The sequence below is a fragment of the Gambusia affinis genome, linkage group LG03 (genome assembly GCF_019740435.1).
Source record: "Gambusia affinis linkage group LG03, SWU_Gaff_1.0, whole genome shotgun sequence".
Lineage (NCBI taxonomy): Eukaryota > Metazoa > Chordata > Actinopteri > Cyprinodontiformes > Poeciliidae > Gambusia > Gambusia affinis.
This window is the reverse complement of record NC_057870.1, coordinates 1956071-2028159: the sequence shown is the minus strand read 5'-3', so window position 1 is coordinate 2028159 and position 72089 is coordinate 1956071. Positions and strand designations below refer to the sequence as shown.

Here is a 72089-nt window from a genome sequence, read left to right as displayed (position 1 = left end):
GAAAGCAGGAAAAGGCAGGGCATAACGTGATAGATTCTTCTTTTCTTCATTTCACCTTAGTTCAATTTATTAAGCTTTATTAAGGTGATTTCTACACACACTCTTATCTGAGGACAATTTAGAGAAAGTCGGAGTACCTGGAGGGAGTCCGAGCATGCACAGGGAGAACAAGCAAACTTCATGCAGAAATATCTGAACCCAGGTCCTTCTGACATGCAGGCCCGAAATAAACATGAACAAACTTCCCTTTGTGTTGCTCTCCTTCGTATCCCACTGGGAGATGTAGGTTTAAATCTATTACGTTGGCAAACTGTTTGAGTGATCCAGCCAGAATCCCAACTTGAAATTGAGTTTAATAGAGATCAATCAAAAAAAATATCAACACAGATGTTTTTCACTGATTATTGATGACAAATTCAAATAATTTTTGACATACCATTTTAAGTAAATGTACTACACAATAATTTAAAAACGTCCCTCTCCATTCATTCCCTATGGAACCTGTTTGATGAGGCGACAGTCGCTTTGTTGTCATCCAGCTGAGCGACCGGCGTAATTCATACACATGAGGTTAAGGACAGGAAAGGTGAAACTGTTCACCTGATTTTGCTGTAGGCAGTCGCAGAAAACTTTCACCTTTCACTGCTGTTTGTTGCTCACTGTGTGTCGAGCCGATAACTCACTGCTGTGAACTCACCAACCATCCACAGGAGAGAGGGTTTTAGGTCTATATATTTAATTCAATTAATCTGCATTAACATTTTCAGATTAACCACATCCGTTTTTGTGTTAATGTTGACAGCCCTAATACATGTATATACATGTATTTATGCATATAGTGTGTGCATAAACACTGGACATGTTTATGTTGACGTGTCCAATGGATGGATGGATAAAACTGATCATTCTTCCCAAACTCATAGAGTACACATACAGCTCTGTATCTCCGAATATAGAACAGAAAGCAAAGATAAATCAGCAGAAAGTCGTCATCTAGATCTGTCCCAGATTTCAGCATATGTTACACAGTGTGCCTGTACATGGCTTAGAAACACATGAAGTAAGAAGGCTTGGGGAGTGAGGGTCAGCGACAGAGAAATGACAGAAAAAGAAATCCGGTAAATGGACAAACTTACCCCTAAGACAAATTGGACTGGCCAACTTACTTAAGATGCATGTTTAGTGGTTGTAGAGGAAACTGGAGAACCAAAAGATACCAGTGGAACATGCAAATTTTGCTAAAAAAAAAAAAAAGAGAGAGAGAACTGCACCAGTTTTTTTCTGATTCAGTGAGGGAAAATTTTCCACACACTTGCCACAATCTTTTTTCCTTTTAGGTAAGACCATGTAATATCTCAAACTGCAACAAGCTTCCAGTTGGCTAAGCTAATTCCAAGAAACGTGAAACAGTTGTTGACTCCCTTTGAGTCAACAACGGCCTGCGCTGATAACCCTCCGGTAGAACCAGGGAGGTGCATGAATATTTCTCCTCTTTCCTCTCACCCTCACTTCCATGCACTTACAGAGGCCGCTGTGTTTTCCCTTGGCTTTTTTTTGTTGCATGATGGGATGTGTTCAGCTGTTCCATTTGGGTGGATTGGAGGAATGCTGCGGGTGCACCCCCCTATCGGTTGGTCAGTGGAGCGAAGAGCGATATCAAAGCTCCATCGAGCAGGGGGCGGTACCAGCGCTGAGGGTCATGTCTCATTGGGCAGAGAGGGGGTGGGGGGTCACTGAGCTTGTCACATGGCTGATGGCTGATTTACCACTTCAGTGGAGAGGTGAGGCATCATAGGCCACATCTCCCTGCCCAGTGCACGCACACACACACGCACACGCACGCACGCACACGCATATGTAGACACAACTTCAACACATGATTCATTGACAGATAATCCCTGTTCCTTCCAGTGCTGCAGAGTTTTAGCAGCTTTTAAAAACTGTTTGGCTGAATCTTAAGTGAAGCATGTGTATCGATCTGTTCTCCGACCATCTCAGCTGAAGTCTTTCATGAGATGCATTTTACCATGTTTCTCAAACACGTTTATTTTATTTATTTATTTTTTTTACCCAGCCATTTTTGCTGTCTGAACCCATTTTCTGCACTCACTACTCCATCCTTTTCCCACCTATGCTCTCATACTCTAAAATTTTCCCATTTCTGTACTGTGAGGGAAAATCCATGTCACTCGATGGGTTGTTGTTATTTGCAGGAGGAAATGGGATGTCAGACATACCCGCTCGGGAAAAAAAAATGGCTAAAATGTTCTACCTCTCAAGATCCACTCGTCCATCTATGAACACACCACTTCTTGCAAATCCTGTACATCCTTTTGTCTACTTGAAAAGCACATGCACTCCTACAGTGGCAGCAAGAAAAGTTCTCTCTCTTTTAACCTGCTAATGTGTATTGATCTGTGCTTTTGAAATTTTCACCTTGCCACAACAATGTGGGCAACACAGCAGTTATGAAACATGTTTGCATTGAATGAGTGTTGTTTGTGTACAATAATGCAGAAGCTGTTGATGTGTAAAGTAGCAGCGTCATAAAATTCAGGTTCCAGAGATTTCTAGGAAAACACTTTTTTTGAGAAAAGGTAATAATTCAGTTCACTTGCAATTCCCTCTACATCTGCCAGCAGAATACAGAAATTACCAAAGAAATTAAACACTTCATTTAAGCTGGTTTTCAAAATAAAATAAAAAACAGGTTTTAATGACAAAAATTAATCAAATCATTGGTGGTCTTTACAGGCAGTTGACAATCTCTTCTAGAACTTTCTCCATGGGATCAAGCAAAATGTAAACAGTAAATACTGAGAAGAGATCCGGCCTCTGCAGAATGGCAGACACCTCCAACATTTACAAAGGGCTGGCTGCTTGATTGGTCATCACACAACTCAGTTCAATGAAAACCAACTTCAGGGTTTAGCGCCTCGTCAGGATCACATCAGGGTCAGCTGTGTGAATGGTTCCTTCTGCCTGTAGGACTTATCTTTACAGAGCTGAGCACAAAGTGCTGCATGGTGAGTCAGATCTCTGTACCATAACCCCTTCATCTGTCTTCTCTCATGCTTAACATATTGGTAAGGTTTTGTCCTCTACACACATTTGTATAGCTGAAACCAAACACAGTTTTGGGCACATCAACATTCTTCTCGCTAAATACACATAGCAGATATTGGTAATATGTTCGCTTAGTGTGCAGGTAGCACACCATGTAGTGAATGCTAGAGCTAGTTAGCATAGCCACTGGTGATGGCAGACAAATAGTTTTCCTGTAACAGTTAATTGTTTCCCTGCTATTAGCACGTTGAGCAGTGAGTACATGAGGTTGAATGACAGCGTTAAGCCCCTCCTCCTGGCTCTGATTGGTTGTTTTTGTTGGAAGGCGGTGCATTTCTTCAGATGGCAATAGTAGCTCTGGGAGGAGGTGGAGAAGAGCCACCTTTTCAAAGATTTTCTGTTTAATAACACACTGTCATAACATGGTGACAGTGTTAAAAGATGGATGGATCTTTTTTATATATTTGTTATCTAACATGCTTATTCTAGCTGGGTGGTGAGGGGAGCAGCTGTGTATCCCCAGCAGTCAATGGGCGAGAGGTGGGGTCCACCTTGGACAGGTCACCAGTCTACTTCACGTAAAAAACATGTTTTTTTTTAATAAAAGTTACGTACTGCAGCTTTAATTAAAAATGGACCTATAAGAACATTGATGACATTTCAGAACCTCATTTCTTAGATTTGAAAAGTAAGATCTAATATTAAAAAATTCACATCCAGCTCAAAGTGCCATTCAGAACTATACCTACCTCACAGACATTAGGCACTTTAGAAGTAAATGTTGTGTAAAGATTGTAGATATTTTTCACAGCAGCTTAAGGTGTTTCTTATTGCTGAAATTGCAATATGCTGCGCAGCTACTGCTCTATACTTTACAACTCTGCACATGGTTTGAGTTTAGCGTCTGAGTCTAGCCTGTGCAAGAAAAAAAAGACCATTCAAAAATAAGAGAACACTCCTCTTTCCCTCTGTCAACATGTAAGCCTTAAGTGAAGCTGAATGCTAGCTGGGATTCCTGTCTGGGATCCTGTCTGACATGAAAGGCTGCTCACTGAGAGTAGGGAAGCAGCTCAGAGAGAAGTATTCCCGCTGGACCCTCTGGCAGATGGAACACGAACACCTTGAAGGATGGGATTGTCGCTGAGACAGAGCACTGCTTTCTCCCCCACAGATAAAACGGAACACAAGGGCTGTCTCAAATCTTAAGCAATCTGCGGCTGAGTGGATGAGCGACACACAGAAGCACCTGGCTCTTTAAAGGAAGCAGCCGTTTGAGATGTGACAGAATGGCTTGTCATATAGAATCACTGTAATGGAGAGATAATCCCTCAGTCATCACTCAAAAAAGGTATGTCTGCAGGGCATCTTGGAGGAGTAGCCCGATACACGCTGCAACACTTAACACGCCCCACTCTGTGAATCATCACAGGCTAAAATCAAAACATGAACAGCAGGAATTTGGATGAGGAAAAACTCCCAGACTGAATTCTGACTGAAGTAACAGCAGATTTAGTAGTTCTAAAGATGGATCAAAAGAATATGTTCTCTCAATCAGTTTGCTGGTCCCTAGTCCCTGAGTGAAACAGGATTGGTCCTTGTAGGCCTGTCAGACGACTACGACAAGTCAGACAGAGGAGTTAGCAGCCACTGCTGGGTCTGCGGAGATGTGCCATTCGTCTCTTGTCACTTGGAGGAGTTTTGCCGCTCAGCTACCTTCCTTGACCTGTCACTCAGTTTTCCAACAGCTGGTAGGCTGCCCTCCTCCTCCCCATTCTTCCCGCCCAGTCCCTCCCAGTTTTCTTCCTCTATCCAAGCATGTGGATCAGGGGGTCTCATTTTCATGTGTCAGGCACCCCCGTCAGAGTGACAGCTCCCTGTTCGCCTGTCTCATTAGAAACAGCCAGCTTAGTCTGAGAAGCAGCAGGAGAGGCGATTGGCGTTCAGCTCTTCCCAACCCGAGAACTGTGAGATCGGCCCCACTAACACCAGTCAACCAGACCATCATCTGGCTTGATCTAACATCCACACTCACACTGATCTGAACACCATGAGCTGAGCTCAAACAAGTACGCACAAATGGACATGGACTTTTTTTCTATCGTTTTCCAAACGTCTGTCTTGCCTTTTTGTTATTTATTTTTGATAAAATCCAGAAATTATAAAAATTATTATTATTATTATTTTTTAAGTTATTAAGAAGAAACTACCCTGTATTTTGATTGTGTGCTTTGAAACGTCTGCACACTTACAGATTTTTTTCTGTTTTTTGCTATTTATCCGACACGTTTCAGACCATCGAGACACATTTCAATGTTAGATTGTTTTCATGTGATATCAATAACCTCATTTACTAAAAGAAATCTCCATTTCAAACCAACCTGTTCCAAAAATAAAACTGGTCATGTCACCCAGATGTTTAGAAATCATTCTTCAGGCCCACCTTTCTGTGGGATTGTTTAAATCCAGCCACATTGAGGGTTTAAAGGAATGGCCTGTCTGATGTCATCTGGACTGAATATAATTCAAGACTTTGACTTTGATTTTGCTGAAATCTTTACTTTGTTATTTGGGGGTGGAGTTTGCTGTTTGAGCCATTCAGAAGCAGATTTATTTTTGTTATTCTGATTGTTCAAGAGCCTCTGGACTGGTGACAGTGGGACAACTCAGAATAACTGATGAACGCAGAATAAACCAAAGAGCTGCTGGTGGTCAGTCTGGTGCCGACTCACCAGACTGACACCGCTGAACATTCAGGAAGTAGACATTGAGACTCTGGGCTCTTATAAGTACCTGGGTGTTCTCTTATTCTTCTGTTTATGCCTTAGTGTGAATTTGCATACTCCCACTGACTTTTGACTTGCTTCTGTTACACCTGAATTTTCCCACTGTGGGACAATCAAATATATTTCTATCCTCTTTTGTTGAAATGCAATGTTAGCTTTTTGACATACTTGAGGGGAAAAACACATCCCAATAAGTTCCACTTTTCCCAAGTCTTGGGCATCATGAATATGATTTTTTCAAGGAAATATGAGATGGGCCTTTGCTGAAAATCACTCTTCACTGGTCAATATTTTCTCCATTTGTAGGAAAAAGCATCAGAAAAGATGTCTTTTTAACACATTCCAACACTTTCCCATTTTTGAATTTCCTTGAATTGCAAGATGATGTTTTGTTTTTGGCATCTTTTAGCCTTCTTCACCTTTTCAGACACAGCCTGTTTAAGTGAGACAGAGAGTGACCCAAGCACAGAGTTTGAGTGTGAAACTGAAATTGGCTTTCTAGAAAGCATTACGAATTTCTGATTTAACAAGGTGGTAGGATTACTTTTTACACAGAACAATTTTGATGAGGATGACTTTTTCCTTTTAATTCCCCTTTCAGGATCGTCATTTGAAACCTAAAATGATCTTCATTTAGCATGTTGTAAAAGAGCAAAAACTGAGGGAAGCTGTAGGCTGTATGTTTTTTACCTAAGCAATAAGCCACTTGTTTTTTTCTTCATCACTTTGACTCTGTGTGTGAATTTGTGATTCCACTTAGTCTCCTGCTCCATGTTCTAGTCGCTGCCTATCTTTAGCAAACACTGCTCTGAATCTGTATGCCTGTATCCCAATTATTTTCTCTCAAGGGATAACTCTTGATTGGGGAAAACAAAGGTGTTTACTTTATAGACCTGCATATCAAATGGCCTTGAAGGACAAAAAAAAAAATCTAAAAAAGAAAAAAAAAAAAAAAACCTAAACATCAGACATTCATGATTCTAACTTCTTTATTGTTTGTCCTTGAGCATTAATTGTACAACGCTGAGAGACATCCATTAGGCAGGCCTGCGTTTGATGTTTTCTGATGCGAGACCTAGATGTGAGATGGTGAATAGTTAAATTCTAATTGCGTGAGGAATTTGTATCGTTATAATTTGGGGAGGCTTTGTATTCTTCCCTTTTAATGAATGTAACATGGCCATCTAGGATAGTAAGGAGCTGAGATTTTGTGAGTTTATAATGAACTGAGAAAGGCCTTTGAATATGTATGAGGATGCACGACCCAAGGCAGGATGTACACAAGCTCCTCTAATGGATGTGAACTTCATCATATCATTTCCTTCCAAAGACCATGCTTCATTTGGCACAGAGTAAAATCCAGGGCATTTCATCACAACAGGGCACAGCTTTGGAAGAAGTAGAGCACAAAGAAAGTCACAGAGAACTCAGTAAGTTCAATGTCTATTCTTTTTTTTTTTTTTTGCTTGATGTCAAGAATCATTCCAAGACTTGCTTTTGGAGAGAAGAAATAAAAAATTCACTCTTCTCACTTTGAGCTTTGTAATATTCACATTGGTGGCAGGTCTCACTTTGTCAGTGTATTAGAGTTTATTGATGGGTGTTAAACAGGCAGTATTTTGTATTTTACAGACACAGAGAGGTAGTTTATAGGACAAAGACATATAGTAATATAAAACATGACTTAAAATAAATTTGACTTTGCTGTGTAATACCTTCAAACTGAGCACTTTGACCTTTAAGAAGCTCCTGTTCTTTCCCACCAGTCTCCTTCAGCACATCGTCACAACTAGCTTTCTCTATTAAGCTGTTCACAACATTTTTCGGAGCGTTGCACTGAAAAGCAGTTCATATGACGAGCTCAGCAGACGCTCAGATGTATCAGGTGTTTGCTAATTGCTGCTGCTGCAGGTAAAGTTAGCAACCTGTGTTTTCTCTGTACAGAGTGCAGTACAGAGTGGACGCAAACACGTCATTAACACAGCAGGTGAAAAAATGGTGACTTATCTGGGTGAAAGATATAACAAAAGATATGAAATGTTGAAGTTATTGTGAGTTTTTGCATATCACAAACGGAATTTTTTAGTTGATATGAAAATCACAGCATATTTGGACCAACATCTGCAACTATGTATAGATTCCTTTAAAGTATTTTGATGCTAAACCATTCAGTGATTTGTAAACTGACTAAATTAATTTAAAGTCTATTCTCAGCAATAAACAGAGCAGTTTAGAATTAGGGCAATATATTCTAGTTTTCTGGTTTTAGTGAAGATGCAATCAGTGGCATTGTGGATCAGCTACATCTGTCTGACTTTTCAGGCAGACTTGTGAGGACACTTTGGCTCATGACCTTGGTAGTAGTCACTTAATCTTAGAAATATTTGGGTGACAGAAGGCTGAATTTGTAATTGTCTTTTCGTGTCTCTGGAGGTTCAGGTTTGGGTCCATCAGTAGTTTCCAGTTGTAATAACTGAAGCTGTGTGCTGACTTAAATAATTACTTGAGTTTTATTTCTATTCAGTTGAAAAAACAATAGCACATCCAGATCTGAGGATCTGCTCAAAACTTGAATCTCTTCATAGTTATCTGTGACATTGTGATGTGGAGCGGATACAACCCCCACACCCACCCCCCCAGCCTCCGGCATCACTTCACACAGACCTGATGCTACAGGCTCCACAGTTAAATTACTACCTCGATTATCCCCATCCTCTCTTTCTATAGTTGACTATCACAGGTCTGCTCACCTAGGATAATGTTTATCAGTACTGGAAACTGTGAACAACAGTTTTTGACAAGTGAGTTGAAGTTTTTAATAAATCTATTACAGACCACTGGACATGCGTTGAACAAACTTAAAGAAAATCAAACCAAATATGTTGCAACAGAAAAACCCTCCATTGTTCACCAACTGATCTCAGTCTTCCTTCATCTGCAGCATCTTGACTGTGACACTGACCTGGCACAGCAGTGGCTGCTGAGCATTCTAAGTGATGACACCTCAACCTGGAACATTTCAATTTCAACCTGTGATTGCTCCTTGGAGAATGATTTGAATGTTAAGTGTGCCCTCCAATCCAGGCACCCTATAAAAATGTAATCAGAGCGCTATCATCTCCCTGGCAGACTGAGGGTTCGTTTGACTCTATGTGGCAGGCGTTGGCGCAGGCCTCATTTCCCCTGCCGGCAGGTGTTCTCTCTGGATGTAATAGGCTTTAGATGTGTAATTAACACATGCCACTAGTGCTTGCCACAGCCCCAGACCTACCTTCTTAACTTTGTTTCGTTTTCTTTCTCTGGAATCATTTCAGTCTTTCTTTTCCCCCTCAATTATGAAACCCAAAGGCTGCAGTCCAACTCATGCTGTTGCAGGAGTAGATGCACTGACAACACACAGACGAAGAGAGAAAGGCGAGCACTCTGCGGAGAGGCTTGCCGGTGCACGGCAAAGTTCTACAACCTGGTGGGATGGATGGCGTTAACAGCTTGCTGTGTGGGCCCGCTAATGCATTAATACCCCCTCACATGAAACCTGTAATTAACATGGCTCTGTTAATCAAGAATGAAACAGAAGAAAAGCAGAGGGCTAATTGGGACCGACGTCCTCTGTAATTAGAGTAATAGTCACACATTGGGATTTTATGAATGAATGACTTTGCCAGCTTTTTCATAGAGCTTCATTACATTGGCTGGAGCTACCAGCACTATTTGCATATATGTATATAAAGGAGACAATATGTTACTTGTCTTTTTTTGTCCAAACAGCAGATTTTCTCTCCAGGCCTCCTGACATGGCTTGTGTTAATTAAGTGTGTGGACAAGAATAGAAGGGGGGGCAAGAGGGGCCTGAAAATCTGGGGGAGGAAAGTCCAATTATTTTTTGCTCCTGCCCTCTCGTTTTTTGCCCCAAACCTTTTTTCACTCATATGCAGTTAGCTGTCGGGGGAAGGAGTTTGATATCCATTGGAATTACTTGATTTTAAAGGGGTGGAAAGAATCTATCATCTAATTTAACTGACCTATTTCTTGCAAATAACAGCTTTGCACTGATTCCAACCGAAAGAAAACAGGAGAGAAAACTGAAGAGAATATCTCATCCTTTTGAAAAATAAATAGATTTACTGTATTGCATGTTTAAATGAGAAATGAACTCAGTCTGATCCAACACTAAATATTGAGAGAAACAAGCAATCCAAACACCATGGTGCCGGGTTGATTCAGGTCAAGATTTGATTGATTTTATTCTGGGAGTGTCAGTTGTAGCCATAAACTTGTAGCTCTCTTACACAGCAAAAGTCTACACATTAATTTCATACATCATATTTAGCAATCAATATATCAATGCTACATTTTTTATTTAGTGGATTACTTAGATTTTAGGAGAAGCTTTAAAGGGGACATATGATGCAAAATACACTTTTTTACTCCTTAAATACAATTTTTTTTGTGTACTTTGAGTGTCAAAGAGAGCAAAAAGTTAAACTTATTCTTACCTGATGCTACATATATTACGGAGCCATCCAGAGGACATGGGGAATTTTTTTTTCTTTTGCGTTACCTCACAAAACCTTTGCATTTCCTTGAAATCTATGTCATCCATCAAGAAGTAAAGTAGAGGTATAACAAAAACTAAATGTTATTTTTATGTTTTATTTAATTTTTTTATTAAGGTCTAGGTAATGTCTAAGGTGCCTGATATAAGGCTCAGGCTTTATTGCACCTCACACTCCCTCTGTACCAGTCATGAATAATACAAGCTTTCTCAACTCATCTTCACAAGAGCAAAGCACTTTCTGCGGGGGCCGGTCAGGTAGCCGTCCACATCTCCAGCTTGTTCAAAATGGTGCGGCTTTATTTAAAATGGAACATGCATACATGAACACTGCTAATCAGTTCTACTGTCAGTTTACTGACTTCTTTTTGAGACAGATATTGAATGGTTTTTAAAAATACCTAAATGGCCATCATCCCCATTACGTCAATGATCAAACAAATCTTACTTTGTTGGCCTTTAGAACTGCTGCTATTAGTTGCTCCAAAAACTGGATTAAAACGCAAAGGAAATCAGGATTTTTCTGTCATAGCTCTGATACTTGGGGACAGTACTTCAAAGTATACGAGACATAATTTAATTTTCTATTTTAAAGTCTTTTCTGAAAACATGTTTTAACAATGGCCTTTTTTTACAGAATGAGAAAGAGTTTTGTTCTATGGCTGTGTTTTGGGTGAATATCTTAATCATAAATATTATTGTCAGCAGCAAGCTTGTATGGAGCTGTCTGTGATTAAACATGGATCATTCCCAGCAGACAGTGTGTTCCTCCATGTCTGCCCTTGTCAGTGGTCAGGAGTATTCCCCTAAGCTGTGTTTTAATGCTCAGCCTCTTCTCTTGGACAGGAATGTCTTCAAAGCCTGTGTAATGACATGGTGCACACACCTCTGCTTCCTTTTCTCCTGTAACCTGCAAAACAACAGGGATCTTTCCTTTTACATCCACATCCGGAGCCCCCATTGCCCATAACACTCAGTAATGGACAGGGAACCTTAATATGCCCCAAACTCTCCCGCTAACCCCCAGCCCAACCCCGTCTCACCCTGTTTCTTCTCCATGCTCTCAGCAGTCAACATCCTTCACCAGCCTTGGATTATTATGACTTTCATCTCTGCCTCATCATTTACTTGAGTGGCCTGTGGTATTTTCACATAGGTAGCTACTGTTTTAGATTTACTTGCAATGGACATGCTGGAGGTTTTGTTAATCTGTTGTTGTTGCGGATGCAGAGTTACACCACAGTCCCTCGACAGTGCATGCCTATTGGTTTGGCTGAACACTCATCAGTGCCACCTGCTTGCAGAGTAGCCTCTTAATTATCGGATCAAAGGCAGTGAAAAGGTGCTAAGTGGTTAGAAGATGCAGCAGCACGCTTTTGGCCTTTGATCGTCTCTGCCCCAGCCTCCTCAACAGCAGCCTGCCTTAAATTAAATATGGACAGACATCTCTCTTTGAGTTTCGTCCTTCTCCATTCATAAGCTCCTGCCTTTCCTGTATCATATATTTAGTCTGCTGAAAGTGACCACTTAACTTGACAATAGATTGCTGTGTGCTTCCACAGAAGTGGACGCCCAATCAAATTCCTAGCCTCCATGTGAAGTTTGCAGGACCATTCCCAGCTCTTGCTCGACCAATGAAGTAGCCCATTAAATGTCACCTGTAATAAGATCCACTGTGTGTGTGTTTTCGCCAATTGGTTTGATGTATGATTCGTCTAATGGTGGAATAAACATTAGACTTCATGCTGCCTGGACTACACAAGCTAAATGGCGTACTTGTGTGTTAGCAGTAGAACCTTTCTGGTCGGTGCTGTCACGCCACCTCTGGCTTGCATTAGACCAGAAGCTGTTTATGAGTGCAGCAGAAATATTTAGCTGAAACAGTCGGGGTCACATCACCCGGAAACATCACCAGATGTTTTGTAGGGCAGGCGGCACGGCTGTTAGAAAGGAAGCAAGGGGGGCTTGGTCTCGACTGGACTAGCACTCAGGTGTTCTGGGTGCCATTTTATAGGCCACTCTTCTAATAAAAATGAGCTTCTGGGACGAACATCACTAACAACTCCCAAGCTCTCAATCCAACCCCTCCACTTCTCTCATTTTCCACTGTTAGCCTTTGCTGTATTTTCTACAGCTAAATACCGCAAAATGCCCAGTAAAACTAACATAAAACATCTTTACAATTAGTTACTGTAATTTGCATTGCATTATGGGTAAAGGACATAGTATTACAGTAACTTACTGTATGTTTTGAAGTTGCAGTAATTTACTGTTTACACATTGCAGTAGTGGTACTGTATTTATAATATCTTGCACTGTTAGCCTTTACTGTATTTTTTACAGCTAAATACATAAAATGCCCAGTAAACTAACATAAAACATCTTTACAATTAGTTACTGTAATTTGCATTGCATTATGGGTATAGTACATAGCATTACAGTAACTTACTGTATGTTTTGAAGTTGTAATTTACTGTTTACACATTGCAGTAGTGGTACTGTACTAATAATGTCTTTGCGCCGGCCATGTAAGAATTCTATTTGATTTCCAACGGTCATCATAGATGTTTCATCGTGGTTCCCTGTTTCTGTATTTTTACTCCTTTAGTGGTTAACATATTTTAAGGCAGAAAGAGAGCATGTACTTTTGTTTTTTTCACATCCTAGCTAACATTAATATGCAGTTTATCTAGCTCGTCATCAAGGGTGGCTTCGCTTCCAACGTTTTTCTGATGACGTTTGTTTTAAACTCCGAAGCTTTTTCCGTCCAAGTGCAAGTGCAGCTCTGTCGCTGTGGGCTCACACTGCTTCAGCTCTTCGCAAGACAGGTAAAAAAAAACACTTAGAAAACTGTTTGAAGCCAATGTATATTTTAGATGGAGCTAACGTAACTTATAGCATCATGCTATAATGCTATCACTTAGCATGAGGTGAAAGATAGAAAAATATGATGGTGTTATTTTTTGAGCTGGTTCGGAATTAACGTTAGCTAAGGTGCTAATTTTACCGAAGGTTTTAGCTTGACTTTTGCCGCTAAATCTTCCTCGAGCGACTAGCTTTGGGTTGAGATAAGCTCAGTGCTGAGTGTCTGTTAGCATTGTTGTTACATCATTTGTCGAACAATATAACGTTAACTGATAATTGATCCCCCCGCCCCCTTTTTTTAAAAAATACATCTAATAACTGTTCATTTGTTTAAACCATGACCTTGCAAATGTTAAGAGTGCAGATTAGCTAGGTCAACAAGGATGAATTCTAACGTTGTTCTTTTTTTTCTTTTTGTCAGATGATTTTTTTAACTCCCAAGCTTTTTCCCTCCAAGTGGCTGTGCAGTTCTGTCCTGCTGAGTGCTAACATAGCTTCAACTCTTGAAAAGACAAGACAACAGGTAAAAAGACAGCTCTTCAAACATATTTGAAGCCACAAAATAATCTGGAAATTTAGAGGAGCAGCTAACCTAATCTATAACTTTGAGCTTGCTACAGCTAGTTAGCCTGCTAAAGTACCATTACATCTCCAACATAGTGTACAAGAGTCTGTAAATGAGGACAAAGGTGGAAAACATTCAAGTGGTTTCTGTTATTTTTTGAGTTGGTTCAGCCACAGTGGCAGGTGGACAAAAAAGTTAATTTCCAACCCTGGTTACATATAAGGACTGTTCACCTGTTTAAACCATGCTCTTGCAAATTTAAAGTTAAGTCAGTACTAACAGGTGCAACTATGTACAGGTGTAAATTCTGCAGCATTTGTACTTCAGAATTTAGAGAATTTTGTAGTCATGTGAAGAAACATCAACACACAGCTAATTATCGGTTTTGTTGTGGAATAGAGCAATGTCCTACTTCCGTCAGAGAAAAATAAAACATTTAGAAGAAAAAGAGGACTCAATCTTCATCTTGGTTGATGTAATTTTATATCGACTCTTAACTTAAAACACACATCTTAAATCAGAATTGTTCAATTAATTTGTTAAAGGGATCAATTCACCCAAATTACAAACATTTTGTTAACCCATATTGTACTTAGCCATTCAGATACTGTATTTGTGGAATGTAATGCTTTAAAAAAATTCATTTAGCCTCACAAACTGTCATTCACATCCGTTGTTTCTGAGTGGTAGCAGGATGTAGGGGTAAAGTCTAGTCTAGTCTCCGGGGTGAGGTTCTCAAAAACCTGTTGTAATCTGGGTGAACTGGCCCTTTAAATATAAATTACTACCAGTAATTCATATTTAAGAGTTTTCCTTTTATGTTTCAAAGGTATCTTCCACCAAGATGTCTGTTGAGATGGAAATGACCTTACCTACTACACCAAGGGTAATCATGCTTGGTAAGAGGAATATTTTCTATCACTATAATTTTTTGTAGCAATGTATGTAATAGTTATGGTAGTCTGTACTTTTACTCACTAGCGTTAGCCTGACAAGGGTTTGTCTATTTTAGGAAATAGCTTGATGTCTGCAACCCGGTGGATGGTCAGTATGGAGGAGAAGGTATTTTTCAAGCCTGAGCAACTACATGATTTTGCCAGCGTCCTTGCTGTCTTTTTTGGGTCATATTATGACTTCAATCTGGAGTATCAGGAGTCAGCATCCACCACGCTGGAGATGATACAACGGTAAGTACTTTACACCAAGCCATTTATGAATTAAATTTAATGACAGTTTGACTGATGATGAAGATCCATAGCTGATTGCTGTATTGTATGTCTTCATTTTAAAAAATACAATTAATATATTTTATTTCTGTTAAAAGATTTTTTGTGAGGATCAATCCAGATGTTGATACCAAATGCACAGCCAAAGTCAGTACAGGCCGCAAGACGGGAAGTCAAGAGGAAAGTAGTCAGTGTCAACTCCCGGATCAACACCTTCCTCAAATGACTCGCTGAATTTGAATGGAGGACTTCCAACTAGGTAAGCATTTTACCAAATGTTTATTATTTTATTGTCTTTTCCTCCTATCTTGCATGTTCTGACTTTACTTTAGGCTTTTTAATATGATTTTAATGATTATTTATAAATGGCATGTGATTCCTACACAATAGCCCTTTAGAGTAGCCTGCATCTTTTCTGTGTCCGTGGTAAAAAGTGGATGTCGCTGCATCTCTTACTAAATCACAGAAATGTATAAGTGTGTAGTCGTTTAATTGAGGTGTTTTTTTTTATATTATGCAGTTTTCAGTTTATTAGGCACACCTTTGCAGTAATCCGTCAGCACCAACAAAATGACTGAAAAGATTGTTATGACATGTTGTATTTCATCGTCTCCTTGGGGACATTTGCAGGGTCTCAATACAGTACGCAATCGTTTGAATTAGTGAAGACTGACTGACTGCTTTTGCCATAAACAATCCAAAAACCTGAAGTGAAGCCAGTCCTGCTCATTCTTTATGCAGCTTCTATTATCACTTCAGTGTAATTGATTTTTTTTTAAAAGAAATTATCAACTTAATGCTGCTTTATGCCAATGATTTTATGCATTTGGACATTGTCAGTCAGCTTAATTTGTCAGCCTTCCTGTCGATTTGAAAATGTAGATAACTTCCTGACCATCTCATGACTTCCCACATTGTCTGTCTTATTCTTTACAGTTCAGCTTCCACAAGATGGATCTCACTGATTTTGTTTGACGAATGGAATAAAAGTTCTTCTGATGTAGGAAATGCATCTGATATAACAATATTTATTGATATGAATGTCTACCATATAGTACATTATCGCACTTGCACTGTTATTGTGATGTATTGTGTAACAGAGCACATTTAAGCTACTGTTTTCTGACAATGCAGCCTCTGCTGGTTTTTTAAATGAAGTATATTCTATATATTTTTTTAAAGTCAGTCTTTAAATAGTTTATGGCTGGTACTTGATGCACACATGTTCATGTTGCTACATACATGTGCCATAAAAAATATTGACATGACCTGTAGTGTTTTCTATGGTTTTGTTGTTTTATAGCACATTATATTGTATTGCGACATTGTTCTTTATGACATTGCGAATATATAAATGGATTTTATTTCAACAAATCTGCTGAAAATAAATACCTGTTTTTATTCACAGTACTTGGACTAAAATTTCTTTTGTGAAATTTTTCGGTTTATGGTAAAATATTCTTGTATTAAAAAATTTAAACTTTAATTTACAGTAAAACTGACATTATGTTGTGAAACAAGTTTACAGTAGACCAGCTTTACTATAAAATACATTTACAGTTTTATGCTATAAACTACATTTACAGTAAAGCAGTTATAACTGCAAATCACACTCACAGTAAAAATTAACTGAAATATCATGACAGTAAAGGTACTGTGGAATGGTAATTACAGTACCTTACTGGCAACACTGTTGCCAGTAAGGTACTGTAGAATGTCAATTACAGTAACTTACTGGCAACACTGTTGCCAGTAAGTTGCCAGTAAGTTACTGTAGAATGGTGATTACAGTAACTTACTGGCAACACTGTTGCCAGTAAGTCGCCAGTAAGTTACTGTAGAATGGTGATTACAGTACCTTACTGGCAACACTGTTGCCAGTAAGGTACTGTAGAATGGTAATTACAGTACCTTGCTGGCAACTTACTGGCAACACTGTTGCCAGTAAGTTACTGTAATTACCATTCTACAGTAACTTACTGGCAACAGTGTTGCCAGTAAGTTATTGTAAAAATACAATAAAAAGTCTAACAGTGCCTTCCCCTGCTCTCTACTGCCTCTGGGAAATCTTTTTTCTAGTCTAAGCCTCCTTTAAACTTCTCCACTGCTTTTTCCCTGACCAGTCTGCTGTGTTCCTTGGACTTCATGATGCTATTTGCTCCTCAATATTCTCTGAACCTCTGAGGCATCACACAGCAGCTGGATTTCTACTGAGAAATCTAGTTTTACACACTGCTGGACTTTATTTAAACAATAGCTGATGACTGGCAAGTCAGAGAAAAGAGAGCTGAATACTTTTGGACATCATACTTTTCAGTTTTTGTGTTTACAAAAAAATGCTTTGAATCATGTATAGTTTTCTTTCTACTTGATGATTGTATATGACTTTGTGTTGGTCTTCACATTATTCCAATGAAATATATATTTATGTTTGTGATTATAATGTGACCAGTTCCAGGGGCATGCATACTTTTGGAAGTCACTGTTTTATGGTCAGATGCCAAAGTAGTATCCCATAATGCATAGTCAGGTCACAAATAGTAACACATTTACTGCTATTTCAGATGTTGTAAAGTGTTTGATGTAGTAAAATGCATGAATTATCTGATAAACATGTAAAGTTCAATAAGCTGGAATCTTCTGTCCTAACAGAAGATTCCTGACAGTTCCTAATGTTCTTTTCATCTTTGCATTTTGACAACATTTTTCATTGACACTTTCTGTGAACAAAGGACTGTCGTAATCAAAAGCTTATATCTGTGCCTGAGCTCTTTTTTTCTTCTTAAGACATAAACATTTTGTTATCATTTAGCAGTTTTTCTCAAGGAAATTTACCAAACATTTAAATTGTATGGAAATATGTAAAATATGTAAAATGTTTACTTGATTTTCTTCTATCCTCCATCCTTCAACCTACCCTACCTTTGACGACCCCTTCTCCTTCCTATGTTTTGCAAATTCACTGGCCTGCATAAATGTGCTCAGCGGTGGGGAGGGGAACGAGGAAGAGGGTCTGCAGCGTCAGTTCGCTCATGCGAAAGCATCCAGAAGTGCTTGTGGTCATTATCAAAGCAAAAGTCTGAACATTGCTGGACCAATTAGTTTTGACCCAGAAGGAATAGACTGTAGACTGGAGATGGGCACAGCTCCTTCTCTAGCTTGCTTAGATGGACACACATATTTGCATACACCATTGTATGACATACACACACACATCACATGTACGTGTACACAAGCAATGTATTTACATATTGGTAAAATACCTATACAATTCTTAATAATCAATGGATAAGGGTTTATTGCAATGCTTGCCCTGGTATTTTTGTGATTTGTTTTTGCAGTCACTCTAATCTTCAGCTCCCTCCATGGATTCTTCAGATTCAAATCTGGGATTCCAAGAAAATTACTTTTGAACATCTTGATAAAATTTTAAAAATATTTTAAATCTGAAACTGTTGAAGGTATGAATAATGTTGAGTTATTTTAGCTGTGTATAGTTAATAACTTGAATGTTTTGTATGCGTATACAAATAGCAGAAATCAGTAAAATTTTACTCAAGACTTTTTTTTAGCTTAATCAGATTTACTGTAGCTGATGCCAGATATGAACTCAGTACTGAATGCTGAAATGAGATTATCTTTAACTATAAAGACAAGTTAGTGAGTTTCCCAGGGACTTTATAAAATGTAAGAAAAGATTGCAGCCTAGATAGGATAAACAGTGAAAATGATTATTATGATGATTATTTTTAGAAACAAAATTAGCAACAAATAGTAAAGGAAATTCTAACATACAACAGCACCCCTTATTGAAAAGACTGTATTACATCTGGATGAGGCTTCAGTGATATTTACCTTTCAACCAACAGATTGAACTGGTAAACCATTCCATGCAGCTCTGTACCCTGACCCATAATCACACAGCATATGTCCCTGGGTGTACATTCCTGCAGTGTTTTCCTCTCTGCATCCCTCCCAGCTGCCAGCTCGGCCTAGACAAGCTTCCCTCTGATTTGTTAAGGTAATGATCTAATCTGCGGCCATCAGGGAGAGCAGCCTTTAGTGTTTAATGTGTGGCCAGGTGTTACAACTTCAGAGATTCACAAATTAAAGGACCAAGGCTCGGCAGTAATGAGTAATGAACTGCATTCAAAAGCTGCTCGCTCAGCCAGGCCTCAATATGGCCAGGTTCAAATGGACAACTTGACTACTTTCTCTATTCCCCAGATGCTGTGATAAGTTGTGATTAGCACAGACTTATACAGACAACATTGAATACATGCTAATTTCAGAAGGTGAGTAGAAAAGGGGGTATGCTTGGGGTTCCAGTTAAAAGGTTTTATGTGTCCTGCTGTTTCACCCTGATGGTACAAAATATGACAAGAGATGAAAAACAAGAAAGTAAAAATAAATAGTGCTGGTTAATTTTCTGGCTGCAGCTGCTGTAACTGGTTAAAAAGACTACCATATTACACCTTATACTTTATGTTTATGTTGGGTTCGTAAAGATGTAGAAGGTTTTCTTTGACCACTTTGAAGGTGTCCCTTTCTGACATTTTTATACAATGCTTTTCACATTTTAACACTCCTTGACCTCTACATTTTCCTCTTCAGTCTTAATTGTATTTTGCCTGGATTCAATAGAATATATGCAGAAAATACTGCATGCAGAAACAAAGTGATATTTGGTTTGATAATTTATTTTTTTATTTTTTTTATTTTTTATTTTTTTTTACCAATATCTAATCTAATAAGTCCACCAAGTTAACTTCAGAAGTAACTTGAATACAGCCCACCTGTTTGTAAAAATGTTGGTATCAACAGAGCTGTTCACCATCATGAAGACCAAAGCAGCAGGTCAGGGATGAAGTTGTGGAGACGTTTAAACCAAGGTTCACATACATTTTACAAGACTTGTTCAACCCATCATCTGAAAATAGAAAGAGTACAGATGAACTGCAGACAGGGCAAAGGAGAGTGTTACCTTACCAGGGCGACAGTGCCTCAGTGATAGCGGTTTGTCCTGTAACCGACGGGTTTCCTGTTCAAACTGTCTCAGTCTTTGTGTAATGGGGTCACACACTTCACCTGCCTTTGCTGCTTGTGGTGGTCAAAAGGCCCTGTGGCACCAATAGACCTCGCTTCTGTCAGTCTGGGCCAGGACGGCTGTGGCTACAATGTAGCATCCACCATCAGTCTGTGAATGATTGAGTGAATTGTAGTGTAAGGCAGAGTTTGGCCACTTACAATTTCCCTTGAAAAACAACCAAAAGACCCATGGTAAATAACTCTACAAGGTCAAACCAAAGTACCAAATTCAGTTTTCATTGTCGCAGTTCAATGACAAAAATTGATTTTGTCTCATCTCACGCCTTTTTGCCACAATCCCTTTTGGCAAATATTTCTCCCACCTCGCCATACAAAACTGTTGCGCAAGTGATCAGAATTAGTGTGTGTGTGTGTTTGTTTAGAAAACGGCCCCAACTACTCAACTTCCAACTTCCAGAAGCTGGTTTTTCATCCAGAGTGCAAGATGGATGAGGCCAGGAGGAAGTACATACTATTGGACCAAAGCACTAAACTCCCCTGTTCAGGTGAATGTCCCACCAATGCCATCTGTTCTTATTTTTCTGGCTTATGATAACATGGAAAATAAAAATAAAAATGGCTTGTACTTGAATAGCACTTTACCAGGTTCAGAGGACCCCGAAACGCTTCACACTACGTTCAGTCATTGACCCATTCACTCACAAATTCACACGCTGATGGTGGCAGGCTACCTTGTAGCCACTGCTTTCCTGGAGCAGTCTGAGAGAGTGATATCTTGTCCAACAGCAAGGGGATCCAAACCAGCAACCTTTACCATTACCACCGTTGTCACCGCCGCACATCTTGAACACGGAAAGAAATCATGTTCAGTTAAATATTCTCCAGAAACATTTGTAGTTTATACTTTCCCAGACAATCTATCCTGTTCTCTTACTCAGTAGTAGAACCCTGCATGTTTACAGTTCAGTGATATGCAATTCAGAATTTTTTAAAGTGCACATCTAATTTATTTGAAAGAAAAGGCAGCTTTGGAAGCTCAAATACCTATCCGCAACGCCACTTGACACGCTAGTAATTTGGGTTTGCAAATCTAGGAGTGCCATTTATTCTCCTTGGTACTTATTGGTTGTTCCTCCAAGAGCAGAAATATGGAATACAGTAGAAGTTACCATTTTTATTTACTTCAGTAATCAAAACTATTTTCTCCAATTCAGTTTTTAGCATTTTGTTAGTTTATTTTAGTTTACCTTGCCTGAGACTAGCGGTTGTGACTTGGCTTGACTTGGGGAGTTTTAGTTTTAGCAAACCATTCTTGGCATCGACTCAATCTGGGCAGAACGGCCTCTGATTGAATTTCATTTTCGTTTGCTGGCTGTCATTAAGCAGAGGGGAATGAATATTCAGATGATGGTTTTAATTGAAGAGAACTAGTGTTCACACATGGTAGGGCTGGCGGTGGAGGTGAGTGCCCGAGGCTGACTCCCTGTGCAGCCCAGACCTATGTGATCACAGCTCAGTGGAGACTGCAAGCCCAGCAACACAATGCTGATACCCTAACCACCTTCAATGCCCCCAGGCTTCCATCATATCAGCAATATTCTGCACACAAACAAAAGCTTCACTGCTCAGGGGAGGAGAGGAGGAAAGTAAGGAGGCGAAGGGAGGGGATGAGTGAAGTGAATGACAGCATAATTTGATATTGCAAACATGTTAATGTGCTCAACAAATGGGATTGAGACAATGTTAGTGAGCCATGTTAACACAAATGTGCTGAGTGGGATTTTGCTCCAGTCAGCAGAAACTCTGGAACAAGAGCAACATCTAGAGTACATTTACTAATTTCACTAATATTAATATGCATGAGTCAGCACAAGTCAGTAAGGAAAAGGGAAAAGGCAAACAGTGATGTGCTCACAGGAAACCCTGCTGGAAAACTGCTCTGGATCTTCAGCTGCTCTGTTCAGAAAATGAAAATCAACATCACATTTATGAAAGAGAAACAAATATTCAGAGTTGGGTGTTCTTGTCTTGTAAACATATTGAACTTAATACAGAATCAGTTGTCCTCAATGGCACATCTTAGGTCAAGTAAATTAAAATATGCACTGTATCCTGCAAGCTCATTAAAATACCATAATACCACCACTGGAATTAAATTCAGAACCTGCTGGTTTATTCAAAGCTTCTTGCTCTGTCGCAGAATGTGGTATCTTCAAACTTAAAATCCAAATCTGCATTGCAGTTATGAAATAAGACAAAAAAGAAGAGAAAAATAATGGTCTCTTTAGTCCCTTTCAGTTTTATGTGTTGATTCATTTAATTGGGAACAGAGTTTTTGGTCATGCTTCTTTTTTCTGGACTTACCAAAGGACATTCAGTTTGCTGAAACAATTTTTTGCTTTGACCAACTCAACCTTTTGTTCTTAAATTAAAGGATAATTTTCATTTTTGTCCCAGCTGGTTTGATATGCTTTGAAAGATTCAGTTTGAACATCATTTTAATTCAATTTTTATAGGTGATATTCAAAACCATGTAGAACACTGGACAAATAGAAAAATGCTTATTTATTTATTTATTTATTTTTTTATTTTTTTATTTATTTATATACATTATTGCTACTTAGCAAATACAAACCCAAGTCTCACCAACACCTTTCTACCTAATGAAAGAGTTCAAACCACATCCCTGCTAGTGCATGAAGAATAGTGAGTCATCGCTATATTTTAGCCTTATTATTATTATTATTATTATTATTATTATTATTATTATTATTAGTAGTAGTAGTAGTAGTAGTAGTTATAGTTATAATAAATCCATAATTTATTTATTTTAAATAATAATAAACAAGTGATATGGCAGTTTCTCAAAATCTGCCATATCCTATAATAATATAATGATATATATTATTATTTTAATAAGAAGAAATATTGTTATTGAAAAAAAATGTGATAATAATACTAAAATGTCAAAGAAAGACAAACAAAAACTGCACATATTTACCAGACTATAGTCAGTCGTTCTTCTCGTACTCGTGGCCTTTTCTCTCTCCTCCTTCCTCTCACTCCAGCCATGGAAGCAAACAGCTGCCAGCCTTCATTCTTCTTCTGTCAGAGGTTTGCTCCAGTTAAAAGTGTTTTTTCTCCAGCACTACTCCCAAGTGCTGTTAAAGAGGCATTGCTAGGCTTCTGTATCTAATCCTGACCTACACAGGTTTTGAAGTGATGGGATTCTGAATGTAAATCTAAAATGACAAACATTATGTATTATACTATATAGAGTTCCACTTTTGTAATAAATATACATGTAATAAGATGTTTCTGTCTGTTAACACTGCAAGCATGTTGTGATCCATTAGAGTGAAACAATATCACAGTCTAAAGAGTAAGAACCAGTCAATTCCTTCTGCTTAGTGTCATGAAGTGGTGGTTTGTTGGTGAGAATTTAAACGCGGAGAGGCCCAGGATGAAGTGGAGAACGTTTTTAATGAAGTCCAAACAAAACTCAACGCCAGGAACCCCAGGTGAGGAGGGGACAGAACTCAGGAAGACGACAATGACAAATGACAAGGATCCAAACCGGACACAGAGACACAGGTGAGTAGAAATACACAGCAGAAATAATCAAGGAACACGAGACAGGTGGGCTTAATCAGGAATTACATTAACTAATAATCACAGAGAAAAACAGATCCTTACACTTAGGACATTTTCTAATAAATGTAACAAACTTATTACAGTTAAATTTCATTTTCCAATCATGTTTCAGAAATATAGAATATTGATGTTTGCTCAAATTTAATTTGATATGCAGTACAGATCTGTTTGTAATGATGAACATTTCTAAAATGTTTCATTTCTTTATTCCATAAATTTCCCTGCATTTTACCTGTAATACAAAGTGGAAGTAAAAGAGTTAAGACAGGCAAGAAGATATTTCATTTATTTTACATTTACCATTTCTGATCAATGTATTTTACTCTTGTTAAAATTACTTTGCTTGTATTTCCATATGTAACCTTATGATTAATATTCAATCTATTTTGTCAATTCTTAGGTATGGATCAAAATATAATGTTTATAATGAATATAATGTTTACATCTGTTTATTTTAAACAGATGCAAACCCAATATGAGGATAAGCCACTCACAATGTTGCAGAATGTTGTGGTGAAATGGATTCAGATGAAATGTTCAGTTAAGTCTTGGTAGAGCTGAATCTTGTTTGCCTGATTGTTTTTTTACCCCCCACGAGAATAAAAATCTAAAATATATTCAGATTGTCTCAAACACAAATTAGGTGAATAAATATGAGTACTACTGTTGTGCAAAGAATTATTACTACATGAGGCTTGTTGGTTGCCAAGACCACTGCAGAGAATAAAATGGTTGAGTGATGCGGGGTCCACTACCCCTTCACCCCCTCATGCCTGGTCCTCCTGCCGTGCTTATAGGCACCTCCTGTCCTGCCCGGATCACCCACTCCTCATCCACATTAATTGGCTGTCAAAAATGTGCTGAATTAACGGATTAATGAGCGTGGATTTGAATCCTAAGTTTGGTAAAGGGGGGATGTTTCCCTGCCATGGCGCAGGCTTTCCCTGCCTCCCCTCTCGTGTTCGCAGGCCTGTTACAGATATGCATCCAGGACATTTGAGTGGATTGCATTTCATTAGTTTGATTTGAGCGGACAGCGCTAAGCTGCTGAGGGCTCTGCGCTGACAGCTAATTACAGGAATCAGCCTTGTCCACTGATAGAGAACAATGGGCTTGGATGAGCCCGCCTCGCCAGGGGGACCGGCCCTGCCTACATCCCCAGCGTTTGGCTCTCACATAGTCCCCACTTTGGAAAGCCGCTACTTGTGTTAAAGCCGATGGAAAGCCTAATTGAGTGCTACCTTCTTCCTCAACTATACTCCACTTTAATTTGAAATACAAAGAGATATACAGGACAAGAGCAGAAAAAACACCCATCCAAGCCACCCCAGATGCAGCCCTGCCTCCTCCATGTTGCCTGCGACCTCCAGCACACTCACCCAGACCGGCTGGTCGGCTGTATGCATGCGCTGATCCGTCCGCTTCTGTAACTCCGTCTATCTTTAAATCATCAACATTAAAACGCGCCGTTCACTCAAGTGAACTCTACGGCCCTTAAAAGAGAATTAAATGGATTAGCACAAACGTCAGTAAATTTAGCGAAGCATTAAGCTTGCAACATTCCAAATGGCAGTTTGCAGTCAGACAACTGGATTAGTTGCGCTCGCGCTCCCCACCCTTCATAATCGTTTGTCAGCAATCATGTTGTTTTCTCTTCTGTCCAGACAAGGAACTTTTTTTATTTTGATCTCTAATGATCAACTTTGTTTGTTGCAAAACCTAAAACTCTCCCCGATCTTCAGAGTCCTTATAAGCTTTAGCATTAATGGTGAAGGCAATTTTAAATTGAGTCTCGTCTCGTTTGTGCTCCTCTGTCTTGTTTGTGAGGCACTGATATGGCCAGTGGCGAGTGGCCAGGTGCGCTGACACAGACTATTATTTTTGGAGTGAGCACCACCATCTCTCTGCTTTTTGTGCCATTTTCAGGTCAGGCCTTTAGGTCATTTTCCCTCACAGATTCTACCAGTCTATTTTCTGGTAGGCTGATGGAAGGTAATGACTGAGCAGCTGATGGTGGTGCAGGCGGTGCATGCATGTGACCATGTCATTTTAGCTCAGTGACAGGGCCTGCTGTGGCCGGCGTCTGCCAGGAGGAGTGCCAAGGATGAGGCAGAACCCTACGCCTGGTCTGAGGGGTCAACGTGAGGTGGGCCCCGCACTGACTGACAGGGCACTGGGGTTTGTTAAGGAGATTTGTCCCCACTGTGGATCTGCTGTCGGCCCGGTTGTGGCACTCGTGTCAATTTGCACCCCACGCATGTCGCTACGCTGGCTGACAGGTGAGCAGTGGTATGGCGTCCTGTCCGCCTAATTGTACCCCGCAGTCCTGCCTGTGTGTGGGCGCAGAGAGGAAGGCTGAGGCCCAGGCCTGTTAGTGCCCTGCTTGCCCTTGGCGGCCAGGCCCAGAGCAGCCTCTTCAGCATGTGAGTAATCCAAGGTGAGGGCCTGTCGCTCTGTCAGCTGGTTGTCTACTGGCTGCAGACGATGATGGACACGCTACTCTGCACGATGTCCCACAAACCTGCCGCTGCACATGTGGGTGGATCCGTGTGCAGGCGCTCACAGTGAAAATCCACGCACACAAGAAATCAAGTTACATTCACAGAGAATGCAAATGAAAGACCGAGAGATACTAAAGTACATGTATGTCTTGTATGCTGGTTTTCCTGTGGAATTAAAATCTTTCTTTGTGAAGAAGGGGTGAGGGGGAAGGTCGGGGAAAATGTTGCAAGTATTTTAATCTTCATCATTGAAGATTATAACAAAGTTTAAACACAAACTCACAAGAATTTGTGTTTAAATGGCATAAACAGTTTTCAGTAAACCCATTTTTTGTCTGTGGTGCATGATAGATAAATGAAAAAGACAAAAAGTATATGTAATTTGTGTTAAATAAAACAGTCTTGAAACAACACAGACTTGCTCTGGAGGAGAGATTATGGCATAATCCATAAATCCATGCAACCACCTGTGCTTCTTTAGATTGATAACTTTTCACCAATTGGCACTGAATTGAGGAAAAGCACATTTCGATTGTATTGTAATTTATTCATAATTGTAATGCCTTCTGTCTTTGATGACTTCATACAGAAAGCAATGCATTTGTGTTGGCAACAGTTTGACACCGGAGGACATCCCATAAGGTTGTATTCTTGGACCATGCCTTTTTTTAATGTTGCCTGTGAGTACATCAGTATTGTTTTTCACACTCATGTTATAGATAAAATAAGTAGATATCAATATGTTGCTATATGTTTTAAAATACATTTAGAGAGCTGAGAAACTGTTTTTGACACTTTGTGCTGAAGGATGCATCCTCATTTTGTTCTTGCTTTGCATTTTGTCTTACTACACTGACAAATACATTAACCTGTAAGACAGTTTACTAAAATGCTAAAATAATCTTATTTTATATATAATAATATGAATGAGTTAGCTCTACCTTATTTTCTGGAGTTTTTCAAGCGAAAGAGAGGAAATGGTTCCGGCACATCGCTAGAGGCTTGAGGTGACTGAGATGTAACACAAATACAAACAGTGTTTGGTTCGGCTGTGGCAGCAGTAAATGTTGGAACAGTGTATATGCAGCTCTAAGTGCTTTATCTTAATGATGCGTTTTTAAGGATCATTACATTCATTGACGTTTGGCTTTTTGTATTTCTGTATTGCTCTGCTCTTTGCTCTGACCAGTTCTTGTTTAACTTCATCTTTATGTAAATTCATTTTTTAAATTTTCTTTTTTATAATATTCCTTCAGCCTGCTTTGGAATATGGAGGAAAAAAAGATAATGGTTCAATTTGGTGCATTTTCTAGTTTAAAAATGTTATTAATGTTGCATTGCCCCATTATACATAATAATAATAATAATAATAATTATTATTATCATTATTTAGTAATAGAGTAGTGGTTGTAGTATTCAGAAAATAATCAATCAGCTTTATGATGTGGGTAGAGGGGCTGGAGGGCTGTGTGTGTTAGGAGTGTGTTGAGTTGGGGAAGTGTGTCATTTCCTGGCTCATGAAGGCCTCAGTGCCAGCTGTGTGGGGCTGGTGCTGCTTCCTGGGGGCAGATGCCTGCAGTTCTGCCTCCATGATCCCAGCTCCGTTCCTGCACCAGCCCCTGCAGTCTGCTTCACGCCTCCGGGGGTGTGGAGAAGGGGAGGTGTGGGAGGAACGGCACACAAACACACACGCACACACGCACACCATTCAGATGGGCGTGCATTCACACAGTCACACAGAGCACTTGCAAGTACAAGTGCAATTACACACAGACACACACACCTCTCAGGCTCCTGAGCATTAATTAGCCAGCCTACAAGTCTGCTGCTCCATGGTCTACCTCCATCACACGCTGGAAAAGCAGGCAGAGGACGGAGAGGCACAGCTCATCGGCTAATTCTGAGGAACTGGGAGCTGTGGCTGGAGACGATAACAGAGGAGTTTCCAGTCACTTTTCTGCTTCTGAAAATTGGCTCCTCCTCACCCTCAGCCAGCTCGTTCACTCCTTTCATCACCCATTCTCTCGCTTTTTCTCCTGCTGCATTTAAAGTGTGCTGTTAGCAACACCACACTGGCATCTAGAGGCCTTGTGCGGTACTGCATTTGCTCGGCATCTGAACGAGACTAAAAATGAGAACTGGTCAAGCAGCAGCGTGTTTGTGGAAGTTGTTTGGGTCAGGGTGTCTGTAGAACTCGTTGGTACTGAAGGAGAGACAACACTGAGAGCTGAAACAGTGCAGATCAAAGTCAGGTCCAGTTACCTGGATGGATGAGATTCACTTAAACCACAAGAAGTTTCATTAAACAGCAACATTCCAGACACTTGAAGCAGATATTTCTGCCTTACAGTGGCTATCCATCTTCAAAATAAAATATATTTTACAAAATAGTCACAGAATATTTTTTAGATGATGACAAAAACATCACAACAGTGAATTCACATACTTTTCTATAGAGAACATACATTTTTTGTCTATTTTTTCTCAAGTTCCTTTTACAGTTTACATCTTTAGATTTGTCACCAAGCAAAGAGTTTGTTTCAAATGACCTCCAAAAATTATTTCAAAGTTTAAGTCCTTTATTTTAGGATAGGACAGAGTAGATGTTGAAGCATAAAAGTAAACCTCCAGCGGTACTTAATTACATATTTCCTTTCTAAATTATGTTGTATTTTGTTTTAATCCTCAAAGAAGAAGAACCATTTTTTTTCATAAGCACTGTGATAAGAGATGTCTGTTATTTTTAAATATACAGCTGTCAAAGGTGCATCAAGATTCTATGGGAAATTATTAAATTTTATGATCAATATGGAAAGTTTGTGATGAAATGACAGAATATTGAAAAATAATGTTCATGAATTTTCACTTGTTTTTATTGCTTTAAGGTAACAATAAAATGCCTTTAATATTATCTAAAATTAGCATTTTTATCACAATATTGTTCAATAACGTTTGTAGCCGTATGAATAAAGAAAGATTTAAGAAAGGAGGATGACAATACAGATGTACTGGATTCACGGTAACATATTTGCATGAGGTTTATTTTTCAAAGATCCCCTCATCAAGGTTTTCACATTTCATGCAGCCAGAGTCGGTCTGCTGACAGCTTCTGAGGTGAGCGATCCCCCTCTTGCTGTGGAAGGGGTCGGATGCAGAGGTCTGTGGAAGCTGTTGGAGTGTGTGTTCTGCCCTGCGCAGGGCACAAACGTTCTTGCTGCACTGATTTCCGATAAGTCTTCACCTCCTCCGCTGTTCATGGCCTGCGGCTCCATCCTCCTTCTCCTCTGCAGTCGATCAATTGACTGACACTGCTGACCAGCTCCCACAGCACACCGCCCAGGGAGTGGAGTTATTGGAGTCGTGTGTGTGTGCGGGTGTGTGTGTGTGTGTGCTGCCTCGGATACTTTCTGGTGGGGCTGTGCTTGCTGTAATGTTTGAATAATATTAAAAACAGAAAAGTAACTCAAACTGCTGACCAGAGCTATAGTTGTGGTATTTTATTTTATTTATTTATATTTTTTTTTAATTTTGGCTACTTTAAAAATGTTGCTAACATTCAGTTAATATTTCAAGGAATACAGATTCCTTGAAATATATATATTTTATGATTAAATGGACAGTACTTTTTAACAAAATCTAAAGTGGCCTATTTCACTATTACCATAATCCCTTCTATCCATTGCAAGTATTTAGCAGTAAAGAATGGATTGTATTTGTTGAAAAGACATTAAAGCATCAAGTTGTTCTCAGTAGAATGACAACAAGCCTCCTTTAAACAACTTGCAGGAAACCCTGCAACAGATGGTCTGCAGACCTCCAGAGACCGTAATCTTCACATCATGGAGTTTGTCTGGGATTACAAGATGGGGAACAACTCAATCATTATCAAACACCAAGAGCATTTATACAAACATTTATGTTTACCACATGCTGCACTGTAGATGTGGTTATTTTAAAACCATACAATATCCACTTTCTCTTCTTTGCCTGAAAACATTTGTACTCTGCTGCGTGTGAGTTTGCATGCATCTCTGGAACAATTCAGAGATCAGTTTTCATCTTTCCAAAATCCCTGCTGCGAATTCAAAGCCTCTGTGGGGCAAACGCCTTATTTTTTTCTGCTGTAAGAGCTCACCTTTGAGACAGCGACCTGTGGATACCAGGTGTGTGATAGAGAGTATTGTCCTCGGGGAGAACAGGGTGCCTGCTGTCATGGCCAACAGCACAGGTGTGTCTGTGTGTATGTGTGTGCAGTCATCACCCCAGGGAGCTGGTCAGCTGTTGTTTCATACAGGAGATTACACAGCTTAATCAGGCTGCCTGATCAGGTGCAGCTGATGCTGTTCAGGCTCACAACACACACTCCCAACCCCACTAGAAGCACACCCAGACGCACGCACACACACACCTCCCTTTACACCCAATTAACTCCGTTAGTAAGTTCTCCACGCCAGGGGACCTCAGACACACCCACTGTGTACAGGTAAGCAGAGTCTCAGATATGTGCAGGCCCATACATGTAGATCAACACGCAAACACACACACACACACATTGTAATTCACAAACAAGTCCCATGTAGATGAAACTCTGTAGTAATCATGTTGAGTCAGACATGATCTAGTCAATGAGGACAAATCTGATGTATAGTTGTGAAGCACACACATCGTGGACAGTGATGTTAAATTTTAGTTACTTCTTTGAAGTGGTCTTTCACTGGAATGATTATAAAATACCATCTTATCTTGAAGTTTAAAAGCAAAAAATGTGTGAATACTTTTGAACTGATAAAAAAGTTTTCACAGATTTATTTATTTTTTTTCGGTCAGGCCTATATCCAACACCCACATGGCGTAAAATGCTGGGCTCTGATCACACACTTTTTTTTAGCCAACAGTGAGTTGCTGGTATAATTATGGTCGCTTGACCATCCACTTGTCATGTTTGTTAAAGCAGGAGCAGGCCAAATGGCCCAGTCAAAGTCTAGATCTAAACCCAATTGAGAATCTGCAGCAACATCTGAAAACTGTTCACAGACACTCTTCATCTAATCTGACTGAGCTTGAACTGTTTTACAAAGAGGAATGGACAAACATTTCAATCACTAGATGAGCAAAGCTGGTAGAGACAAACTTTTAAGACTATCTGCTGGCCTTAAATGTCATTAATTTCACAAAAAGTTCACAAACCAAAAGTTATGTCTTGTTATAAAAAAATAACAAAAAAGATTCTACAATGACATCACGCAAAGGAATTGCCAGCACATAAAAAAGTAAAAAATACAATGTATATACTGTATGTATAGAAAAAATAGAAATGCACTTCTAACTTGGAATGACAATGTTTGAGCGTCAGATAATGTTATTATTGACTGAGCCTGTTTAAATTATACTTACATATTTCCACACTCCAGTGCAAAGTAGATGTTGTCAAGTATTTTCTCTCTACTGCCGCTGTTGATCCCTGGGAACCAGAAGTTATTTTTAATAGTGTTGATAATGACAGGCAGGATGGTTTACAAATTCTTGTGGATCATTATCAACTGTTGCTGCATTGCTTTGGTGTGAAGTTCTCTAGAAGGTATCTTCATCTACTCACTTTCTGAAAAAACAAACAAACAAAAAAAAAAAAAACAACCTGAGAATAATCCTATTTTAAATAAAAGCCTGTGTGTTATGAAGGCTTTTAATTAATATGAGTATTTTTTCCATTTCAAGCACATTATTTGTATATTGAAAATAATCTGTTTAATTTTTAAAACAAGCTACTTCCAACTTGGACAGAAGGTTGCAAAGTGAGAAGATAAAATTGTGCACATTTTATTATTTCAGCAGCTGAGGTTTGACTTGCAGCTGACTGACGTTGCAGCCGGCTCTTTGGAGCAGAGCTTTCACTGTGCGTTTGTGTACAGCCACCCAGACAGTCTTGAAAAATTGCAGCCCATCTAACAGTTTCTCTGTGTTCCATAAACTAAGACTTAAGTCTCCTCTGCTCCACCAAAGACAGGCCTCTGAGATTGTGCGCTTCACCAATTTTTGGAGGCTCCTGCGGCGCGTCTTCGGCAGTGTCCTGAGGGCTGACAAGAAGACAGACACAGCTTCTGCATGGCTGTCGTTGCCTCTGTCTTTATTTTCCTTGTGCTTTTGCTCTCGCTCTTTTTCTGCTTCCTTCTCACACTTTCTCCCTCTCTCTGATGCCACTGTGTGTCTGGAGATTAATTAAACGGCTGCCCAGCCAGCCACTGGCACACCAGCCATCATCAGGCTCTCCCCAGCATCAGCTACCTGCCACGCGGGGCTGCACAGAGTGTTTGTGCTTGTGCACCTCCACACACCATTAAAACGGATCTGTTCTATCAGTGTTTTTGTGTGTGCCATTTTTTCGGGGAGGGTGTGTGTGTGTGTGTGTGTGTGTGTGTGAACACTACATAACTGCACATTTTTCACAATGTGTTCATCGCTGCATGTTTCTGTGTAATTGCTTCCATCTCCACACTGTTGTGTTTTAGTTTGCGTGAACACATGCATGTGTGCGTGCGTGTGTGGGTGTGTGTGTGTGTGTGTGTGCGTCTGTGTGTGTGTGTGTAAAAACTGACAGGAATCTCAGCGTTTATTGTTTGCCATTATTGCTGTCATTATGGCTAGCACTGGCATCTGCTCCAGCAAGTCATATTATTACATATCTCTTCTTTCCACAGTTCTCCAGCTGTCAATTTACTGTGGAGTCCCTTCACAAGAAGTTTTCCCTTGCTGTCACGTCACTGAAGGCTTCCTTCTTCTCATTCCCTTCAGATTTTCCCCTCGCCTTTGTTCTTTTCAGCTCTCGCTATGCTTTAAGTAAGCGTGCCGACGTAGTGTTTGTATGTGAGTCGGGGTTACAGGGGTAGGGTCAGTGATACTGGCAGCTCAGCCCGTCTCTGCTCAGTTTTTTGGGCCCTAATTGAGACATGCTGTCAGAGTGACACATTTGCATGAGTGTGTTTTTCTGGATGTGCTCTTTTTTTTTTACTCTCCTGCAGCTCACCAGTTGGTTAATCAGCCCTCCATCACTCACAAGCAGGAGCACGCACACACACGCACACACGGTCCTATAGTCTCATATATGCACACGTCTTCTAACAACTGCATGTGAAGCTGTTGAGTTCCAGATATTCTTTACATCAAGACAGGAACAAGAAGGAGAAAAAGTTTCAGAAAAAGGCATAGACAGGAACATTGAGTTTTTGAAACATGCTACAAATGACAAAAGTGTCAGAATGTGTTCAAACAAATGCCACATAAACATCCTTCACTTCAATGAAACGCATTAACCTTGTTCCAACCCAGCCAGAGGTACAGGTCCCTTTCCATGATTATATCATTTTGATTGCAAAAGTATAAAAAATCTTTTATTTTGGTGAACGTCTTGCCTTTTTTCTGCTCTTCATTACATCCCAGAGTGAAGTGTGTGTGATTAACATGACAAGTGAGTAACCTTATATGAGAAAGCAGCTTTGGATTTTATCTACAATGACCTGTTGTAGATAAGTGATTCCACAGAAAAAACGATAGATGACTGATCAAAGTTATGTGGACACACATCTCTGGAAGTCTGCTTCCGATTGGTCAGTGGCTCCAAATGATTCTCCTTTTTAAGTCACTGTATTACTGTGAGCAACTAACTGCAGACTAAAGGAGCTATGACACCTGATGGTTTGGCAGACTCAGTTTGATTGAGGACCAAAGTTTCAACATTTGGGACATTTTCAGCGGCTGGGGTTCACTTTCACATTGCACTGTCACACGATCCAAACTAATCAAAAAACTAATCAAAAAACCTGTTCAGGGCTGTGAGGGCGCTGCACCAAGAACTACTGACACAAAAACCTCAGAAGAAAACATGAATATAAACAGAATTGGAGTAGTGTCAGGTTTTAGCGGTTGTTGGATTTCTCTTTTATCTTTGATAAAAGACGGAGCCATTCCTCCCTCTAGTGTGTTTGTTTGGGGTCTATTGATCCATAATGCCCGGCTCTATTGTTCACTTCCTGCTTTTGTCTCAGGTTCACTTGCATCCACACTACATTCGAATTGTACCAGACTGCACTTTAATCAAACTGAACCCTAGGTTTTTAGGCGGACAGTCACACCTCCCTAAAAAAAACGATTTTTTTAAGACAAAAAGACTGAATTTTTATGAAACTTAAAAATTAAACTCTTTTGCCTTGCCTTGAACTTCTTAAATATATAAATCTATATGAATTTTACTCAGCACGTTACTGCTCTGACACTTGATAATTTGTTGACAATCAAGTTTATTTGTAAAGTACATTTCACCAACAAGGCAGTGCAAAGAGCTTGAAAAAATGAAAATGAAAAATCATAAAAACAACTTATGTCCTCAGTTATAGACATTGGAGTCTTTGATAACTGTTGTGTATATCAGATAAGGATTTTACTCAAGTAGAAATCTCAGAATAAATGATCACATAATGCTAATCTTAAACTAAAACTGGTCCCAAGTTCTACTCTGCTTTCAGACAACAGACTTCCACCAAATAAAAAAGAAATGTTTGCCATATTTAATTTTCTTCTTTTTTTTTCCTTTGCTACATCTATATGTTTAATCAAGCAATTTTAATATCAGACAGTAAAAACTTGAGGACAGTTACTACTGACAAAACAGTTTTAAAATTAGTATGTCATCTGTTTAGGAAAATGAGCTATCCAAAGCAAAGTATGATAAAATGACAAAATCCTTACAGACATCCCTGAGCAGTCCCTCCACTAATAAACTACTAGAGAGAGATTTTAATTACATATTTCTTCAAATTCGCTTTAATACAGACTGCTGCCATAATGATCTGTAGGGGTTTAGATTTTTTTCATCCAGGTTTTCAGTTTGATTATCTTTCCTATTCATTTATTTGGATTTTGCCATTTTTTTTAATCAATCGGTTCATTCATTTATTCATCTGTTTTGACGCTTCAACATGTGTTCTCTTAGATTAACCTTCAGCCTGCTCCTCTGCACAGCTGTTGCTAATCACCTCATCCTCTTCTGCCTGTGCTTTTCCATTTCACTCTGACTTCCTCCTGTGGTTTTTCTGTCACTGTCCACTCCTTTTGTATTTAAACCTGAGTGTTCTCATTGTTTTCTGTTGCTTCATCCATCTATCTTCCATGGTTCTGTTTTGTTTCTTGAGTTTACCTTCATTGCCTTCTACATCATATGTTTCCTTTTTTTTTTCATTAAAGACATTTTCATACGTTATCTGCACTTGGCTTCAATCAGTGGTCATGTTTTGACCGTTGGGTACTTTAGTGGACTGGAAGTGGATCAATGACAGACGGTTTTGTGTCTCAGTGAGTTTTTGTGTAGGAGACATAACCGTTTTATGTTTCATGGTAAGATGTAAAGCTTAAAGGTTTTCTGTAGGTCTACAACTGCACCAAATTTCAGACTTCTACATTAATTAATTAATTCTCTGTTCATCAGTTTGTGGGGGGAATTTTACGAAGCTCTTAACACATGTAAATTTTGCACACAATTTCATAACTGATGCATATGCAAAGTTTGGTGACTTTTAGAAAATATTTAGGCCTCCATACAGCCACTTTATTTTTGCTGAAATCAATGAACCTTACAATTTGTAGCACTTAGCTTATCAGGCTTAATTCCACATGACCCAAGGTGAAGTGTGAATGAATGACTCCTCAGCTCACAAGTTTTCAGTCCATCAAACACCATCAAGTTGATCTGCAGCGTTCTGGTTTTTTATTACTAACACTTTATACCAACATGGATAGAAAGATTTTTTATTTATTTTTTTATCCGAAATAAAATTCAAACTTTAGTCGCAGTAAAACAATAACTCTCAAGAAACATAAAAATACAGTAGAAACTGGGTTAGAGCTTTTCTGAATCTGCCAATGCCTGCTCCTTAGTGGTTTGACCCTGTCTGTCTGCCCCAGATAGTCTCCATGGCACCAAATGTATTATGCCTTGCATGTATAATGATATTATAGGTGGGCCACAAAGCTTTATTACATGAACCCTCCTCTACCTTCACAGGTCAGAACAAGGCAGCGGTGGGAGAATGTATTATAATGAATGCCAAAGCTAAGCACTAAGAAGCATTTTGCTCTTGCTGCTCTTAAGGAATATGGATTATGAATGAGGGCGGGATCAAACCTGCTGTGGTTTCAATATGTATGAATCTTTTCATATGCAACAAGCCTGCTGCTTTATCCGTCACAGCAGGTGTGGACTGGCAAGCACTTCTGCTACTGCTAAAAAAATGCAGCCAACTGGTTTACAATGTTCTTGGCTCGGTGCTGAGCTGAATTGCATATATTCAACAAAGCTACCATGTATTAATGGAATTCTATTTTCCGCTGCAATGATTCTAATTAAATTCTAATTAATTCGAATTAGAAATACTAATTTAATATTTTTAATGCTTGTGTTCATTCTTGTGGGCATCGATAGTACATGGACAGTCACTCTGAGCTTCATGGGAATGAAGGAACATATCACTGGTAACCCTGTAATGAAGCAGCATCTCCATAGCAAACAGGAAACATTCCACTTTTTTCTGGCTCCGATTGAAGACTTGTAACTTTAAAGAGATATGTCTCATCCCTGCCACTCACTCTGAACTGTCTACCAAATGTTTGAGCATATCAACAGAAAAACATCACTACCATCCTGTGGTTCCTAAATTGACAAAAACAAATTTTACTCAAAGCTAGGCCTTGAGGTCTTGAAAATTGGACACATGACAAGAGGCAGGGCTTAGAGATTTCAATGTTACCCAAGAATTGTGCAGCTCCTGTTTTGTTAAGCCTATTGCCCCTAAAAATAAATTCAGCACCTGATAGCATCCCTCACAAAATATCTCTGGAGCTGTTAACTGGAGCCAACACCTACACCTGATACACTGAGCCCACATAGAGACGCTCTGTTACCACCATAATCCAGAAAACCTAAACCAGAAAACAGTAACCCTCCTAGTACACTGTACCCAATGGGTATCTTTGATACTGGGTCAAGTGCCCAAATAGGACTTGACCCAGAAGTCCATTCTTGACTTCTAGGGATTTTTTTAGGCCCAGGTGTAGAAAGCTACAGGTAAACACTTTCACATGGTGGCACCTGGACCAGCAGAGGGATGATCTCTTCCCTCTGCTGATATTAGAACACAGTTTGGTTTTCCTCTTTACGTGAATCTGTACTCATCCATCCATTATCTAACATGCTTATGGACCTGAACCCAGGACCTTCTCACTGCAAGGGAACCATGCCAACAACAGTACCATTCAGTACACAGTGTACAGTGTCTGTACCGATACTGCTTTGTTCAGCTTGTTTGTTGTTTATTAACTTTTGGGTTTCACTGATCTTAAGCTTTACCCAGGCTTCCAGCTCTAACGTTTTATTACTAGATAAATTAGCTGGTCAAACGTGTGTTTGTGTGAGTGGTGAGTGGACCCCTCACATAGTTCATGTCTTTCACATAAAATTTCAATGAAATGTATTTATGCTTGTAGTTGGATTGTGACAAAATATGCAAAAATACAACTTTGCAAGTCACTGGATATTGAACAATCTGAGTGCATTAGTGGTTTTATGTGCTTTTATGTGTATGGTTGTCCATTTCTTAAAATGACAGGTTTAGTAAAGTAAGGGCTCAATTACAGGTAGTTATCTTCCAAAGCTTAGAAGTGTGTGCATGTGATGTGTGTGTTGTGTGTTGAAGGGGAATTAAGAGTTATTAAAAATGCACCAGAGGGTGAATTTAAGAAAACATTAACTTAAACTAATTAAGTTAATTTCTTTAATGCTATACAGAAGAATCTAGGATGTCCTTACCTGTACTAGTACAAAAGGTTAAGGTGGTTCTGAATATTTATTGTTGTTTAAATATGGTATGTCATTGTATCTGACAGGTTTCATATATTCACAGCAAATGTCCAAACTTTAGGTAACCAAAGTATTATTATTATTATTATTATTATTATTATTATTATTATTATTATTATTATTATTATTATTATTATTATTATTATTATTATTATTATTATCATAATTATTATTTTATTTCTTGTAAGATCTGGCAGACATTCTACACATGTATACAGTAAAGTCTAATTTTTTTTTTTTTCTTTTTCTGACATTTCTCTTTGCTTTAAACAACTGAATGGATTTGTGAGACAACAGGAAATAAGTAAATCACAGTGCACATCGATGTGGTACTGGGTGTGAAAGTATGCAGCTAGGTGTGTGTGCTGTAGACTGTGTGCAAATCTATTCCTGGGCCTGGGGAACCTCTTCTGCAGGTCTAATTACTTTAATGAGGGATGTCTCCCTATCTATCAACCCTACCCAAGGGTGCACATTAACATTCCCCCCTTATAGACATACACAACATCACTCACAATTAACCACAAATTCATCAGCACAGTAAATTCTCTCTTTTGTCGTGTGAAACTTTTGCCAGAAAGCTTCCACTGGTGACTGGTAACTCAGGTAAAGTGAGTCAACCCAGGCTTGTTTTGATTCTGTATAATTTAAATCTGTATACCTGGACTGCAAGCTGACATGGTTATAGGTAAATATTCCTTTTGTCCTTTTTCTGGCTTAATAGATCAGACACTATATAATGGCCACAACATTTCTTCTGCTACCAATTTAAACTGGCTGACAGGTATATAAAAATATATATTTATTTTGACCAACAACTATCAGCCAAGCAATGTGAATATATTTGTAGATGATTTTGTGTGCGTGAGTGTGTGTGTGTGTGTCTTTTGTGTGTATCTATATATTAAGCTTCAGAGAGCAATACAGTGCTAGCAAGGGAGACCTGTGCAGGGTGTGTTATCAAAACTGATCTGATGAGCTGTGAATGTCCGAGGATTTGGAAAAGAAAACAAAAACACACTCCAACAGCCTCATTTCTGCCTCTGTACAGTCAGTGCTGCAGTGCATGTCTTCCCTCTGCTGGGCAAGGAGGATAAATGCAGCACATTGTCCACCAAAAGGACATAAAGCAGAGGTCGACTTTTTTCCAAAAACACTTTCAGAGATCTGTTAACAAACATGAAGCCACAAACTACACAGTTTATTAGAATGAACTCTGCAGTCACTTTGGCAAATGAGAAGACAAACAAGACCACATCATCCTGGTATTCATAGACTGGATTTGGTTGTGAATCGGTTAACTCTTAAATCCCAAAGGAAGTTGTAAATAAATTTAGTTTGGATCGAAATTACACCTGATAACCTGGAAAATTATGGCCAGATAATTTTCAGCCTTAGTTATTGTTAATGGATACCTATTGAATAAAGTTTAGGTATTAAAGCAATAATAGATTAAGGAATAAATTGATCATTGATGTCTTCAACAGCATGGCACAACACACAATCAACTGGTCTACAACTGTTAATTAGCAAAATGATTTCCACTTTCTAGTTAAAATACTCTATTCAACAAACTCACAAAGCTAGTAACACTTAACTAAACTGCAAAGTCAAAATGATAGATTGATGAAAACCAAGAAATTACCTAAAGTAAAATAGTAAATTATACATATAAGAGTAGAACCAATAATCAATAAAACGATGTCAAAGTTCAGCATGAATTGTGAAGCAAGATTTATTTATTTATTTTTCCCCTCCAGGGGGTCTTTTGTGGGCTCTAGTGTCCCTTATATGACAGTAGGCTGACAGAAAAGGGGGAGGACATGTGGCAAACGTCAGCCGGGTCCAGGAATCGAGCCCACGACCGCCGCGTTGAGGACTGAAGGCCTCCAAATGTGGGTCGCGCTATCCCCTACGCCACCACAGCACGCCCAAAGCAAGATTTATTTAAGAATAATTTAGAAATGTGGCCAAATTGGCTTCTTTTTTTTTGGGATTAGGTTGCATCAATATGGGCTGTAGATCAGACACACAAAGCAACATCACAAAAGATAAGAAATAAGCATGAAATAGCTCATAGAATGATATCCAGTATTATCATAGTCCAGTATTAATACCTATGCTTAAAGACCAAGGATTTAAAGAGTTAAATCAGCTCTTGAATAATTAAAAATTACAAGTGTAGGAATCACAAGAGGTAATGAAGACAAGGAGGAATAAACGGAGGAAGGAAGAGGACAAAGTTGGCAAAGAAGCTGCTGCTGCTTCCTTCAGCTTCATAAATGAAACAATGAAGGATATATACCTCTGTTTGGACTGTGTGATCCAGTAAGAAGTTCTGTAGCTCTGTGTCCGGTCCAGTAACACCTGTTTAGGATCCGGTCTTCATCTGAAAGACCTTCCAGCTCTGCATGTCTGATGTTTCTGCCAGAGTCTTTTGCTCACAGGCCGGCGGCTGTGGGGTTTAGATGCTTTGTGGATAAAAATGTCTGGACTGCATTGGTTTTTGTGTTTGACTCTCTACCACTTCACTCGTCTTTTTTTATTGTTCATGTGGGAAACAATTCAAACTCACACTGTTTTTTTCCTTTTTTCTTTTTTTTATTACAACCAACAATTACTCAGTGTGGCATTATCTCAAATTACTCCAGTCAAAAACAATATGATAAGACTAGAAATCCCCAAACTATGTCTATAAATTTAACTCACCCAGCAAACACACTGAAGTTGATATGGACAGTACTGTGTCAGAGTCCCTATACCATACTGTCAACACATGTAAGTTTGATCTCATATTGATTTAAGAAAAGGTCAATCTTAAAGAATTATAATTTGCAATAGGAAAATATGAGCAAATTGAACAAGTATTATCAGTTGTAATGAAGATTTTATCAGAAACTTTTCAAAGAAAATATACCTGGAAAAAGGAATAGTCAATGTTTTCAGGTGTAAGCCATTTGGCTTAGAGACAGCTGGATAATACATCTGCTGTCAGTTCTGACAAGTCTCAGAAACACACACCTCTAATCTCAACCCCCTCACTCCCCTCTTTCTCCACTTCAACCATGAAAAGTGACACCAACACAAATATTAAACATCTTCCAAGGCTTACGTATTCTTTTCTCCAACACTCCTCCTGCCCCCCAGGACCTCATTCCTCCCCCACTTCTCCTCTCTCCCTCCCATCTTGTCTTGTCCTTGTCTCCTCAGAAGCCCTGGCAGCCGGATCATCTCTGTCTCTTAGTGTCAATTAAAAGTGAAATATCTGCATTTGTCAACATATCATTTGTGGTGTGCCGGTGATGCACTGCTGATTTGTCGTCCAATTCCTGACACTGGGGACGGAATGCCGAGGCGGCAGTCTCCCTCATTAGACCTGTAGCTGGTATCATGATGGCTGACACTACCAGGAAGCTGCACTCCCCGCCATCTTGACGCTAATCCACCAACATAGCACGTCTGTCAGCCTTGTCACTTGCCAGCCAGCTACCCAGTCAGGTAGAGTGAGGGGCGGAGGGTGGGCAGATGCTTCATTCTCCACTATCTGAGAGCCAGAGACGGTATTTAAATTTGTTTGTAAAGCACGGTTTCAGTGTATGGAATTTTATGAAGCCATACAACGCAGAGTGGACATTTTGGTGTGGAGGAAATTGTAAACTGCATGAACTTTCACCAGCAGAGCTATGGAATGGGGGCTGGAGGTTAAGGCTGTCTGACATTACGTAACATTGAAATAGAAGGCTGGGTCCAAGTGTTGGAAATGGAAAAGCAGTGCATAAAAAATTTCTCGTATGGAAGGTAAAAAGCATATTCTGACTTCTTCCAGACATGATCTTAGTATAAAGAAGATAGGAATGTTACATATTTGCAATAGGGTCTTTGTCACAATTTGCCAAACGTAAACCTAAAAAAGAGTGCCTTTCTTCAAATACAAGCTTTTATTATTATTATTTCATTTCCCCTTGTCTGATGCTAATATTTTTAAATATCTGCATCTTTTTGGCTTTCTTCTTTAAGTAAAAAAATATATATATATTTTTAATTCTAGGATTTTTTTATTATCTAACCTTCTTTATTAAAGTTGTTGAGAAACAAAAAAAGGTATTTTGTGTCAAAGCATCCTGTACATAGCCCACATCTGCATCTGTGGGGGTGGGCACATGTCTGTCCTAAACCTAAACTTTTTTGGTCTGTTTATTTTTGTTTATTTGGTGGCTTGGTGCTCTTTCTGTAAGCTAAAGGTGGCTATGTAGTGAAACTAAAAATGAGCAACCCCAGCTGAGGTTGTGCTGTGTAAGGGGTCGCCAGTTTACAAGCTTTTTTTTTTTTTTTTTTTTTTGTGGTTTTGGGAAGTGAAGAGCTGACAGGACACCCCCACCGCTTCTCTACTGAACGTCCATAACATCTGCTGGGCTCTCCTGACTGTCAAATTGAACAGATAACTCCAGTCTAAACATTTGCCAAAAAGATTATTGACTAACAAACATTGTTGCTTCACCTCCTTCAAAAGTCTCAATGCCTCTCTGAAATATACTTGAATAAGAGCAGGGCAGTTGCCTTCTTTTTTTTTAATTTTTTTAATTTTTTTAAATCCAGTGTCTGTAACTTGGAAATAATTTTGGATTATGACATTTCTCTTGATTCTCACACAGTTAAAGCTCTGACAAACATTTTCAGTGCTTTAATAGTTAAACTCCCAAAGCAAGACGTCCATCTGATGTTTTACCCAAAAGTACACATGTGGCTCAAATATTCAGGAAAAAAGTTGGACTGACTGATAGGAAAAATGCATTTTTATCCAAGGGGTTGACAGGGTAAAGTTTGATCAAAAGAAAGGATACCAGATGTACAGTCAGACAAAATTGAACGCTCTGTTCCAACACTTACAGAGTAAAGTGAGAATTAGATGCACTTTTGACACCGTTATAAGTTTTCTTCTTTTTTCCCTCTGTGTTCTTCTCAAAACACATCCTCTCTACCACACCACATCCTATTTCTGTCCTACTCAGTTAATATAAAAGTGCATTCCTTTGTGCATCTGAGACTCCCATCCAGAGTGTCTGCTGGTTTTGGATTGGCTACTGATAGCCCATCTAATAGGTCAAGCATCACCCTCATCCTCCCTTAACCCAATACGTGGGAGTGGAGGAGTCTGGAATGCTGACATGAAAGTCGGATGGCATGTTCCACCTACCTGAAGGCAGCACTGCTTCACTGTAAAACTTCATGCAGTTCCTCTCCGTTAGCATTACCAAAATCATTGCTATTTGTTAAATGCAACAATTTTAAGAGAATTGCTTTATCGTTCTTCAAATAAATATGTTTCCATATGTTACCATATTGTTTGGTAGAATGTCCCCCTTAATGTGTTTGACTTGGGTCACACATTTTTGGGTCCTTCAACAAGCTTCTCACAGTTAAATCCTGAAGGTTTGGCCCATTCCTTCTGACAGAACTTTGTCAAACGCCATGTTTTAACGTATCGGTCTATCTCCTCCAAAATTGAAGAAATTCTGAGATCTATATTTCTGGATAATGTTCATTCCTCATTATTCATTATCAAAAGTCCACAAGTCCTGAAATCCTCTTTCGTTTTCTTGTGGAGTAATAGCTTTGTCCTCTCTATCTGGTGTATTCCCAGAATGCTTAGGGCACAGAAGCATTGTGTGCCATATTCTTGTTTTCTTTCCTTTTAAGGACCAAAAGACGTTTATCTTAAGTCGCGTTATATTTGACTGACCTAAAAGTGACATTTTTACTATTTTAGGGGATAAAAGCATTAATACTTGTTCACTGTTCTTTTTTTTTTTTTTTTGTTTACTTGAACTGTGAAAAGATAAATAAAAAGACACATATGTGCTTGACAACCATATGTCTCTATTTACACAAACATTAAACATATAGAAACTATCAATGTTAAACATACGCATCTTCACATAGACAGGTTCAGTCAGTGCATATGAAGAGTTGTCTTCCAGAAGGACATCTTTGAACACAGTGGGCACGACATTAGATCAACACGTACAAATTCAAAGCCAAAGAAATGTTGACACATGTAGGCTGAGTTAAAATCAGTGAAACTGGAGGCTCTTGCTACACAGCTTCAGGGAACTATTATTTCCTCTATCGCATAAAATTGAAACTAGTAGGAACTGTTTCATAGAAACTTCATTTTTACCAAAGGTGAGCCTATTACAAGTTTAAATGATTCAGTGCATGATCAGAACCATTCTGAAAATACATTATTTTATCTTTTGAATAATGGTGTAAAATAACACATTGTCAATATTGTAAGATCTGAGGAGTGTTAAGTCTGCTTCAGTCTGCCTGTCAATCTAAACACAGAGCATCCATACAGCATCATGGGACACATCAGTGTCATGGATTCAGAAAAACATCAAGGCACATATCAGTGTTGCACCATGAACATATATGTTTTCCTATTTTCAAATTTTATATTGTTATTTCATCAGTGCAGGAATGAGATTTGAAGACATTAGTTCAGTTGATAAAATTAGCCCAACAATAACTTTTGCAAAATAAGCAAACAGATTTATGTCAGGGGTAAACAGCAAATTTCTCTCATAATTTGGCATTAATAATTATTTTGAAGTTTGTTTCTCTATATTCCCTTTTTGGCTTCTGATTGCTCTTTACCTGATCTGGTTAAAATGCAACACCTCCTGATGATTTTCCACAGTGAAACCGCAACTATAAAAACTAATATGCAACCATGGATAATGGGAGTTATAGACGCTCAGCAATGTTAAAAAGAAACTGAGTGATAGAGAAGAAAACTCAGCAGCAAAATACAGTTTGGCCTGACTGTACATAGTTTACATGAATACATATTTACTTTGTAGCAAGAAATCATCTAGACATAAAAAGTACATTAAACACCACCATCTTCCCTTTTGGAAGAGAAGATGGCTTGAACAGGAAATGTAAAAAAAAAAACAAAAAAAAAAACAGCAACATATCCTTTCATGTGTAGATTCAACAGCATTTTCTCTTTTTACCAGACTTTTGGCATTTTGCTTCATTCTGTCTAAAATGACTCCATATTCAGTCATCTTATGTCACATTTAATTCATGTAAAACACTATTTACATGAACAACTTCAAAACCTAGACGTTTGTATGATAAAACAAAGTCCAATGCCTTTAGATTGCTTTGTTAACACCTGGTTCAGCCACAGTGCTGCTCTTACTTCATCCTGTCATTCGGAATTCTGCCGTTTGTTTTTCCATCATTTTATAGGGAACGTTTTCTGAAGAAACTAATTATCCATGACATAAACTGAGGGTAGTGTGTTAAACTGACTTGATGTCAAATAAGCACCTTTCAGTATTGCAAAAGCAACTCTTTGAATGATTTTGAGAAATTAGCAGCACCAGAGAACTGAAGAAAAAGGCAAGCAAGTTTTTGGGTGTTTCTAGGTACAGAGATGTACAGGAGCATGTTGAAATAATTTCTTAATATTACCAAGTAGCTAACATTATTCAGTTTGTACTAATACAATGCCTGTCAAAAAGTAAAGAGAACATTATGAGACTTTTTTTAAGAAAGGAAAAATATTAATAAGTAGTCAGTATCTGACCTGGAGGAGGCAGCGGTCAGTTTGTCCTTAGTTTCAACAAAGCAGTGCAGGTCTCAACATCTAAAGTATTTCTTAATTCAGGAGTAATAGGAAATACCTTTCATCTGTTTTTAATAGAAAAGTCAAGCTTTTTACACATTTTTCAACCAATTAACCAGCCAAAGTTTGGCTACAAAATGAAAGTTCAGCAAACATCCCAGTGACTGAAGCACAATATCTTCCTGCTGTGTTTTTAATAAGCCACAAGCTACTTATGAAGTTGTTTTTCTTCACCTTACCTGTTGTAAGCAATAACTCATAAATCATCTGTCAGATTTCAAAGTGATAAGGTGCAAAACTACCATATAAAATATTTGTTCAGTCTGTATGGCAGTCCAGCATATTCCTAGCTGGTTCTCCAAACCCAGATTTCCCAGTTCACTGTAAGGAAGATTAGAACTAAGACTGAGCCCTGTTGTACCCTTTACACCGCTGCTTTTTCTCTCTGTTTTGTAATAGCTTCCTGATCACATTCCTCTTCCTCCTGCAGTGGAAGGCTGTCTGGTTTTTCAAATGGATTGTTTTTTCAGAGGCACGCTTCAAACTGTAGCTTGAAAATCTTGAAGTTACACTGAATTTTTCCACTCTCATTACATTTAGTAATGTGGTTTAGTTGGCGATGGCATTACTACACCACAACAATTATTCTTTATTAAAGCAGATTATTTTTCCTACATAAGCAGCCTATTTGCAATTAATAACAGTGTTTTATGTCTAATCAACAGTAGAAATATTTTTCTTCTCTGGACAAGGCCATGCCAGTTGTTTCCCTATTATGGAGTCGTCATAAACAATGTTCACACATCAAATTGTTGAACACACAAACGTAGAAAACTATAATTTGATTAAACTTAACATCCTCTTTTGGAGCATGATCTGACACACTGACCACAGCAACCGCATTTTAAAATAAATACTTCAAATATACGCATGAAAATATAGAAAAAGGTTCAGTGACTTCAACTTGAGCAGTTTAGACAAACATACAACCCAAAACACAGAAATGAGGACAAATACTCAAAGTAAGTAGAATAAGAATAATAGGTAGCACAGTTAGCCTGTTGAGTCCTACAGTGTTTACTAAATAAATAATACAGCTGAGGATGTCCTAGTCCAATCCCAGGTATCGCCTCAGGATCCTGATCACATTTTGACACGTTCAGTGTGCCTGTTGCTTTTTGTTTGCCTGTCATTTCGCCTTAGTTGCATTCTGCATAGTAACTTTTTTGATTATCACTGCAGATTTTCTTGAGTCTCTTACAGCTGTATTATGGTTTCTGTGTAATTTTGTCAGAGATTATGCTTAGAATCTAAATATCTTTTGATGCTTTTTGCCCATTTTGTGTCATGTGATCTTCTTTGTGTGCTAAGTTCAGAAACGTTTCAGTGTGGGAGACAGAAACACCTGTGTGCAGTTTCTGAAGCAGGAGAAATGTATTCTGAATTCTCTCTATCGCCTGAAACTGCAACAAAATGCACTCAGCTAATTTATAGAATGATAACCGTGAGCAATGATGCTAATGTTAGCCAACCATTGCAGCAACGCACTCCACTGAACTGAGTTTACTGAAGACAGATGGATGTGTCTTCAATGCACATTATTTAGATGTACGCATACATAACTTTATATTTTCAGGTTGTCACTTTGTGTCACATTATTAACCTGTTAAAGCATCACAGAGTAATTGCAGTGTTTACTTTAACCAGATGGGGACTGGGCTGACACCTGTTCTTATATGATTGGGACATCCCTACATGCAGCAATAACACTTTGTCTTTCCAAGCCTGGATGGACGTCCATTCAGGCTTGGAAAGACATTTCAGTTATGAGGTGAAGTTCTACCACATGCACTGTAAAATCATTCACACAGAATGATTTTATCCTCAAAGCTTTAGGCAAAATATCTCATCTGGAAAAAACCCCAAAATGCAGCAGAAAAGAAGGATGAGTTGACCGGGTACAAGAAAATAGTCAAAAAGTTTAAAATGATTTTGCTTGTCAAAAAAGCTGCCAGGACTTGTCAGTTAAATAGACTGTTGTGCAAATTTCACATTATGTAAAATACATGGAGAAACTTATTTCCCCTCAACAGCCACATTCCTCATTCATCTTTGTCATCGTTGGAATCAGCAGAAAAAGGTTTTTCCTTTGTTAACCATTTAATGACAAATCCAGTGTTACTAGTTACTCCAGGCAGTTTAGGGCATCTTCCACTGTCTCTTATTTGTTGTTAAAGCAGTATAATACTGCTAAATATTTTCCTGGGCTTGATATGCATCCTTTGGATGTAAGATAGCGAGGTGGTAACGTAAGGCTTTAGATCAGCCTCTCCTCTGGTGGCACTTTGAGCACACTGCCCATTTCCAGCCTGGCACCGGCCACCTCCTGACAGCTGGGGCTGTACGTACCCTCCGACTGCCGCTTCTTCCTTGCTGTCATAATCAGGAAAAACACAGTCAGGATGGCTAACAGCACACTCAGGGTGGCCAGGGGGATGGTGACCGCAAGCCAGGGAACTCTTTCCTTATGCTCTCCTTTCTGCAAGAAAAGGACAGAGTAATATTTAGAACTAGTTAAATGAATTTCAGCTCTAGCTTTCATCTTCAGGTGGCAGTTTTAATAAGTAAGTGTTTCTGAAAGTTTATGCTAGCCAAGCATTGTTTTGATCAGAATCGCAAGAATAGCTTTGTTACACAGACTGAGCAGATGTTGTTAATTTTCCATTTCAGGTGATACCTGCTGTTCCTCCAAATGTAAACAGTTGATAATGACTATTTACAGTCACTATGACTTTAGTCATGACTTTAGTGTCATCAGACCACAGGACATGATCCTAAAATTTAATGCTATTGTTCTTGTGGGGATTTCCAAACTACAATCTGGCTTTAGATGTTTATTGTGAAGTGAAGACTTCTTCTGCACTGACTGAAAGGCCGTTCAGCACACGGTGCTACAGGAACTGTTCTCATGTACCGCCATCCTGTGACATTGCAGAACAAAGCACTGTAACACTTCAACAGGCAGCAATTTGAGTAACATTGTCTGCAGCTAGACGTGCTGCATGGAACAGCACTACCAAATGCCACACAGGGAAAAGCTCACTAGCTAGCCAGCCAGGTAGCATAACAGTCTGTTACATAACAGCTATGAGAGTCTCTGTTGCAATGGTAAGCCCACATCTCAGCAGAAAACATGTCTTGGAATTCCTACAATGTTTGCTATTATGGTTGTCAGCTTTGACCTCAGGCACCAGTAGTGCCAGTGGAAGAGTTAAAGTCAAAGAGCCAGTCATCACTTAAACAGGCATTTTCTCAAGGCACTGCATAGGACTGCAGAAGAAAATGGTGGAGTGACATTATGAACACATTAACAATTCACCTATTCAAACAGGTGAAGAAATGAGTTCAGTACAAAGATTCAGGATAGATTCAAGGTTTGCTGTCCAAACATCATACCAAGAACACAACTGGACACTTTTCAAGTATTTATAATGTTATAATGTTCATTTATAATATCTATAGAAACATCTATAATACTGTTTTGAAAAGGAAGCAGAGTTAGAGTTTCATAACTCTGCACTTGATGGAGGTTGAGGTACTGTGTCTTTAAGCAAGATCTTTATTCAAAGCAACATTAGGCATCATCCTTAGCCGGGTATGTCAAAATTTTATACTTCAGTCTCTGAACATGAATGAAAATGATTCCGCTTGCAGAATGCGTCCAACATACGTTGCTCTCACACAGCTTGCCACTGAAGCCTGGGACACAAACACACTGGAAATGATTGAGTCGGTTCAGACAGGTGGCTCCATTTTGACACGGATTGGACTCACATTCATCTATTTCCGTCTCGCACCTGAAACACATCAGAAGGTTTTTGTAAAATGCTGACTGACAGGGTGGAGGCTAACACACACATGCACACACACAAAAAGACACGCATGCTTTTTTGTTTGCATGCTGTCTTTGTGGAGACTTTCCACTGACTTCCATTCATTTCTACAGCCTAACCTATACTAGAAGACCTAACCCTTAACCAAACACAGCATTTCCCTTTGTGGGGACCAGGCTTCAGCCCACAAGGAGCAATGAGTCTCCACAATGTGTCAGAAGAATTGTCCCCACGATGCATCAAATATATGGTACACACGCTCCTTAAACTGGCATATATCTGAAACAGTGTGCAGTTAGATATGTGTAGTATGAAGGTCTGACCTGATGCCAGTGTATCCAGGTTTGCAGGTGCAGTTGCCTCCTATGCAGACCCCACCATTGAGGCAATCCTTGCTTGCATCACAAGTTACTGGAGGGAAACGCCATCTATTAGAAATGTACAAATGCACAATTTATTTCCAATGACACTTTAGTCAATATAAAAACACATTTTTTTCTTCACCAGCAAATTTGTGGGACAGTATCAAAAAATAATGGAAACTACAACCACTTGGCAAACTATAAATAGATCACCAGTTCATCACAGTACAACATGGACATTCTATAGTATAAACACTAAAACTTCATATTTATGGATGATTCTGTCACATGCATTTACATATTTCTCAATTTCAGACATGAGAAAACAACAATAAGCCAGTATCAGCCCAAAACGTGAAATAAATAATGTATAAATGCCGATTTATGCTGAATAAGTAAAATTAAATGAGACATGAAGAATTTGTAGAGCAACTCATTTTCCTGTGGCTGTTGTATGGTGAGTACAACATCTACATGCAGGATTCAGAATGTAATAGTGGATTTTTTTTTTACCATTAATTGAGTCAACATGCAGATATCTCTAAATGCTACATTAAATAGTGTACTCACTGGCAGCGCGTGCCCTTGTACCCAGGAGGACATGAACATGTATGAGTGCCAGCAATTTCTTCACAGACTCCTCCGTTAACACAGCTGAACTCCAGACAATTATCCACTTCATTCTGGCAGTTGATCCCTTCATATCCAGGATCACATGTACACTGGTAGTCTGCCATGAGGTCTGTACAGGAACCGTAGACACATGGAGCTGAAGCGCACTCGTTTATCTCCTTCTCACACAGGTTGCCTTCCCATCCGAGGCTACAGCTGCAGTTAAACTCGTTAAACTGGTCCTGACAGAGTCCCTGGTTAAGGCAGGGCTGTGACTCACATACTGGTGCACCTTGACATCCAATGATTGGCTGAAGTCCACTGATCATGGAGAACTGGCTTCGCTGAGGGGCAACTGGTACCTTTTGAAGAGGGAGGTAGACACCACCTATTCTCACTTCCCGTAAACAACCAGTGTAGTTTTCTGCCAGCCAAACTTTGCTGTTATTCATGAAGTTGAGATATCCTCCAACGCCAAAGCTGCCACCAGCTTTCTGCCCATCCACTGTGAGGTGCCAACGAGACACTGGAAAGAGAGGGTTGACCATACTGAGCTGGATCTGGTGCCATGCCCCGTCTGCAATGGTCCTGTCACTCATAAAGGCCAGCAGTTCTTCACCTGGCCCACTGTCCAGCTTGACCAGCAGGCTGGAGTTTAATAAACCCAAACAAAAAACCTCTTCTCTGCCTTCAGAACGCAACAAGATCCCATTTTTATCCCGTGTCCGTATGGCCATGGTGATGTTGGTCACAGGGTTCAGCAGGGAGCCATTGGCAACAAACTGAAGAGAATTGTGCTGAAACACAGCGTCTGTTAAACCTGGAAGAAAGTCACATGTTGCTAGCAAGTCAGTTCACAGGTTCTTTCGAAAAAGATCTTTGCAAATGTGTTTGGAATAAATGTATTAATAAAATCAGTCATGTTGTGTTTTTAAGACAACATGGTTGATTTAATAGGTAACAGGAGAAAAGTATCGCTCCTCACATTCGTAACCATCTGTTAGACCCGCACAGATTGCTCCCTCAAAACACGGCTTCTCAATGCACCACAGGCGGGTTTCACACAGCCGGCCTGAGAAGTTACTGGGGCACACACACATGAAGTCATTCCAAGTGACCTGACATTGTCCGTTATTTAAACAGGGGTTATCCTGTGAACAGAACACAGATTGAGGGATTAAATGATCAGCAGTAGAATCTCTCACCTGTTGAACCTACCTTAGTAAAAGCTGTGCAAAGGATTAAATGGTGACTTTCAGATCAAAGGATATTACATTCAAACACAGTCAATAAGGTAAAATGAAATTTAACACACTGAGTCAGAAGGGGCTTCCTATGCCTTTACCCTAAAAAGAGTAAAGGGCCATACATGATTTGCAAAGCACAAGATTCCAAGTTAAATTAAATGAATAGCAAGTGGAGAATCAGTGTTTGTATCTGCATCTGTACTCAACCAAAAGGGAACAATCAGGAATTAGCATATAACTCATATAATAAAGTAATATTAAAAACAACTTCTCCACTGTTGTTCAGCTACTGTTTGTTGTGGAGTTTAGATTGTCTTTAAAATGGACAGCATTGCTTCTCTTTTACCTTGCATGTGTCATCACTGTGACAACCTGGCAGCACATTCATCGTGGTGGATTGGTAAAGCCCCAAACCCTCCAGATGATCCCCAGAACTCATTTGTTTGTCATCCAGTCGGATGTCCTGAAGGCAGCCCTTGAAGTTTCCACCCCAGGCATTCATGTTCCTGCCTGCAGGGAGCCCTCCAACAAATGCCACATCTCCTGCTTCTACGCTCAGGTTGCCTAAGGCACGGTGGTTCCCCGCTTTAGGAAAAACCACATGACCATTGATAATCTTTATGGTCACTAAATGATTCTTTCCATCAGTGACTTGCTTAGCCTCAGACAGCAGAGTTGTGTGAGGACTGTAGATGGCAACAGTACTTTCCTTCAGATAGATCGTCAGATAGAACTTTCCCTCTCGGTGGAACTGCAGGAGCAGGCCGCTGTGTTTTAGGGAACGCATTAAAAAGGAAATGGTGAAGTTTTCTCCATGGCTGTTTGTAATGTTGACAGAAGAGTAGCTGCTGGTGTTCTCATGGCCAAATGTCAATGACTGGTATTCTGAGTTGGGAATGGAAAAAACAAAAATGCAACTAAATTATTTCAAAATATTGGCAAACTAGCAACATATATAAATTGGACAAGCAAAACACCTAAAAGGATCCACAGTTTGCATTGTATAGTTTTAGACAGAGCTTTACGTTCAGTTGTTATGATTAGGAATATCACCATAATTTGGGGTTTTCCGTTATGGATTTGAATGTTTGTTTCAGAATGTAAAGATTACACAACATACAACTGTAATGATTTAAAGAAACAAGAATTTGACTATATTCTAGATTTCCCCATCACATATAAGTTCAAATTTATACATAGAGGTTCAAATATATACATCCTCAATAGTTAACATCGGTCAGGAGGTTATGCCACAGCCACATGGTGTTGCAGCCATCAACAAGATTCTGCAAAGAATTATGACTGGATATTTGGCAGCCATGTCCTAAAGCTGTAACCATTCAAAAACTGGCTCTGGTGTGAGTGATTTTACAGTGGAAACAGAAAATTGCTTGATTTGAAAGCATAAAACATCCTGGTGTTCATGGTCAACTACTCAAGAATCAGAAAGAGTCAAAAAAATTGTTTAAATAAAATAAATCAGAAAGGCAATGATGAGTGTTTGTAAATTTCTGTCTGAAACTGTGTATAACTTTAGAACAGCAAAGGCATCTGGGTCATTGGGAAGTAAAAAGCACCAATCACTTTAAATTTAACTGGGAAAAGCTTTAAGAATAAGAAAAATGATCCATACAGATGCATATTTCAGTTCGTACATCTGCCTTTGTGTACAAACGTCCAACAAATACTCACTATTCTAGCTACAGGTAAGTCATTCAACAAACCATGTACATTATTTTCATAAATAAAACAAGTCTTTGTAGATGTCTGAACTTTTACCTTTTTCACAGCGGCTGCCATAATATGGCCGATGACACACACAGTTTGCACGAACCCACATGTCCACACACTGTCCTCGGTCCGAGCAGACGCCCTCAGAGCACCAGTCCCTTTTGGAACATCCGAGTTCCAAGCCCTTGTTTTCCTCCCTGATGAGGTCCTGAGGTAGCAGCAGTGTGTGGTCAACTTTAAGGTCTTCCATACAGCCAATGAACCCTTTCCCACTGGATAAGTGAGAGGAGTAATTCCGAGGTGTTCCTCCTATATAGAGCTGTTGGAAAAATCTAGGCTGGAGGAAAATCAGATGGTTCTGACCTTCATTCCTCACTTGGCATTCTTCCTTACAACTAGGTCCTGTCACAGTCAGAACCAACCCATCATCCATCGTTACAGTCGCCTGATGCCATTCTCCATCATTGACCGGGATGGGGTAAACCACCTTCAGTACCTTCTCTAAGCTCAGTGTAGCCTGCAGAGTGCCGTCAACGAGCTCCAGGGAGAGGAAATGCTCCATGGTGCCCCGGTAGTAAAGCAGCATGTTGGGTAGAGTACTCCTGAAACGAAGCTGCATGTGGAGTGCTTGGATTTTTTCGACAGCCTCTCGTTTTGTCTTGTTCCTGAAAACAGGCAGCTGCATGAGAACATAGCCCTCTATGTTGAAGGAGAAGGTGGTTAGGGTGTTGCAGCGTTCTCCACCCCAGCCAGGGGAGCACATGCAGATGTAACTGTGATCTCCAGCAACGTTTAATATGGGGATGCAAGTTGCCCCATGCTGACACTGGTGCTGCCGGCAGCCGAGCAGCTTCACGTCACAGTCACGCCCCCCCCAGGGTTCCTGACCCCACTCTGTCTTGGGGCAGTGACACCTGTAGGAGTTGGCAGCATCCTCACACGTGGCGCCATTCTGACAGGGATTGCTGTCACACTCATTGATGTCAACCTCGCAGAGAACACCTTAATGAAAAAAGCACTAATGTTAATGTTGCTCATAAAACTCTCATTGAGAAGCATTAACAGGGTGTCTTTAGGTAAAACTGTAAAATCTAACTATAAATCACAAACAATATTGTATCTAGGAAGTCAATTACCATCGACAAATACAGATAATTAGGCAGTTCTGGTTAGTGTAAGGCATCCATTGTACAAATAATATGAATATGAGGAAATGAAATTATAGACATCACTAGGATTAGAAATCCAATTAAATCTATGTATTTTTTAAGCGTCAGCTGGAAATAAAAATATTGCACTAAATACTTGTCAGATAAACCCACTGACACAGTCTGGACTCTAATTACGGATTTTCAAACTGGTGTTGCCTCTTTAAATTCAGCGTTAAGCCCTGGCAGTAGCAGTCAACCTGCATTAATGTAGTCCTTAAAATACTCTGCAGTCAAAGAGCTCTGCAGCTCCACTTCTCAATGCCAAAACTCCAACATCTGAATGAAAAAGTCTAGAAGCTTCCTCTATTGTTGTTGCTTTAAAAAAGTCTGTTCATCATACCTATCAAGCACTGTGCCCAGTAGCAGCAGCACAGCAGTGCCAGCAGCATCAGCCGCCTCCCTTCCATGATCCTCCAGGACAACTGCCAACCCACTCCTCACACTAGGGATGGCAGCGGAGACACAACGAGGTCTGTTGCCTCTCTTTCTCACTTCCTTTACTTTGCACCAAACTGTCAGGCAAAAGTGATTACAAGGCTGCCCTGCCCACCTTTTCTCTTCCTCCCTCTGTCACCCTCCCTTGTCCTTCCCTGAAAAGGTTCTCCCCTCCCTTTCCCGCTCTCCTGACTTCAGCTCAGCCCTGGCACAGAGGTAAGCCTCCATCTGGCTCCTGTCAATTGACACGAGGAATGCAGTGCTGCAGTCCCTCCCACATCTCCTCCTAACATAGATAGCAACTAACAGCAGATTTTGTTTGAGAGAACCAGCAGGAGGTGCTCCAGGGTCAAACTGTGGCAGACCAAACAGGGTACCTCTGAGAAGGGTCAGGCATGTTGGATAATCACTGTTTTTCTATCAATTTTGGTAGACTATTTAATATGTAAGATTGTTCAAAAGCTTTTGTGAATAATATGTGTTTTCAACAGCAACATTCAGGGTAAAATAGGTTCGCAGACTCCTTAGGAACATTGCAAGTTTCTTTGCCTTAGTTCAAAGCCGCTGCTTGGTAAATGAAGGAGTCAAGGTTTCAGCTGAGCAATAAAAACCTCTTTTTTCAGCTCTGTAAATGTTTCATCAGCGTTGCCACCAGATTGTCTTTTTTTTACATTTGACAAGATCCTTAGTTTTTTCCACAGACAGGAAATGGGATATGGTGTAATCTGTTAGAGGTAAGAAGATGTCCCACCAACTGAACTGTGGAGTGGTTAAAATGTAGGCTATGTGTGAATGCCAAGCTAATTAGAGACAGCTCCAAAAGCAGGAAGTGCACTAGTGAGAAAAGCATTCTGGGTAAATACAACCCAAACAAATGCACTAGCAGGAGAAATGGCTCATGGTTTTTAGCCAAAGACAAAAAAGAAATAGTACAACTTTGAAAAGTGGCACAATTTACTCTAAGTCTTCTGGAGAGAAATGTTGAAGGTACAAAAGTACACTCTTTCCCACTGTGCTCTTCTTTTTTCATGTGGGAAGCGATGCAGACTCACCTCATTATAATTTATTTTATTACACTCAACATAGAAATATGAACCAAGACAAATAGGAGATTTGGATGTTTTTTTTTCAGTCTGGTTTAATTAATTATTGAATTGAATGAAATATAAAATTAAATGTTATGCATGAAGACTTTGGCCAGTGAAGAAACAAAAGTTGGATTTTCAAGACAAAAAGGTAAAAAATGAGGCCCACACATATTTTTAACACATTAACTTTGCTAAATGCCCCAAAAACACTTAAATGCAAGTCAATGGATACTTGAGGACATCCTAAAACTACAGTTAACACTATAAAATGTATTTTATAGTGTTAACTGATCTGCCCTGCTTTGTAGAAAATCCCGGCTGATAACTGCAGGACAAATCAACTAAACAGGTTCGTGTTTTGCTGCTTAAATTGTCCTGTTTTCATCAGACTTTAATTAGGGTCCTAAGCAGCTTTGCTTTAATCCTCCCCTGACAAGTTTCTTAACAGACCCCCACTTAATATCCAACATGGATTCCTGGCATATGGCTCCATGTACTGGCTTTGTTGTTTGCACAAATGTTTATCTATAACATATGCTGTGTTGTGACCTGCACATCTCACACTCGTAACAAAATAGGTGAACCAGCCTTTTATTCTTTGGATGAAAACTGACTTCCTTGGTCTGGCGTCAATATTTCCGTGTCTTATTTTAGGGTCATCAGCTGTTCTGTGTCTTTCTGTTTTGAGTGATAAAGTGACTAATCTCTTCTAATGAGGAATTAATAGGTTGACTAGTCATGAGGAATAATTAGCAAGAAGAGGATTAACCCTTTATTGACTGGTTGAGACATTTCTGGGAACTATGGTGACTAACGGGCTATTCTGTTCAGAGTGGCATGCAAAAGTAGAAAAATATTTCTAAAACTGATATGAGACACAATGAGACAGAAAATGTCCAAAAACAGTTATCTGTTTATAGTACAGTCTCTACTGCGATAGAGACTAAAGGGGAAAACTTAAATAAAAATAAATCAATAAATAAATACTCGACTGGACTAATTGTTTGATCAAATTGGATTGAGCCTAAATGACTGAATCTGTCTGTACGAATGAACTGACTTTTTAGTAAAGTGCTACATTTGTTGTGAATTGGTGCTGTACATAAAAAAGAAATTGAAATAATTATATTTTTGCAACAATGTGGCTCAGCCTCAGAATCAGGGCTGCTCTTAGATTTTTACACAGCGTTGTTGTTTAGACTTCTGTTTTACTTAATACATATTAAAGAAATAAATGACTTTATTTGACGGGGTGTGAATAAAAAGGCACTTTTAATGCCTTCTTTCAATTAAATTAAAAGTGTCATAATTTTGCGAGTGACACTTCATGACAACAGTCATAGACATTCATACAGACTTCTTCATTCTCACAAATGTTCTGTCATGTCTATGACAGTGTCATGTCAGCCTTATGCACACCACATAAAATAAAATGTTATCTAAAAAGGTATAATCTATAATGCATTGTTTTTACACATTATAATCTAATTAGTAGATCCTAATAAAACCCCTGGAAGTGAAAGAGGTGTACTTTCTGTTTCCTATACGTGCAAACAAATATGGCTCTGCCCCGCATACTGGAATATAAATGTCTGATTGCGTTAAAGCAGACAGCCATGTGCTGGGCGCAGCTCAGGATAAATGTTTGGTTCAAAGGTGAGATAAGGACAGCAGATAAGAGGTTTCTCCTACCTGTGAAGCCCTCTGGACACACACAACAAAAGGAGTTGATCTGATCCTGACAACTCCCGCCATGATGACACGGAGCAGACTCACATTCGTCCACATTGACTGAGCAGTTATCTCCTGTTAGAGGGACACTTTGATCAGAAACAGAGACTGTGAATAAACAAAAGGGAATATTTTTGTAGATGATCTGAAGCTTACCTGCAAATCCTGGCAGGCAGCGACAAATGAAGCCAGCTGCTACGTCGTAGCTGAAGTTGGCTGTTGTCAGTTCAGGAAGAGTGTCATAGTTCTGGAGAACGGAGCGCTGGAAACACTCTCCATCATTTTCACATGGATGCTGTTCACACTCATCTATATCCACCTGGCAGTTCTCTCCTTCATAACCTAAACATTCAAGTTGTATACAGTAATGAACTCTTTAGCACTGATCAATACCTTATTTATCTGCAACATTTAATTTGCAGAAAATTGTAAGTAAATGTTTTTTAGCCCAAATTCTTACACTTTCCCATAGTACTAACTAATGTCAGCAGATTAAATTATGATGAAATAATTACAATTACAAATTAGCTTAGTTTTTAATTGTACATGCAGTCCCTGTAATTAATAGCACATTTGAAGTCCAAAATACACACATAATATTGCTAAAAGTGTTGCATGCTTGCCTTCACACACATGAATTTGAGTGACCTCACATTTTTAATTTATAGGGTTTACATGATCTACGACAGACTGGCGACCTGTCCAGGGTGAACCCCGCCTCTTGCCCGGAACGTTAGCTGGGGATAGGCACCAGCGACCTTCCTAACCCCACTAGGGATAAAGGGTGTATAGAAAATGGATGGATGGATGGATGGGTTTATATGATATCACAGTGTTATTATGGGAATCACTCATCATTCTTCCAGAACTGTGTTCATAGGGCCAGACAGTGATGTTGGATGAAAAGGCTTGTCTAACAATTTCTGCTCTAGTTCCAAAAGTGTTGTCAGGACTTTTCAGTTCTTCTGAGCTAATCCCACACAAAGCTTTAAAGAGGCTGTAGAGGGACAGCCTCTGTATGAAGACAGAGGCTATCCCTTAGTGGTTCTCAAAGATGTGGAACCATAACATTGTCCAAAGTTTGTTGGTACACCAAATTTGAAGAGCTCCATTTAGAGGAACAAATGGGCTGAGTCTAACTCCTGAAAATCAGCCTCACACTATAATCCCTCCTTCACCAAACATAATGTTTGCCACATTCCAGTCAGAGACGAGTCATTCTCCTGGCAACTTCCAATTCCAGAGAGACATGATTTAGAGAACACGGCTCTGCAGCTGGATCCAGTGTCAGCTTGCTTTACACAACATTCCAATGCATCGTGCACACACTCTCCATTCAAAATTGCTTTCACTTTGTCGAACTTAACTAACAGCACAATGTGGAATAGATAGAATACCTTTGGTGACATACTGCGTTTTAAAGGAATTTTTTATTAATTGTTCCACCAAAACTGTACGCAACATGTGCAGCGAACGTGCCTTCTATTAATATTTAAATCACGTCTTTCAACATGTGTCTGAATGTTTCCTTCCACTTAAGTGGGCAGTTTATTTTGTGGCTAGTTCATGTTGAACTGCAGTATACCTGGCCAGCAGAGGCACATGTACTGGTTGATTCCCTCTAAGCATGTGGCTCCATGCTGGCAGGGATCAGATGCACATTCCAGGATGTCTTTTTCACAGTAGTCCCCGGTGAAGCCCGTCCCGTCACAGTCACACTGATAACTAGGAACGAACACACACACACACACACACACCCACAGAGACTGGTTATAATCACGTTGGACTTTACAACGGAGGTTTTTCTTTAAGTAATAGCCTTCTCTATTGCTTCTTCATAGCCATCACCCCACAGAGGGCGTGCACGTTTGAACACACATTCAACTCAAATATAACATAAAATGTTTCAAAGTGAAGCATAAAGCAACTTCCAAAAACAAATGGTGGCACCAACATTTTATGCTATGTTAAGCAGTGAACTGTGCCTTGAACCTTGAGTTTTGTATGATAGGTCAACACAACGTCATGCATGATTGTGCTTTCTAAAGATAATGTAAAAAAAGGGGCATGCATTGTATTTGATCTCTTTATTATGATGCCCCTAAATAAAAGCTGGACAGGATTAAACAGTAACTCAAAAAATAGATTATTACATTTATATCTGATTAAGTAGGGAAAGTATGTATACTTTGCCATATATTTTATAACGTTACAACCTGTATTAGGTATTATGTGATCTACCTTCACTATTTACCTACATAGTAAAGTTAAAAAACACATGATTTTCAAAATCCTTTACTGGTAAAAGTTGGAAAACTTGTGTTTTTGTCTTTTAAGTCTCTACAACCCACAGGTTGAAATGTCAGTCTGACACTTTGCATACTAATGACAGATACAAGCAGCACCTCTAAATTTGAAAGAGAAAAGAGAGGGAGAAGAGGAGCAATTAAAATTAGCCAACATACTAAAAAAGGGGGGTAAAGGAGGAATGAAAAATTTAGAGAAAAAAGAAAAAGTGCAGAATGCAGCCAAAGGCTGAGTTGGTTATACACACTGGATTCCAGTTGAAACTAGCATAGTTTTTATTAAATCCTTCCTACGTATTTAATCTGTGTTTCTAACATGCTAGGTTTTTGGATGCTGTCCAGGGACTCATCAAGATGTGCATTAATCACTCATCAGGTGGGTTAATTCTTATCCAGGGTCAACTTTACTTTAAAAAAACAGCTATTTGAGACTAAATCACCAGACTGAAGATGTTTGTCAGTTTTTGGTAAAACAAGAGAGAGAAGACAAAAACAATAAATTATAAAAATGGAAATTACAGGGTTTGTTTAAATTTATCAGGTGATTATTGAGTTTTTGCTCAAGCAACAGGTCTAGTCACAGTAAAGGTTGGAGAAAGTCTGAGAACAAAATGTCATGAGTTGAAGCTTAAAAACATGGCTTTTCATAATCTTACCTGTTGACCCTATCATTGCACGTGCCCCGGTTCAGACAAGGCATGCTGACACATTCATCAATGTTGACCTCACAATCCTGGCCCTGGAAACCTACCATGCACTCACACGAGTACAAGGCAACGTGGTCTTGACAGGTGGCGCCATTCTGACAGGGAAGAGACTCACACTCATCGATCTCCTCCTCACAGTTGATGCCTGCAGAGTACCAGAGAGAATGAAACAAATATCATGCTTCATAATCCAAGAATATGTGAAGCACTAAACCCATGATGACAACAGGGTTGACAAACTAATGACGGTACAACAACTATCCATCACAGATAAAATGTGTGTTCTCCTGCAAAGTGAACACATTTTCATTTTTTGGCAAATTATATCCAAGTCAAATGTGGTTTTATAGCTGCTATAAATCTCTAATGAAAAGAACTCCAATCCAAACTTTATCTTATCAAGTTCAGGACAGATCCCTCTGTTTTGTCTGTTTTGATTCTTTCTCTAGGTCATAGAAGATAGTAAATCCAGGAATTTACTATCTTGTGGGAATATCATGTTGTGCGACTGCATGAGTGATGCTGCATTAGAGATCAATGACTGTGTGTTGAGTTATTTTGAGTGATCAGCAAATGTACACTGTTATACAAACTACACACTACCTATATTGCGTCACTATAGGTAGTGTGTAGTTTTATGTGAATATAATATAATTTTTATAAGACACCATAGATCAACAGATAGATGTTAAGACATTGACAGCACTAATGAAAAGCAAAATCTGAATATCACACACGAGTTTATGAAGCATTTCCTGTATCTATTTCATCATTTTTAAAAACCTACTTTAAATGACTACATTACCTTTAAAACCTGGAGTGCACACACACATGTAGTGATCCACCAAATCCAGACATGTGCCATTGTTCTGACAGGGTTGTGAGGCACACTCATTTATGTTGAGGTCGCAATGATAGCCCTGAAATCCAGGCACACAGAAACACTGATAGCCACCAACTCCGTCTTTACAGATGGCTCCATTTTGGCAGGGGTCAGACCAGCACTCGTCAATATTCTCCTCACAGTTATTCCCCTGGAATCCAGCAGCACATCGGCACTGAGGGCCCTGGTCAGGGATGTCCAGGCAAGTAGCACCATTCTGACATGTTTCCTCTGAGCAAGTGGCCAAGTTCTCCTGGCAGTCGTCACCTCCCAGACCAAGAGGACAGTGGCATGAATACCCATTGACTTTGTCCACACAGTTGGACTTAACACCACTGCAGGGGTCACTCTGACATTCATCTACATCCTGACCACATGTGTTCCCTGTGAAGCCATCTGGGCACTGGCAGGTGAATTGATCCGTCCCAAGTTCACTGGTACAGTTGCTGCAAGGTGCAAAAATACAGGGATCGTAGAGTTCGTCGCAGTTTTTACCCATGAACGAGGCTGATCCTTTGGCGCACAGACACACATATTCACCCCTGTGGTCGATACATGTTGCACCATTTTTGCAAGGAGAGGATAAACACCTGTCTGCTGCTGCTGTGCACAATAATCCTAAAATGGGGGGGAAAAAAACAAAGAAAATAAACAAATCACAAACTTACAATCTATACATTGTATAAATAATAAAGTAAAACCAAGTGCAAGTAATTGTCTAAGTGTCATTGTGAGATCTTTGGTCCCTTAACAAATTATTTTTATCAGTTTTATAACTAAATAACTGTGTGATTTCAGAAAACAACTCCTGGTAGAACGTATGGAATGCCTGCACCTGGAAGATGTTTCGACAGTTTTAACCAAACACATGACAGCAAACTATGCTTTAAATTCAAGAAGTTACAAGTTACAATGTTTCATTGTTTAGTTAATAAAATACTGTAAGAATTCATTACACATAGAGCAGGTTTTCACCCAATGTATAGTAGCAGGCAAACATCGACAAATAATAGGAAAAATCATTCATATACATAAACTTAAATAAACTTAAGTCAAATCAAGATGAAATAGGGTTAAAGATGAAATTTTCTATCACCAGTGTGAGCCTTGATCATACAGTAATGCAACAAATATTTGGAATAATAAGTATGTATAATGAATCTGCGGAATATTTTACTTAATTTTCCAACTGAATCAGTGAATTAAATAAAGTATTCTATAAAATTCAAATCTTCTGAGATTCATATATTGCTGCTGTTAACAACAACTCTGGTACTTTGTTGCATTTTCTCTGGCATCTATGAACGTTTGTAGTTTTCTGAGATTGAAAACAAAAACCTCAACGTCCATGTGTGCTTTTCCTGCTAAGTGCCATGAAGGAGAATCTGGAAGCCCTTATGCTCTACCCAACCTCAGACTCTTTAACTTACAGACTTGCTCAGATGTTTTGTTTAGAAATCTGAACTACGGGAGGAAGTTAAGACATGAAAAAGATATGCCCTTCATCACAAAAGTATCTTTTTTAGTCCAATTTAGTTAATTAGAGATGATTAAGTAATGGTCTTTTTTGTGTGCGGGGGGCCTCTAGTGTCCCTTATATGACAGTAAGCTGACAGGAAGGGGGGAAGGAAAGGGGGAAGACTTGCGGCAAATGTCAGCAGGTCCTGGAATCGAACCCGTGACGGCCGCGTCGAGGACTAAAGGCCTGCAATTGTGGGTTGCGCTATCCCCTACGCCACCACAGCACGCCCCGAGTAATGGTCTTAATCATCTCCAATTACATAATCTAGTTGAATAAAGAAAACTCCACTGTTTACATTTTGTCAAATATTTACAATTTTATGGTTATATGATAATTTAAATGTAGCCCTATTGATCCTTAATTTCAGCCAATTGGAAATCACTTTCCTTTGGGCTTTATGCCAAAAGAAATCTAACATTTCTGACATGTTAGAGTTTTCAGATTTTATCAAGGAAATTCTAGATAATTTTACAAATATTCTTCAGTCCTACTCTGGGTCCTTATGTTTTAATATTCTACTGCTGCTAATACAATAGTCTCCTTACTGCTGTACCACTTGGCGAGGCTTAGAAACCAATCTTCTGATGAATAATTACCAGCAGCTCTTTTCTGAAGACTTATGTGTAGAGCAGATGGTGTTAAAGGTAAACCTATTATAGTGTCTGTGTCAACAATGAAAGTTTTACCCACTTCATTTAATGTAAGACAGTAGAAGATAATGACAGTCACACACAGAGCAGAGCTTACAATTTAAACTGTTATGACAGAGGTATTCAGTCGTCTCTCCACATCAGCCAGTTCAGGTGATCCAGTCATTTCCACGGTTGAAGGTGTGTAAAATCCAGCACCAAGCCACGCTGACTGTTTCTAATAACATTTGTAAAAGATTAGATCACTTGCAGTAATTTCAGCCCTGGACCATGACAGGATGCCATCTGTTCAATAAGTCCAGTCATGAAACGTCCTCAGTTGCAGCAAGAGGAAAGTGACTGGAGACGACAGAGACTCAGGTGGGAAGTGGTATATTATGCTAAAATATTACGCTATCACAAAGAGAGTCAGCAGATGCTGAGGGGCATGCAAAGTCAGTAGCAAGAGACCTCCAAGCTTCATGTTGGGGAAACAATTTTATATATAGAGCTTCAAGGAATTTGTATTCATGGCTGAGCAGCTGCATCCAAGACTTTTAACACCAAGTCCAAAGCAGGCCATTGGCTGGAGAGGTGGAAAGGACACTCCCATTGGATTATAGAGTACTGGAGATGTGAACTTTGGAGCAAGGAGTCATGGCAATATGTCTGGCAATTCAGTAGACAAGTCTGGATTTGACTGTTGCCAGGAGAACAACGCTTGCCTGACTGCATTGAGGGATTGTTGCAGTCAGACAGAGTTGGGTTCAGTTCCTTAGTGCCAGTAAAGTGAATTCTTATTTTTGTATAATGTCAATACATTTTAGGAAATCTAATCCCCATATGTAGGAACAGCTTTTGGATGGTCCCTTCCTGTACCAACATAACTGAGAACCAGTGCACAAAGCGACAAGCATACAGATATGGAAGAACCTTTACTGCACAAAGTCTCTGTCCTAAATCTAATACAACACCTTTGGATTGAACTGAAGTGAGACTGTGAACCAGGCAATCTTGTCCAACATCATTATCTTTAAATACTTTAATAAAATAATAAACATACTCCAAAACTTGTGGAAAGCTTTCACTGAAGAGCTGAAGCTGTTATAGTGTAAAGAGTGGATTGATATCATGTTGAATCTTATGGAATAGGATGTGACTCAAACTCATATGTGTGTGAAGGAAATAAGCTCAACAAGTCTAATTTAGAGGAGAGAATCTCAACTTACCCAGTCAGCCATTTTTACTCTTGTTGCAAAAGCAAAGTAACTCTTAAAGTACATTCTATCTTCAAACCATTCTACTTTTATAATTTTCTGTATTTAAAGGCCAACCTTCAGAGGTAAGGCACTTATATGTCAGGCAGGTTAATCCTGACACCTTCCTCTCCCGCCAACTAAAAAGACGATTGATTTTTATCACTGTACTGTTGGTTGGGTGGATAAAAGCTTCCCAGTTACATGGGAGACACCCAGCCTTTCTGCAAACAACATCATCAACAGTAGTAACAATGCATTTATGTCTTCTATCTAACACCTGCATCCCTTATTTTCCACTGTATGCACTTTAACACCTCCACTTCCTTTCTCTGGCATCTCCTAACACTTCCACCTAACACCAAACCTTCCTTCTCACATCACTGTCTCACTTCTCCCCTCACATCCCTGCTTTTCATACCCCATAAAGCCCAGGATGTTCTATGTTCACTAGAACACAGAACCTCTGTTCCTCTGTTTGTCTGTTCCTACACTTTAAGAACAGACAAACTTGTTAAGACACAGTTCACGTTTGGCCAGAGTTACCCTGAAACAGCAGACTTGATTTTTGCTACCTAAATAAATTCTACCCTGAAATTATTAGAATAGATCTGAATGTTATAAATGTTTGACATTCAGATCATTCAGGAAGGACACATTTTATGTATAGTTCACCACAAGATCCTGCACCTATATTCATATGATTTGAACTATCTCACCTTTTGTCAAAATACAAGCATAAACTTGAAAGTATGAAAGATAATAATGTATTTTGCAAATAAATTCTAAACAGGGTGATGCACACATGTATCCAGGCCCCTGAATCTTTGTTTGTGGGATGATTCTACCAGCTTTACACATTTACACCAAAGCCTTTTTTTTGCTACCACAGCCTACTCACAACCTTCATTAGATTGGAGAGTGAGCATCTGTCAATGCTGGTCTAAGTATTACCATAGCTTTTCAATTGGATCTAAGTGTGGACTTTGACTGGCCCATTCTAACACTTATGCATGCTTTGCTCTAAACCAGTCCATCATATTGCTGAGTGTACATTCAAGCTCTTTGTCCTGCTGGAAGGTGGAGATTTGCCTGGTCATCGTCGTCCTCCACCACTCTGCTCAATTCTAATCTACTTTCTCTGCTCTGTCTCGGCTTTCTCCCACCTGGCCAATCAGCAAACAAAAGGAGAAGTTGTGACTGATGATTTTGATTTTCTGGACTGTTTTCTTCCTGTAGTTTTAGCAATGTCTGCAGAGGAAGTTAATGACGCCATTCAGTCCGTGTTGGCCACTCTGCCAAATATTGAATTAATATTAACAACCGCCTCGTTCTGATCAGCTCTTTTCTCTTTGCAGTGCAGGATGGTGCTTCATAACTTCAAACTGGTTCTTTTCATAAGTCACGGGGAAATGTCAGCTATTATAAAAAATTGAAAACTTCAACAGAGCCTGCACCTCCAGGAAACAATTGTTTCTACCTGTATTTATTTATGTCCATCTGACTGAAGACTTTGAAAAATTAACACTGTTTTTTTTTTTATATACTAACCAAAAGTATTGCTGTTAATGTTTTACTGTTTCATTTTACAAACAGCACCCCATTGGCCTCAGTGTCCTCACACAATCCATGTCTGACATGTACGTGTTTTGGCAGTGATAGTTAATGTTTGAAAATCATTATGCACCTTAAAACCAAGATCAGTAATAACAGTTTTAAAATCTACCATTAATACCCCAAAGTCAACAGAGCAGGGTCCAAACACCATCACCCCTGTTTTGTTTTTGTTTAATTGTAAAATGTTCAAGGCCAACCATACTTTAATATCTTCTAGGCACATGAGGAGATGTTTTAAGGAAGAGGCATCTTTCTGCTTAAGTCAAATAAATTTGAGCAATGAAATATGATCCTATGTCTTGTGAGGATGCAAAGCAAAGGCAGCAAATACAATCAGAAGAGATCATCTCTCCTTTTATCCTTGCTCTGAGATCAGGTTCATTTTAGATTTCTTTCTGCATCTTTGTCCTCTTCTGTCTCCTTCATACCACACAAAGCCCAGATGATTCTTTCTAGCAAAGATGCTGTAAGTCAAATCATGGCCGCCTAATCTCATGACCACCGCTGAAGGGTTCTTAAAGGCAGCAAGGCTTTCCTCACTCCTCGCCCCGTCATCCAAGCTCAATCAACTCCTCACACATTCCAGTGCGATGATAATGGCCCCTCCTACATCCACCCACCCGTCCCATCCCAAAGCACTTCATAGATCATGGCTGTAGCCTGACGGAGTTCAAACCTGGCACTGACTGGTACCAGCGTCTCAAACCAGCTGTAACACTAAGCAGAGCCGCCGACTGTTAGCAGGTAGGATGTCAGGATGACGCTCACCAGAGGTCTCTGCCTATCTTTTAAGAGGTGTGTGTGTTGGGAGGAGAAGTTAGGGAGGGGCAACTGAGTTTGACCTAACACATTAACCCCCCCTGCTGTGGGAAGGAGCAACAAACAAATTCACTTTTAAAGTCTTTGCTTCTATCCGCTGGGCAAAAAGTATTTTCATGCTTTAATAAATGTCCATTGTTTTGCTTTTTTAAGTATTGAATAAAGCTTTAACAGCTGCAGTACAAACATGTCTGATCAGTTAAAGATGGGACAGGCTGGCTTTAATGCCTCTGGAAGGAGAAAAGTCTGTAGTGTTTATTTTATTTCACTAATAGATTATTTTATTTCACATAGGATATACCAGCTAAAAATAAAAGGTAATTCATCCCATGTCTTATACCAAAAAACTTCAGATATCTAATATTCACTTTAGTTTATGAAAAACTATAAAGTACATGAGGAGATTCTCTGCTACAAAGAACATTCCTCCATCCGAGCAAAAAACGAAATAACTCCAATGCTTCTGACTGAGACTCACAGGAAATGGATGAAAGTTCAAAACAACAAATACACAAAACCTTTTGTAAACTATATGTAGGTGTAACTTTCTACACCTTCACAAACTGAGCAGTCAGGCCCCATCATCTTCCACAAACCATTTAGACTCTATAGATTACTGAAGGATGTTTCAGAAAAAGAAATGGAATCTGATGAGCAGAGATGGGGTCCAACTCATTTTGACTGAAACACCAAAACAAGAAGAATCCAGTTTCCAGAGCAGACTGTCTGAACTGATGGAATGAACTGGTTTGACTTGGTCCTGATTATTTTATGTTCAGACCTCTGACATCACTTCATTTTTAAAGGTGCTATTGTAACATTTAATTGAAACAAATTAATTGGGTTTGAATCAAGTGGAGCTGAACTGAAGCAAACTGAACTGAACTGATTTATGTGCAAGTGGCACGCTATGTCTAGAAGAAGAATCAGGGCTGTTCCTCCCAGAGACAGGGGAGCCCCAGGATAACGCACGTTAAGCTCAGAGGAATTTTATTGAATCACGACATGAGACTGGCAGCTCCACCAGGCCCAGCTTTGTCCTCCGGAGGCTCCACAGCAGGTGGCTGCTTTGTTTTATACTGAAAAAAAATTCCTAAATCCTTTTGGACCCAGTCAGAGTCTGAGACGTACATCCTTTTGTCTCCTGTGGAAGCCTTGTGTTTCATTTTGGAGGCAGAAAATGGGCCTTGTTTATGGAACTTTACAAACCAACTGTTGCTGTTCCACATCAAGGAACGTCAGAGCTTTTAGAAGTGTTTTCTAGAGAGTTTATAAAAGTTCGTCCCCTTCAGTGTTTCTTTCTTTACAAAGCACTACAGTTTAGTATTTGGATCATCCTGCTTCCATCAGGCCAAATTCTCTCAGAATTAGTCACAGTTTCACATTGACATGCTGAAAATGACAGAAATTCCAGTAATACGTGTTTCTTCCATCTTTGAAGTTGCTGTTGTTCTTTAAGTTGGACTTTGTGAAGGCTAATAACTCTGAATTTAATCAACTTATTCTGCTTATTTTATGCTTCATATTTTATTTTCCTCATCTCCCCTCCAAAGCCCTGCCTTTTCCTTTAAAACTCCAGCTCAGTCCCACGGCTCCCTCCATGCTCCTTAACGTCCATTGACCCCTCTTTTCAGAGCCGAGACAAAAAAAACTGCGCAGCAGTGCAGCTGGACGCCTAAAACGTTGCCATGGTGACCCCTAACAATGCCATCCAGATCCAATCAGTGTGTTCGGCAAGCCACCATTCAAACGAGCCTCAGACGCCTCAAACGAAGGTCACGGGAAAAATGGCTTGAGTGGGTTTCATAAAGCTGCCGGGATTGACTGACCACCCCCCTACATACACACACACACACATACACACACACGCCGTGGGTCAGCACATGCTGCAGATCAACATAAACCATAAAGTAGGAAAAGTCAAAGGATGTTAAATCTTTCTGTCAGGAGAAAATTTATAGATGTTGAAAAGAAAATGTATTTATTCATTTATTTCACAGAAACCTTTCAAAAAGATGACCAAACAAAATTTAAAAAAGTCAACTTTCTTGACTGAAAGAAACTAAATAAGTCTCTTAGTTGTCAAACTAGAAAATACTATGATCTCACAGAAAAGTTGTGCCAAAGATACTGCAGGTTAAACAAACTCCAATCTACACCTGGAAACCCGGCTCTGATGTGATGAACGTCTGAAACAACCACGTACCCAGCTTGAACATCATCATTGTGAGCAGCACCGTCCTCTGATATCTGGACCAAACTCTACCAGGCTCCATGGTGACCAGGCTGCTGGTGTCTCCAGTCAGTGCAGGTGGATGATGAAAGACCACTGGTTCTCCATCCAGGCTGCTTCAGGTTAGCTGCAGACAGACAACAGCAGCCGCTCCATGCTGGACCACTGACACTGAGTAGGAGTCTGTGTGAGAGAGTTTTGGAGTGTGTGCGTGTGCGTGTGTGTGTGTCTTAAGGGTCCAAGCAGGGATGGAGTAAGGGAGCGTAATCACCCCAGCAGAAAAAGAGGGAAGAAAACCAAGGGATGGAGTCAAGGATTGGATTCATTGTTTCTCCTGTATCTGTCTCTGCAGCTCAACAGCGCAGTGGATCTAAATTCAGGCTGCTGCAGAGTGACCACAGAGCCGAAGCAACATGTTATCCAGTTTAGATTAGATGGAAGATTTGAAAAGCAAAACTGATTCATTTTCTACTGATTTTGCTCCCCATGTGTTAAATTAATCAGCTTTACAAAAGACACAAATAGGTAAATATATATAAAAAGGTTTGTTTTGAAATATTTAAATTAACTTAATTTTGTTCACAAATGTAGAATGTCAATATACATTTATTAAGGACATTTATTAAGAAATGTGATAAAATGGAAAACATCAACTGACTTTTCTATTGCAATGTTCTGTTTTCTACATTTTAGCACCTCTTGGTATTAATCAGTACTAATTAAGCTCATTTCCATATAGTACTATGTTTCTACACCTGCAGAAAGAAAACAAATCAAAAACAACAAACCATAACAACAAAACAACTTACGCATGTGTGTTCTAGGGTCTCTGTGTTACCCAGAGGTTCACTAGTGAGCTGCTGGAGATAGGCACCAGCACCCTGCAGGTTCAGTGGGTACAGACAATAAATAGATGGAAGAATATTCAAATTGGAAGCAGAAAATCTGTGGCGGTCAATACAAACTGTGATCCAGTCTTTTCATCAGTTAGATGACAAAGTGGTATTTGAAGTTTTGAGCATAGATAAAGATAAATAAAGTATGGACCCTCCTCCTACAATAACATTCCTGACAAAGGAGACCACTAATCACATAAGCAGCTAAGAGTTGATGGTAACTCTGGAGGAGCTGCAGAGATCCACGGAATAAGTGGAAGAATCTGTAGACAGGACCATCCACAAGTACGGCTGCTAAGTAAGAGCAGGAATATAAAAGGCCAATATTTCCACAAACCATACAAGGACACAGCAAGCATGTGGAAGAAGGTGGCCTGGACATGCCATCCCCTCTGTGAAACATGGTAGTGGTAGCATCATGCTGGGTGGGTGCTTTTCTTCAGCAGAAACAGGAAAGCTGGTGAGAGTCAATGGGAAGATGGATGAAGCTAAATACAGGGAAATCCTCCCAACTAACTACTTACTGTTTCTCAATTACCAACAGTGAGACCAATAAAATATTCTGTGGCTGTAGCGTGACAAAATGTGGGGGAATGAAAACTTTTGCAAGCTGCTGAGGGTGGAATAGCATCTAGAGAGCATTATACAAATTATTTCCACAGTAAGAACACGTGCTACTGGCAAGACTTGAAGTCCAGTCCAGGATTATGATGAGAAGGTCTGAGATCAATGATCCGTCTCGCCTACCGCACCCACACACCACACCACCATGTCCAACCCCTCCACTGAGAGCGGGAGGAGATTATCTAGCTGCTATCTGGTTGGTTGAGGCCTCTTTGGAAGCTTAACAAAATGAGAAATGCCTTAACCCACCCCCTCTTCACAACCCCCCCAAACAACCCCAAACCCCCACTGCAGCTCTTCAGCATCAGGCTTATCTCCAACCTTCACAACTACTCTAAAAGTTTTAATTAAACACTTGGCAAAGTCTGAAAGGAAACAACAGAAGGAGGAGGAAACCATCAACAAGCAGCCTGCAACGGCCAGAATCAGTCTGCAGCAGATCCACAGGTTCACACTGCTGCTGTGTTCTGTTAGACTGAGAT

At 39.4% G+C, this 72089-nt stretch overlaps 1 protein-coding gene and 1 long non-coding RNA gene across 2 annotated transcripts; one reads left to right on the top strand and one right to left on the bottom strand.

The window, feature by feature from the left end:
- Positions 1–23519: 23519 nt before the first annotated feature.
- On the top strand, positions 23520–29732 carry LOC122827717. The gene is made up of 3 exons (XR_006370107.1): positions 23520–23703; positions 26854–26944; positions 29350–29732. It is a non-coding gene; the product is annotated as an uncharacterized LOC122827717 (long non-coding RNA).
- Positions 29733–44023: 14291 nt separating this feature from the next.
- On the bottom strand, positions 44024–70336 carry LOC122827716 (protein crumbs homolog 1-like). Its single transcript, XM_044110634.1, has 13 exons — positions 70061–70336; positions 61934–62629; positions 61078–61273; positions 59701–59840; positions 58272–58457; positions 58077–58190; positions 53699–54652; positions 52266–52804; positions 51658–51823; positions 50631–51492; positions 50022–50126; positions 49536–49662; positions 44024–48344 (listed from the first exon to the last, which is right to left on the bottom strand). Exons 1-13 carry the CDS (start codon positions 70128–70130, stop codon positions 48123–48125), a joined length of 4377 nt encoding a protein of 1458 aa, XP_043966569.1. The 5' UTR covers positions 70131–70336; the 3' UTR covers positions 44024–48122.
- Positions 70337–72089: the final 1753 nt, after the last annotated feature.

What these genes read in the sequence shown, in the direction of transcription:
- LOC122827716 (XM_044110634.1), bottom strand. Translation starts at nt 70,130, where the DNA reads ATGGAGCCTGGTAGAGTTTGGTCCAGATATCAGAGGACGGTGCTGCTC. An exon ending in TGGCAGCCGCTGTGAAAAAG is followed by an intron (nt 52,805 to 53,698) that starts GTAAAAGTTCAG and finishes TTCCCAACTCAG; the next exon opens with AATACCAGTCATTGACATTT. An exon ending in CCTGGATACACTGGCATCAG is followed by an intron (nt 49,663 to 50,021) that starts GTCAGACCTTCA and finishes GATGTGTTTCAG; the next exon opens with GTGCGAGACGGAAATAGATG.